Source organism: Rana temporaria, chromosome 6 (assembly GCF_905171775.1).
Source record: "Rana temporaria chromosome 6, aRanTem1.1, whole genome shotgun sequence".
Lineage (NCBI taxonomy): Eukaryota > Metazoa > Chordata > Amphibia > Anura > Ranidae > Rana > Rana temporaria.
In genome coordinates, this window is record NC_053494.1 from 9,914,630 (window position 1) to 9,984,933 (window position 70,304).

A 70,304-nucleotide genomic window follows, 5' to 3' on the forward strand; every position below is an offset into this window, starting at 1 on the left:
ATGGATGTTGTAAAATCCTAGCTGCAGCGTCCCGCTGAACAGTACAAGAAGCCGCGCATGCGCCCAGACCAGCATGTTGGTGCAATTGCGATTATCAAGTCTCCGCTTGTGAGTGCAACTTTTTTTTTTATACAAGATTTTAATAGAATTAACGTGCACGAGTTTAGTCAGGACTAAACCTAAATACAGCACTGCTTATATGTGTTACATAAAAATATTCCATAGATTGCAGAGGAGATAACTTTTGCGCAAACCAATCAATATACACTTATTGGGATTTTTTTTACCAAAAATATGTAGCGGAATACATATTGGCCTAAATGGATGAAGAAATTTGATTTTTGACATTTTTTTTTTATTGGATGTGTTTTATAGCAGAAATGTTGTCGCTCTTTTTTTGTCTATAGCACAAACAATAAAAAAAACGCAGAGTCAGGAGGGGGGTAAACCTTCCAGAGCTGAAGTGGTTAAACTTTTTAATGCTTTTTAACCACTTCCCGCCCGGCTTATAGCCGATTTACGTCCGGAAAGTGGTTTTGAAATCCTGACTGGACGTCCATGGACGTCCTGCACGATTTCATGCCGCGCGCGCCCGTGGGGGCGCGCAGAGCGGCGATCGGTGATGAGGGGTGTCAGTCTGACACCCTGCATCTCCGATCTCGGTAAAGAGCATCCGGTGGAGGCACTTTACCACGTGATCAGCTGTGTCCAATCACGGCTGATCACGATGTAAACAGGAAGAGCCGTTGATGGCTCTTACTCAATCGCGTCTGACAGACGCGAGTAGAGGAGAGCCAATCGGCGGCTCTCCTGACAGGGGGGGTTTGCGCTGATTGTTTATCAACGCAGCCCCCCCTCGGATCACCACACTGGACCACCAGGGATGCCCACCCTGGACCAGGGAAGGGCAAAAAAAAAAAAAAAAAAAGTCTGGAAAAAAAAGATGCCAATCAGTGCCCACAAATGGGCACTGACTGGCAACATGGGAATCAGTGCCGCCCCAAAGTGTCCATCAGTGCCACCCCACAGTGTCCATCAGTGCCACCCCACAGTGCCCATCAGTGCCACCCACAGTGCCCATCCATGCCCAGTGCCCACCTATCAGTGCCCATCTGTGCCACCCATAAGTATCCATCAGTGCCACCCATAATTGCCGCCCATGAGTGCCCATCTGTGCCACCTATGAAAGCCCAGTGCCGCCTATGTGTGCCCATCAGTGCCGCCTATGTGTGCCCATCAGTGCTGCCTATGTGTGCCCATCAGTGCCGTCTATGTGTGCCCATCAGTGCCGCCTATGAGTGCCCATCAGCGCCGCATACCAGCGCCGCCAATCAGTGCCACCTCATCTGTGCCCGTCAGTACTACCTCATCGATGTCTATCAGTGCAATCTCATCGGTGCCCATCAGTGCCGCCATATCAGTGCCCGTAATTGAAAGAGAAAACTTACTTATTTACCAAAAAATAACAGAAAAAAAATAAAAACGTAATTTTTTTTCAAAATTTTCAGTCTTTTTTTAGTTGTTGCGCAAAAAAAAAAAAAAAAGGAAGAGGTGATCTAATACCGCCAAAAGAAAGCTCTATTTGTGGGGAAAAAAGGACGCCAATTTTGTTTGGGTACAGTGTAGCATGACCGCGCAATTGTCATTCAAAGTGCGACAGCGCTGAAAGCTGAAAATTGGCTTGGGCGGGAAGGTGCGTAAGTGCCCCCCGGTATGGAAGTGGTTAATGGACTTTGCTGGTTACGATTCAAAGAGGGACATAGTTACCCTTCATCTTCGGCACGCTGCACCGGCCTCCTCGGTGGTCTTGTTTCCGGAACATTTGGAACAACTCCTGAGAGAGAGAAAAAAAAAAAAGATCTATTTTTTACAAAGCGTCCCACGCGCTTCTTCTCTGGGACAGAAGATACATTTATATTTATAATGAAGACGGCAAAGTGGGGATTATACAGTGTCACAGCAGGGCGCCCACAGTTTCGTACACCCGCATCGCTGGAACCTGGGACAGGCGAGTGTCCGATTAACATGCTTACCGCACTGTTTTTATGGATGTTTTAAAAAACGTATCCATTACTTCTGACTCACTTCCTGGTCATGACACAGAAAGGAGTTGACCAGCTTACAGTAGATGATGCAGGGTGTGTGCTAATGAGGTCAGCCAACTCCTTCCTGTGTCATGACCTATAGTCTGACCAGGAAAAAAGACAGTGTTTTGAAATACTCAGAGCAGCCCATCTGGCACCAACAACCAGTGGCGGTGCGTCCATAGTGTGCGCAGGAGCGCCACCCCCTCTCTCCTGCACCCATCAATTAACAATACATAGATTCATGCATTGCTATGTATTGTTGCCACTGCCGCCCGCTATTCAGGTGTCCGGCCCCCTGTTGAGCGCCGGCCATCTGAAAAACGGCGGTGGGCATGTTTTGGAAGTGCCTGATTAGAGCGAGATGCTCTAACAGGCTTCCCGATTAGAGGCTGCAGGCTCTAATCGGCTTCCAAATGGTTAACCAGAGGGCGCACAGGCTGTATTTGAGGGGGCAAACTGGCTGCATTTGAGTGGGGAAAATGGCAGCATTTGAGGGGGAAAACTGGCTGTATTTGAGGGGGAAAACTGGCTGCATTTGAGGGGGAAAACTGGCTGTGTGTGAGGGGGCAAACTGGCTGTGTGTGAGGGGGCAAACTGGCTGCATTTTAGGGGGCAAACTGGCTGCATTTGAGGGAACAAACTGGCTGAATTTGAGGGGACAAACTGGCTGTGTGTGAGGGGGCAAACTGGCTGCGTGTGAGGGGGCAAACTGGCTGCGTGTGAGGGGGCAAACTGGCTGCGTGTGAGGGGGCAAACTGGCGGCATTTGAGGGGGAAAACTGGCGGCATTTGAGGGTGAAAACTGGTGGCATTTGAGGGTGAAAACTGGTGGCATTTGAGGGGGAAAACTGGCGGCATTTGAGGGGGAAAACTGGCTGCATTTGAGGGGGACAAACTGGCTGCATTTGTGGGGGCAAACTGGCTGCATATGAGGGGACAAACTGGCTGCATTTGAGGGGGAAAAACTGGCTGTGTGTGAGGGGGCAAACTGGCTGTGTGTGAGGGGGAAAAACTGGCTGCATTTGAGGGGGAAAAACTGGCTGCATTTGAGGGGGAAAACTGGCTGCATTTGAGGGGACAAACTGGCTGCATTTGAGGGGACAATCTGGCTGCATTTGAGGGGACAAACTGGCTGTATTTAAGGGACAAACTGGCGGCGTTTGAGGGGGCAAACTGGCTGCATTTGAGGGGGCAAACTGGCTGCATTTGAGGGAACAAACTGGCTGTGTGTGAGGGGGAAAACTGGCTGCATTTGAGGGGACAAACTGGCTGTGTGTGAGGGGGCAAACTGGCTGAATTTGAGGGGACAAACTGGCTGTATTTGAGGGGACAAACTGGCTGTATTTGAGGGAACAAACTGGCTGAATTTGAGGGAACAAACTGGCTGTATTTGAGGGGACAAACTGGCTGTATTTGAGGGAACAAACTGGCTGCATTTGAGGGGGCAAACTGGCTGCATTTGAGGGAACAAACTGGCTGTGTGTGAGAGGGCAAACTAGCTGCATTTGAGGGAACAAACTGGCTGTATTTGAGGGGACAAACTGGCTGTATTTGAGGGGACAAACTGGCTGTATTTGAGGGGACAAACTGGCTGTATTTGAGGGGACAAACTGGCTGCATTTGAGGGGACAAACTGGCTGTATTTGAGGGGAAAACTGGCGGCATTTGAGGGGACAAACTGGCTACATTTGAGGGGACAAACTGGCTGCATTTGAGGGGGCAAACTGGCTGTGTGTGAGGGGGCAAACTGGCTGTATTTGAGGGGGCAAGCTGGCGGCATTTGAGGGGGCAAACTGGCTGCATTTTAGGGGGCAAACTGGCTGCATTTGAGGGGGCAAACTGGCTGCATTTGAGGGGGCAAACTGGCTGTGTGTGAGGGGGCAAACTGGCTGCATTTTAGGGGGCAAACTGGCTGAATTTGAGGGGGCAAAATGGCGGCATTTGAGGGGGAAAACTGGCTGCATTTAAGGGGGCAAACTGGCTGTATTTGAGTGGGGAAAATGGCAGCATTTGAGGGGGAAAACTGTCTGCATTTAAGGGGGCAAACTGGCTGTATTTAAGGGGACAAACTGGCTGCATTTGAGGGGACAAACTGGCTGCATTTGAGGGGAAAACTGGCTGCATTTGATTGGACAAACTGGTGGCATTTGAGGGGGAAAACTGGCTGCATTTGAGTGGGGAAAATGGCGGCATTTGAGGGGGAAAACTGTCTGCATTTAAGGGGGCAAACTGGCTGTATTTAAGGGGACAAACTGGCTGCATTTGAGTGGGGAAAATGGCAGCATTTGAGGGGGAAAACTGTCTGCATTTAAGGGGGCAAACTGGCTGTATTTAAGGGGACAAACTGGCTGCATTTGAGGGGACAAACTGGCTGCATTTGAGGGGAAAACTGGCTGCATTTGATTGGACAAACTGGTGGCATTTGAGGGGGAAAACTGGCTGCATTTGAGTGGGGAAAATGGCGGCATTTGAGGGGGAAAACTGGCTGTATTTGAGGGGGAAAACTGGCTGCATTTGAGGGGACAAACTGGCTGTGTGTGAGGGGGCAAACTGGCTGTGTGTGAGGGGGCAAACTGGCTGTGTGTGAGGGGGCAAACTGGCTGTGTGTGAGGGGGCAAACTGGCTGCGTGTGAGGGGGCAAACTGGCTGCGTGTGAGGGGGCAAACTGGCTGCGTGTGAGGGGGCAAACTGGCTGCATTTGAGGGGGCAAACTGGCGGCATTTGAGGGGAAAAACTGGCGGCATTTGAGGGGGAAAACTGGTGGCATTTGAGGGGGAAAACTGGCGGCATTTGAGGGGACAAACTGGCTGCATTTGAGGGGACAAACTGGCTGCATTTGAGGGGACAAACTGGCTGCATTTGAGGGGACAAACTGGCTGCATTTGAGGGGGGAAACTGGCTGCATTTGAGGGGACAAACTGGCTGCATTTGAGGGGACAAACTGGCTGCATTTGAGGGGACAAACTGGCTGCATTTGAGGGGACAAACTGGCTGTATTTGAGGGGGGAAACTGGCTGCATTTGAGGGGACAAACTGGCTGTATTTGAGGGGAAAACTGGCGGCATTTGAGGGGACAAACTGGCTACATTTGAGGGGACAAACTGGCTGCATTTGAGGGGACAAACTGGCTGTATTTGAGGGGAAAACTGGCGGCATTTGAGGGGAAAACTGGCGGCATTTGAGGGGACAAACTGGCTACATTTGAGGGGACAAACTGGCTGCATTTGAGGGGACAAACTGGCTGCATTTGAGGGGACAAACTGGCTGCATTTGAGGGGAAAACTGGCTCCATTTGATTGGACAAACTGGCGGCATTTGAGGGGGAAACTGGCAGCATTTGAGGGGGAAACTGGCGGCAATTGATGTTTTGTTTTTTCAGTTTGTTTGCGCCCCCCCCAAAAAAAAGTTTGGAGAACCAACCGCCACTGCCAACAACCACGCTACTTCAAAGCCACTTAAATCCCCTTTCTTCCCCATTCTGATGCTCGGCTTAAACTTCAGCAAGTCGTCTTCACCATGCCTAGATGCCGAAATGCCTTGAGTTGCTGCCATACGATTGGTTGGTTAACAATTTGTTTTACCAAGCAATTGAACAGATGTACCTAATAAAGTGGCCAGTGAGCGTGTATACCTCCACCCACCACGAGTCACTGCCATATTTATATATCCATTATATATATGTGTGTGTGTGTATATATATATATATATATATATATATATATATATATATATACACACACACACACACACACACACACACACACACACATACGCATACAGTGAAACCTTGGATTGCGAGTAACACGATTTTTTTAAAATCCTGACTTGGTTTGCAAAACGAGCAAAGTTCAAGTCACATTGGTGTGCAGTACCGCGTTTGGCCTGAGGTGGGGGGGTGCGAGTGCTTTGAATTGCGAGCATTCTCTTGGAACGGATTATGCTCGTAATCCGAGGTTCCACTGTGTGTATATATATATATACACACACACACACATATATCGTGTGTACACTACTTTCGAGATCCGATCACGACAGTTCATCCGATATTATTAGATCGCACAGGCACGAAAATGTTCCTCGTACGATGCCAGATCGTACGATTTTTGTTAAGTCAGTATAGTCGTTTTCCGAAAATACAACACATGACATCACTTTTTTTTTTCTGTCGTACGAGAATTTTTGTGACTTTAGTAACCTGTTCAATTTCTACTTGCGACTATTAAGCGAAAAAAGTCGTACGATCTGATGTACGATATTCTGATCGTGTGTGCGGGGCATTAGAAATCGGTTTTGTTTCTAGTCATAATATTTAACCACTTAAGGACCGCCTCCTGCACATATACGTCGGCAGAATGGCATAACTGGGCACAAGTACGTACAGGTACGTCCTCTGTAAGTGCCCAGCCGTGGGTCGCAGGCGTGCCCGCGACCCGGTCCGAAGCTCCGTGACCGTGACCCGCGGACCCGATCGCCGGTGGAGTCCCGCAAAAGGGTCCCCGGAGCTGAAGAACGGGAGAGCTGTGTGTTAAGACAGCTTCCCCGTTCTTCACTGTGGCGCCGTCATTGATCGTGTGTTCCCTTTTATAGGGAAACACAATCAATGACGTCACACGTCCAGCCCCGCCCCCCTACAGTTAGAAACACAAATGAGGTCACACTTAACCCCTTCAGCGCCCCCTTGTGGTTAACTCCCAAACTGCAACTGTCATTTTCACAGTAAACAATGCATTTTTAATGCACTTTTTGCTGTGAAAATGACAATGGTCCCAAAAATGTGTCAAAATTGTCCGAAGTGTCCGCCGTAATGTCGCAGTCACGTAAAAAAATCGATGATCGCCGCCATTAGTAGTAAAAAAAAAAAAAATTATAAAAATGAAATAAAACTATCCTCTATTTTGTAAATGCTATAAATTTTGCGTAAACCAATCGATAAACGCTTATTGCGTTATTTTTTACCAAAAATAGGTAGAAGAATACGTATCGGCCTAAACTGAGGAAAACATTTTTGTTTAAATATATTTTTGGGGGATATTTATTATGGCAAAAAGTAAAAAATATTCATTTTTTTCAAAATTGCTGCTCTATTTTTGTTTATAGCGCAAAAAATTAAAACCGCAGAGGTGATCAAATACCACCAAAAGAAAGCTCTATTTGTGGGGAAAAAGGACGCCAATTTTGTTTGGGAGCCACGTCGCACAACCGCGCAATTGTCAGTTAAAGCGACGCAGTGCCGAATTGCAAAAACTGGCCCGGTCCTTTAGCTGCCTAAAGGTCCGGGGCTTAAGTGGTTAAAGTGAGAAAAAAAACGACCCAACTTCTTAAGCAACTTACTGGGACTTTGCGGTAATCCCTCTGAGCTTTCCAGGGCATTGATAAGCGGTCCGTTATTTTTCTTCAATATATTATATAATATGTCCTTGGAGCGCATGTCCCAGTTTCTGATATATCGGAAGACCTGCCTCATCTTTTCCTGGGATATTGGTTTGCTGCGCACAACGTCGTACTCTTCATCTGTTATTAACCGGTGATGGAGAAGACCGTCCAGCATGGGATCCACCAGGTACACCTTGCTTATCAGATCCTCCCTGTGGCGATCAACAAAATGTGTTCTGCCTGTCAAAAGAACAAACATAATTATATGAACATTTCCTATCACCCCCTTTTTGAAAGATAAAGGGGCAGATTCTCGTAGATCGCCGCATCTATGCGGCGGGCGTAACGTATCTCATTTACGTTACGCCGCCGCAAGTTTTACGGGCAAGTGCTTGATTCACAAAGCACTTGCCTGTAAAGTTGCGGCGGCGTAGCGTAAATCCCCCCGGCGCAAGCCCGCCTAATTCAAATAATCCGGGTAGCGGGCGTGGAGCATTTAAATTAGGCGCGTTCCCGCGCCGAACAAACTGCGCATGCGCCGTCCCTAAAATTTCCCGACGTGCATTGCGCTAAATAGGCATGTGCAAAAGGGAAAATTTCGTTTCGTTTCATTTTAATTCGTTATTTAATTAATTTCGTTAAGTTAGGTTCGTTACATGTGTTAAATTCGTTTTCGGAACTCGTTCGTTTTCGACCGAATTTCAAAAAATCCGGTCGAATTCGAAAGTATTTCGACTGGATTCGACAACAAATAGTCTCTTTTCAAATATATTTTCGAAATTCGATCGGAATTCGAAAAAAAAAAAAAATCGAATTCCAAATCGAAAACCCGCGGACGAAATTCGAAAAAATAAAAAAAATCGAATTCCGATCGAATTTCGTCCGCGGGTTTTCGATTCGGAATCGAAAACGTTCGTTCGGATATGGTAAATTCATTAATATTGCAATTCGGGAATTCGTATGCATCCGAATGTCCGAATAATGAAAAATTTGTCCGAATTTAGATTCGGAACGAAACGAAATGCACATGCCTAGCGCTAAATGACGTGGCAAGGACGTCATTGGTTTCGACCTGAACGTAATTGACGTCCAGCCCTATTCACGGACGAGTTACGCAAACGGCGTTAAATTTCAAAATTTCGACGCGGGAACGACGGCCATACTTAACATAGGATACGCCACCTAGGGGGCATGTTTATCTTTACACCGCATATCTCTTACGGAAACGGCGTATCTTTGCTGCGGCGGGCAATCGTACGTTCGCGAATCGGCGTAACTACTCATTAGCATATTCTACGCCGACCTCAATGGACGCGCCACCTAGCGGCCAGCGTAAATATTGCACCCTAAGATACGACGGCGCAGGCCGTCGTATCTTAGGCATGTTTAAGTGTATCTCCGTTTGAGAATACATTTAGACATACGACGGGCTTAGATTCGGAGTTACGTCGGCGTATCTACTGATACGCCGGCGTAACTCTTTGTGAATCTGGCCCACTGCCTCCTGTGGGCAGATCAACTTGTATATATATGTCCCCTGTAAGATGTAGTATTGTGGGCGGCAAAGTCCGCCGCCACGAGCTCCGTGAGTCCGACCGCGGGTCCCGCGATCGTCTCACGGGGAGGAAGAACGGGGAGATGCTGATGTAAACAAGGTCTTTCCCCATTCTTCCTCCTGACGAGAACACTGATCACAGCTGTGATCGGGAGCAGCGATCAGTGTCGCGTCACACATAGCCCACCCCCCCCCTACAGTTAGAAGCACTCCCTAGGACACACTTAACCCCTTCAGCGCCCCCTACTGGTTACCCCTTCGCTGCCAGTGTCATTTTTACAGTAATCGCTGCAATTTTATAGCACTTATCGCAATGACAATGGTCTCAGAATAGCGTCAAAAGTGTCCGATATAATGTCACAGTCACGATATAAATCGCCGATCGCCGCCATTACCAATAAAAAATATATATATATATTAATGAAAATGACATAAAACTATCCCCTATTTTGTAAACGCCATAACTTTTGCACAAACCAATCGATAAACGCTTATTGCGATTTGTTTACCAAAAATAGGTAGAAGAATACGTATCGGACTAAACTGAGGAAAAAAATGTTTTTATATATATTTTTGGGGGATATTTATTACAGCAAAAAGTAAAAAATATAGAATTTTTTTCAAAAGTGTCGCTCTATTTTTGTTTATAGCGCAAAAAATAAAAACCGCAAAGGTGATCAAATACCACCAAAAGAAAGCTCTATTTGTGGGGAAAAAAGGACGTCAATTTTGATTGGGAGCCACGTCGCACGACCGCGAAATTGTCAGTTAAAGCGACGCAGTGCCGAATCGCAAAAAGTGCTCTGGTCTTTGGCCAGCCAAATGGTCCGGGGTTTAAGTGTTAACCACTTCCATACCAGGTACTTACGCAGCTTCCCGCCCAAGCCAATTTTCAGCTTTCAGCACTGTCGCACTTTGAATGGCAATTGCGCGGTCATGCTACACTGTACCCAAACAAAATTGGCGTCCTTTTTTCCCCACAAATAGAGCTTTCTTTTGGTGGTATTCGATCACCTCTGCGATTTTTTTTTTTTGCGCAACAACTAAAAAAAGGCTGAAAATTTGGAAAAAAAATTACGTTTTTATTTTTTTCTGTTAATTTTTTTGTAAATAAGTTTTCTCTTTCAATTACGGGCACTGATATGGCGGCACTAATGGGCACCGATGAGATGGCACTGATGGACATCGATGAGGTAGTACTGACGGGCACAGATGAGGTGGCACTGATTGGCGGCGCTGGTATGCGACACTGATGGGCACACATAGGCGGCACTGATGGGCACACATAGGCGGCACTGATGGGCACACATAGGCGGCACTGATGGGCACACATAGGCGGCACTGATGGGCACACATAGGCGGCACTGATGGGCGGCACTGGGCACTCATAGGCGGCACAGATGGGCACTCATGGGCGGCACTGATGGATACTTATGGGTGGCACAGATGGGCACTGATAGGTGGGCACTGGGCATGGATGGGCACTGTGGGGTGGCACTGGGGTGGCACTGATGGACACTGGGGTGGCGCTGATGGACACTGGGGTGGCGCTGATGGACACTGGGGTGGCAGCACAGATTTTTGCCAGGTTGCCAGTCAGTGCCCATTTGTGGGCACTGACTGGCATCTTTTTTTTTTTCTTTATGCTTTTTTTTTTTTTTTTTCTGTCATTTTTTTTTTCTGTCATTTTTTTTTTTTTTGCCCACCCTGGTGCTCCAGGGTGGGCATCCCTGGTGGTCCAGTGTGGCGATCCGAGGGGGGGCTGCGCTGATAAACAATCAGCGCTAACCCCCCCTGTCAGGAGAGCCGCCGATCGGCTATCCTCTACTCGCGTCTGTCAGACGCGAGTGAGGAAGAGCCATCGGCGGCTCTTCCTGTTTACATCGTGATCAGCCGTGGTTGGACACGGCTGATCACGTGGTAAAGAGTCTCCGAGATCGGAGATGCAGGGTGTCAGACTGACACCCCGCATCACCGATCGCCGCGATGCGCGCCCCCACAGGCGCGCGCGGCATGAAATCCTGCAGGACGTTCTAGAACGTCCTGTCAGGATTTCATAACCACTTCCCGGACGTAAATCGGCCATAGGCCGGGCGGGAAGTGGTTAAGGACCGCTCTCTTTTTGACACTTGTTGTTTACAAGTTTTTTTTTTTTGCTAAAAAAATTACTTAGAACCCCTAGAACATATATGATTTTTTCAGACACCCTAGAGAATAAAATGGCGGCCGTTGCAATACTTTCTGTCAAACCGTATTTGCACAGCGGCCTTACAAGCGCACTTTTTTGGGAAAAAATGTACTTTTAAGACAAAAATAAGACAACAGTAAAGTTAGTCTAATTTTTTTCTATATTGTGAAAAAATATATTTACGCCATGTAAATGGATACCCAACATGTCACGGTTCATAATTGCGACCGCTCGTGGAATGGCGACAAACTTTGACCCTTAAAAATGTCTACAGGTTACATGTTTTCAGTTACAGAGGAGGTCTAGGGCTAGAATTATTGCTCTCGCTCTAACAATCGCGGCAATACCTCACATGTGTGGGTTGAACACGTTTTTTTCACATGTGGCCGCGACTTACGTATGCGCGTTCTGTGCGCAAGCTCAGCTGGACAGGGAGGGCGCTTTAAATTTTTTTATAATTTTCTCTTATTTAAATTAACTTTTTATTTTTACACTGTACTTTAAAAAAAAAAAAAAACATTTGGGTCACTTTCTTTCGTATTACAAGGGATGTAAACATCCCTTCTAATAGAAAAAAAAAAAAAGTATGACAGGTCCTCTTTAATATGAGATTTGGGGTCAAAAAGACTTCACATCTCGTATTTACACTAAAATGCAATAAAAAAAAAATGAAATAGTTTTTGCAAAAAAGATTAAAAAAATTCCCCTTTAAGACCATTGGCCGAAAGTGACATTTGACGACGCTTCCGCCATTCAATGTTATGGAGCCGAGCGGGGGCCATCTTTCCCGCACTCGGCTCCATGTCTGTCGAGTGGAGGACGCGATCTACTGACAGCTCTGGTGAGCGGCGGAGATGACCGGAACGCAGCGGGAGCGCCCCAATTAAAGTGATCTTGTGGCGAATCCACCACGGAGACCACTTTTATCTGAAAGCCAGCCGCTCGCCGTTGTTGAAAATGCCGGGGTTATGGCGGCTAGCTGCTGCCAGAAAAAAGGTATTTAACGTCAAAGTAGCGACCTACAATGACGCCGATTTGCGCTGTACCTTCCCCGGATGACATCACAGATCTGATCTCTCCCAGGATAATTCAGCCTATGAAATGCACAATCATTCAGGAACAGTCATTGTAAACCTACCAGCCATGGGTCACCTAGGGACAGGATACTGTGCAAGAAGAACAGGAAACCGTCTCCAAACCGAAAGCATGGGAAGGGGGCGGAGACCAGGGCAGGTTAACTATTTCACTGCCTGACAACCAGCAACAGTCTGGATGACACAACCCGGGTGGGATGTAGGAGGAGCTTTAGGATCACAAATCACCATCATCAGAAAATTCTACACATAACGTTCTCTACGAGTCGAAGTAACACCAGTTTGTAGCCTTAACCCCTTGCCTCCTGGGCACTTATACCCCCCTCTTCCTGCCCAGGCCAATGTTCAGCATTCAGCGCTCTTGCACTTTGAATGACAATTGCGCAGTCATCCACACAAATAAAGCTTTCTTTTGGTGGTATTTAATCTCTGCTGAGTTTTTAAATTTTTTGCTAAATAAATGAATAAAGACCGAAAATGTAAAAAAACTAAAAATCGTTTTCATAGTTTGTTTTAAAAAATGTTGGAAACAGGTAATTTTCCTCCTTCACTGATAGGCACTGATAAGCGGCACTGATAGATGGCACTGATGGACACTGATAGACTGTACTGATGGGTATTGATAGGCACTGATGAGGCGGCACTGATGGGCACTGGTATGTGACACTGAAAGGTGACACTGATGAAGAGGCACTGATTGGCACTTATAGGTGACACTGATGAGGCAGCACAGATAGGCAGTGATAGGCAATGATGAGGCGGCACTGATAAGCGGCACTGATAGATGCCACTGATAGGCACTGATAAACAGCACTGATGAGTATTGATAGACACTGATGAAGCAGCACTGATGGGCACTGATAGGTGACACTGATGAGGCAGCACTGATGGGCATTGATAGGTGACACTGATGAGGAGGCACTGATAGGTGACAATGATGAGGAGGCACTGATAGGTGGCACTGATAGGTGACAATGATGAGGCAGCCCAGATGGGCATTGATAGGCAATGATGAGGCGGCACTGATAGATGGCACTGATGGGCATTGATAGACAGCACTGATGAGTATTGATAGGCACTGGTGGGAACTGGTAGGTGACACTGATGAGGCAGCACTGATGGGCACTGATAGGTGACACTGGTGGGCACTGTAAGAACTGCACTGATAATCAGGACACTGGGCCCTGATGTACATTTTTTGGTAAACCATAGAAGATGAGGCTATGAGGCTGGAGCCACAACGCCGTCACTCCTGCGCATGCCTGCGGGAGCCACCGGTCACGACACAGGGATCTATGAAAGAATGGCACGGGTGACCATTCCTTCAGAGAGCATGTGCCAGTCATGTCACTGGCTGCATGTAATGTAAATATCTCCTAAATGGTGCAAGTTCAGGAGATATTTACACTACCTATAGGTAACAGCCAGTAACAAAAGGTTTACTTCCTCTTTATCAAGGTCTGCAGGCACAGGAACAGGAGGGTTTGGCCGGTCACATGACTGCTGCGATTGGCCACACAGTGGTCAAATGTTCAAAAGCTGGTCCTGCCAACTCCCACTCATTAGTATGGACCAAGAGCTGTCCTTGGCAGCTCAGTTACTATGCTGGGCGTATGTAGTGAGAGGAAATGTTATCATTTTTACATTTCGAGACAAGAAAATTACAAGGGGACACCCGGATTTGAACCAGGGACCTCTCGATCTGCAGTCGAATGCTCCCCCCCCACAATTGTCATTAGTACAGTGACAGTGCATATTTTTAGTACTGATCACAGATCACTGGTCCCCAAAAAAGTGTCACTTTCCGAAAAAGTGTCAGCTATCCGAATCGTCCACCACAATATTATTAGGCCGTTATAAGTTACTGATCGCCACCATTACTAGTAAAAAAAACAAAAAAAACATAGTTTGTAGACTCTATAACTTTTGCGCAAACCAATCAATATACAATTATTGGTATTTTTTTTTCTACCAGAAATATGTAGCAGGAAAAACAGCCACACCTCTGCTCCGTGTACAGAGAGCCCTGTGTTGTTAGTTTATCGTTGGTAAACACAGGACTCTGTGCTGTGATTCGCTATGGGAGTATGGGAGGACCGTGTCATTGAGGGGTGAGTGTGGGGGGACCTTGCCGTGGAGGGCTGAGTATGGGAGGACCGTGTCATTGAGGGGTGAGTGCGGGGGGACCTTGCAGTGGAGGGGTGAGTGCGGGGGGGACCTTGCCATGGAGGGGTGAGTGCGGGGGGACCTTGCAGTGGATGGGTGAGTGTGGGGGGACCTTGCCATGGAGGGGTGAGTGTGGGGGGACCTTGCCGTGGAGGGGTGAGTGTGGGGGGACCTTGCAGTGGAGGGGTGAGTGTGGGGGGACCGTGCCACGAAAGGGTGAGTGCGGGGGGACCGTGCCGTGAAGGGGTGAGTATGGGAGGACCGTGTCATGGAGGGGTGAGTGTGGGGGACCTTGCCGTGGAGGGGTGAGTGCGGGGGGACCTTGCCGTGAAGGGCCTTTCAGTGGAGGGGTGAGTGTGGGGGGACCTTGCAGTGGAGGGGTGAGTGTGGGGGACCTTGCAGTGGAGGGGTGAGTGTGGGGGGACCTTGCCGTGGAGGGGTGAGTGCGGGGGGACCTTGCCGTGAAGGACCTTGCAGTGGAGGGGTGAGTGTGGGGGGACCTTGCCGTGGAGGGGTGAGTACGGGGGGACCTTGCCATGGAGGGGTGAGTGTGGGGGGACCTTGCCGTGGAGGGGTGAGTGTGGGGGGACCTTGCCGTGGAGGGGTGAGTGCGGGGGGGACCTTGCCGTGGAGGGGTGAGTGCGGGGGGACCTTGCCGTGAAGGGGTGAGTGTGGGGGGACCTTGCAGTGGAGGGGTGAGTGTGGGGGGACCTTGCAGTGGAGGGGTGAGTGTGGGGGGACCTTGCAGTGGAGGGGTGAGTGTGGGGGACCTTGCAGTGGAGGGGTGAGTGTGGGGGGACCTTGCAGTGGAGGGGTGAGTGTGGGGGGACCTTGCAGTGGAGGGGTGAGTGTGGGGGACCTTGCAGTGGAGGGGTGAGTGTGGGGGGACCTTGCCGTGGAGGGGTGAGTGCGGGGGGACCTTGCCGTGGAGGGGTGAGTGTGGGGGACCTTGCAGTGGAGGGGTGAGTGTGGGGGACCTTGCCGTGGAGGGGTGAGTGCGGGGGGACCTTGCCGTGAAGGGCCTTTCAGTGGAGGGGTGAGTGTGGGGGGACCTTGCAGTGGAGGGGTGAGTGTGGGGGGACCTTGCAGTGGAGGGGTGAGTGTGGGGGGACCTTGCCGTGGAGGGGTGAGTGCGGGGGGACCTTGCCGTGAAGGACCTTGCAGTGGAGGGGTGAGTGTGGGGGGACCTTGCCGTGGAGGGGTGAGTACGGGGGGACCTTGCCATGGAGGGGTGAGTGTGGGGGGACCTTGCCGTGGAGGGGTGAGTGTGGGGGGACCTTGCCGTGGAGGGGTGAGTGTGGGGGGACCTTGCCGTGGAGGGGTGAGTGCGGGGGGGACCTTGCCGTGGAGGGGTGAGTGCGGGGGGACCTTGCCGTGAAGGGGTGAGTGTGGGGGGACCTTGCAGTGGAGGGGTGAGTGTGGGGGGACCTTGCAGTGGAGGGGTGAGTGTGGGGGGACCTTGCAGTCTAGGGGTGAGTGTGGGGGACCTTGCAGTGGAGGGGTGAGTGTGGGGGGACCTTGCAGTGGAGGGGTGAGTGTGGGGGGACCTTGCAGTGGAGGGGTGAGTGTGGGGGACCTTGCAGTGGAGGGGTGAGTGTGGGGGGACCTTGCCGTGGAGGGGTGAGTGCGGGGGGACCTTGCCGTGGAGGGGTGAGTGTGGGGGACCTTGCAGTGGAGGGGTGAGTGTGGGGGGACCTTGCCGTGGAGGGGTGAGTGCGGGGGGACCTTGCCGTGAAGGACCTTGCAGTGGAGGGGTGAGTGTGGGGGGACCTTGCCGTGGAGGGGTGAGTGCGGGGGGACCTTGCCGTGAAGGACCTTGCAGTGGAGGGGTGAGTGTGGGGGACCTTGCCGTGTGGAGGGGTGAGTGTGGGAGGACCTTGCCGTGGAGGGGTGAGTGCGGGGAGACCTTGCCGTGGAGGGGTGAGTGCGGGGGGACTTTGCCGTGGAGGGGTGAGTATGGGAGGACCTTGCCGTGGAGGGGTGAGTGCGGGGGGACTTTGCCGTGGAGGGGTGAGTATGGGAGGACCTTGCCGTGGAGGGGTGAGTGTGGGGGACCTTGCAGTGGAGGGGTGAGTGTGGGGGGACCTTGCCGTGGAGGGGTGAGTGTGGGGGACCTTGCCGTGGAGGGGTGAGTGTGGGGCACCTTGCAGTGGAGGGGTGAGTGTGGGGGGACCTTGCAGTGGAGGGGTGAGTGTGGGGGGACCTTGCAGTGGAGGGGTGAGTGTGGGGGGACCTTGCAGTGGAGGGGTGAGTGTGGGGGACCTTGCAGTGGAGGGGTGAGTGTGGGGGGACCTTGCCGTGGAGGGGTGAGTGCGGGGGGACCTTGCAGTGGAGGGGTGAGTGTGGGGGGACCTTGCAGTGGAGGGGTGAGTGTGGGGGGACCTTGCAGTGGAGGGGTGAGTGTGGGGGACCTTGCCGTGGAGGGGTGAGTGTGGGGGGACCTTGCCGTGGAGGGGTGAGTGCGGGGGGACCTTGCCGTGAAGGACCTTGCAGTGGAGGGGTGAGTGTGGGGGACCTTGCCGTGTGGAGGGGTGAGTGTGGGAGGACCTTGCCGTGGAGGGGTGAGTGCGGGGAGACCTTGCAGTGGAGGGGTGAGTGTGGGGGGACCTTGCCGTGGAGGGGTGAGTGCGGGGGGACTTTGCCGTGGAGGGGTGAGTATGGGAGGACCTTGCCGTGGAGGGGTGAGTGTGGGGGACCTTGCAGTGGAGGGGTGAGTGTGGGGGGACCTTGCCGTGGAGGGGTGAGTGTGGGGGACCTTGCAGTGGAGGGGTGAGTGTGGGGGACCTTGCAGTGGAGGGGTGAGTGTGGGGGGACCTTGCCGTGGAGGGGTGAGTGTGGGGGACCTTGCAGTGGAGGGGTGAGTGTGGGGGGACCTTGCCGTGGAGGGGTGAGTGTGGGGGACCTTGCAGTGGAGGGGTGAGTGTGGGGGGACCTTGCAGTGGAGGGGTGAGTGTGGGGGGACCTTGCCGTGGAGGGGTGAGTGCGGGGGGACCTTGCCGTGAAGGACCTTGCAGTGGAGGGGTGAGTGTGGGGGACCTTGCCGTGTGGAGGGGTGAGTGTGGGAGGACCTTGCCGTGGAGGGGTGAGTGCGGGGAGACCTTGCAGTGGAGGGGTGAGTGTGGGGGGACCTTGCCGTGGAGGGGTGAGTGCGGGGGGACTTTGCCGTGGAGGGGTGAGTATGGGAGGACCTTGCCGTGGAGGGGTGAGTGTGGGGGACCTTGCAGTGGAGGGGTGAGTGTGGGGGGACCTTGCCGTGGAGGGGTGAGTGTGGGGGACCTTGCCGTGGGGGGTGAGTGTGGGGGGACCTTGCAGTGGAGGGGTGAGTGTGGGGGGACCTTGCCGTGGAGGGGTGAGTGTGGGGGACCTTGCAGTGGAGGGGTGAGTGTGGGGGGACCTTGCCGTGGAGGGGTGAGTGTGGGGGAGCTTGCAGTGGAGGGGTGAGTGTGGGGGGACCTTGCCGTGGAGGGGTGAGTGTGGGGGACCTTGCCGTGGAGGGGTGAGTGTGGGGCACCTTGCAGTGGAGGGGTGAGTGTGGGGCACCTTGCAGTGGAGGGGTGAGTGTGGGGGACCTTGCAGTGGAGGGGTGAGTGTGGGGGGACCTTGCCGTGGAGGGGTGAGTGCGGGGGGACCTTGCCGTGGAGGGGTGAGTGTGGGGGGACCTTGCCGTGGAGGGGTGAGTGTGGGAGGACCTTGCCGTGGAGGGGTGAGTGTGGGAGGACCTTGCCGTGGAGGGGTGAGTGCGGGGGGACCTTGCCGTGGAGGGGTGAGTGCGGGGGGACCTTGCCGTGGAGGGGTGAGTGTGGGAGGACCTTGCCGTGGAGGGGTGAGTGCGGGGGGACCTTGCCGTGGAGGGGTGAGTGTGGGAGGACCTTGCCGTGGAGGGGTGAGTGCGGGGGGACCGTAACGTGGAGGGGTGAGTGTGGGGGACCTTGCAGTGGAGGGGTGAGTGTGGGGGGACCTTGCCGTGGAGGGGTGAGTATGGGAGGACCTTGTCGTGAAGGGATGAGTGCGGGAGGACCTTGCCGTGGAGGGGTGAGTGTGGGAGGACCTTGCCGTGGAGGGGTGAGTGCGGAGGGAACGGGATTCGATCCAGCGACCCTTTTTGCTGCTAGATTAATTGATTCTGCAGGGAAACCCTCACATTTCGATGCAAAGGTACCCAACACGTTCCAGGGACACCGGGATTTAGATGGGGGGGGGCCTCCTGATCTGCAATTTTTTGGGGGGTTTTAACTTATCTCCAGACTCAAAAATGTGTGCAAAAATTTCTCTGGCAGGAAACGGGTTGAAGATATTTTTAAAATACAAACTCTTTTCTCAGTTATAGCGGAGTTCCACCCTAAAAAAATAAAAATATACAAAAATCCTACAAAAAAAATTGAAAAAATAAATAATGTTTTACTCACTAGAAAAGGCTGTTGCTATGCGGAAGTTCCTAATCTGCCTCTTCCCATACCGCGGCAGGTCTTCTTCCTCGTCCTCCCTGCGGTGTCTTCTAGGGGAATGGGCCGCGCTGCCTTCTGGTAACTGTATGTATCACAGAGAGCAGCCGCCCATTCTCAAAGCGCCGTGAGACTCGCGCATATGCGCAGTAGGAAACGGGAAGTAAAGCCGCAAGGCTACCTTAGTGAGGATGGAGGCGCCGGGAGCTGCCTGGATCAAGGGATCGCCCTCGGACAGGTAAGTGTGCTTATTAAAAGTCAGCAGCCACTGTGTTTGTAGCTGCTGACTTTAAAAAAAAAATCACGAGTGGAATCCCCCTTTAAGTAACAATCTCTCAGACTCTTCTGTGTCCAGAGACTTCCTCTCCACACTTCTTCATTCAACTCAAAGCAGCTACATTGGCCTAGATTCAAGAAGCAATTGCGTCTGCGTAACCATAGTAACGCAGCGCAATTGCTTACTTGCGCCGGGGTTACGAATGCTGCTGATTCAGGAACCTTGTTACGCCGACTGCAGCCTAAGATATGACTAGCATAAGGCTCTTATGCCCGCATATCTTAGGCTGCATTCTTACGTTGGCCGCTAGGTGGCGTTCCCATTGTGGTCAGCGTATAGTATGCAAATTTGCATACTAACGCCGATTCACAACGTTACGCGAGCCCCGCGTACGCAGTTTAGGTCGTTTCCGTCCGTCGGGTTTCGCGTAAGGCTGCCCCTTCTAATAGCAGGGGCAGCCAATGTTACGTATACCCGTCGTTCCCGCGTCGCGACGTTTGAATTTTACGTCGTTTGCGTAAGTGAATCGTGAATGGCGCTGGACGCCATTCACGTTCACTTTGAAGCAAATGCATTTGCCGCAATGCACGTCGGGAAAGTTTCCCGAGGGAGCATGCGCCCTACGCTCGGCGCGGGAACGTGCCTAATTTAAATGATTCCCGCCCCCTACGGGATCATTTAAATTGCGCGCGCTTACGCCGGGCATTTTGCCAGAGCGCCCACGCAATTTACGGAGCTACTGCTCCGTGAATCGAGGGTAGCGTAGATAATTTGCGGGGGCGCAGGGCAAAAACGCCTACGTAAAAACTGCGCAAATCTTACTGAATCTACCCCATTATTTATTTTGTATTTGTTTCTGCTTAAAATGTATTACAATGAAACATCTTCATTTAAATACAACTAAAATTATGAAGGGGACACCCGGATTTGAACCAGGGACCTCTCGATCTGCAGTCGAATGCTCTACCACTGAGCTATATCCCCTCTGCTGGTGGAGCTGAGGATTTTTTTAGGGAGCATTTCATTCTGCAGTCAACCAGTCCATTCCAGAGGTGAACAATTCACCCTTTTAGATTTGTGATTTTTTTTTTTTTTCCCTTAAAATGTTCTTTAGCAAACCGATACAGAATTGTCACTGTAGAGCGATGCTGTCCGAAGTCTTCCAGGGGGAAAGAAGGTTTCTCCATCCGCATTCATATCTGTTCAGACTTGTTATTCCAAATGCTTCCGTGTAGAAACGTTTTCAACTCAAAGCAGACACAATTACATTGGCTCTGCCATGTCACCCCTGTGCTGTTACATCAGATGTCCCCATCAGAGTGCCCCCTTACATCAAATGTCCCCCTCAGAGTGCCCCCTTACATCAGATGTCCCCATCAGAGTGCCCCCTTACATCAAATGTCCCCATCAGAGTATCCCCTCTTTACATCAGATGTCCCCATCAGAGTGCCCCCTTACATCAGATGTCCCCATCAGAGTGCCCCCTTACATCAGATGTCCCCATCAGAGTGCCCCTTACATCAGATGTCCCCATCAGAGTATCCCCTCCTTACATCAGATGTCCCCATCAGAGTGCCCCCTTACATCAGATGTCCCCATCAGAGTGCCCCCTTACATCAGATGTCCCCATCAGAGTGCCCCTTACATCAGATGTCCCCATCAGAGTGCCCTTTACATAAGATGTCCCCATCAGAGTGCCCCTTACATCAGATGTCCCCATCAGAGTGCCCCCTTACATCAGATGTCCCCATCAGAGTGCCCCCTTACATCAGATGTCCCCATCAGAGTGCCCCCTTACATCAGATGTCCCCATCAGAGTGCCCCTTACATCAGATGTCCCCATCAGAGTGCCCTCTTACATCAGATGTCCCCATCAGAGTATCCCCTCCTTACATCAGATGTCCCCATCAGATTGCCCCCTTACATCAGATGACCCCATCACAGTGCCCCCTTACATCAGATGTCCCCATCAGAGTATCCCCTCCTTACATCAGATGTCCCCATCAGAGTATCCCCTCCTTACATCAGATGTCCCCATCAGAGTGCCCCCTTACATCAGATGACCCCATCACAGTGCCCCCTTACATCAGATGTCCCGATCAGAGTATCCCCTCCTTACATCAGATGTCCCCATCAGAGTATCCCCTCCTTACATCAGATGTCCCCATCAGAGTGCCCTCTTACATCAGATGACCCCATCAGAGTGCCCCCTTACATCAGATGTCCCCCCTTATATCAGATGTCCCCGTCAGAGTGCCTTCATACATCAGATGTCCCCATCAGAGTGTCCCCTTACATCAGATGACCCCATCACAGTGCCCCCTTACATCAACTATCAAATGACCACATTGAAGTTCCCTCTTACATCAGATGTCCCCATCAGAGTGCCTTCGTACATCAGATGTCCCGATCAGAGTGCCCCCTTATACCAGATATCCTGATCAGAGTGCCCCTTTATATCAGATGTCTCCATCAGAGTATCCCCTCCTTACATCAGATGTTCCAATCAGAGTACCCCTCAGAGTACCCCCTTTATCTCATCTCAGCCCCAAAATATGCATTTACATGTGCACAAAAAATGCAAAAACACGTCTGGTGGCAAAAAGGGTTAAAGATCTTTTCACGTTCCAATCTCTCCACTCAGCCTGAGTTGTGTCCAGAGAATTCCGATTGGGAACTTTCTTCCAAGACACAATCTCTCAGACTCACGGCAGGACATCTGGATCTGCAGGGAAATGCTGCACTGCACTACTCTGTCTGATTTTAAGTATTTGCTTTTGTATTTTTTTTGCCTTAAAGCGGTGGTTCACCCTAAAAACGACTTTCCCCTATTACACTGCCCCCCCACATTAGAATACGATTATGCCTATAATTTTTTTTTTGCTGCTGTACATACCTGGGTACAGCTATTCACCCGTGTCCTCCGGTTTGCGAGTCCCGCGGGAGTGGGCGTTCCTAACATGGCAGTGATTGACGTTTTGCCAAAAAAACAAGCTCCCCCCCGTCGCGTAAGCCGCGTCACGATTGGCGAAAGGAGCCGAACGGCGATGCGCAGGCGCAGTATAGCGCCGACTCGCCGTTCGGCTCCTTTCGCCAATCGTGACGCAGCTTACGCGACGGGGGGAGCTCGTTTTTTTGTCAATCACCGCCATGTTAGGAACGCCCACTCCCGCGGGACTCGCAACCCGGAGGACACGGGTGAATAGCTGTACCCAGGTATGTACAGCAGCAAAAAAAAAATTATAGGCATAATCGTATTCTAATGTGGGGGGGGCAGTGTAATAGGGGAAAGTCGTTTTTAGGGTGAACCACCGCTTTAAAGCATACTGCATGCAGAGAAATCTAAAATCTTGAAGGGGACACCCGGATTTGAACCAGGGACCTCTCGATCTGCAGTCGAATGCTCTACCACTGAGCTATATCCCCCTCTGCTGGTGGATTGCATTAACTTTTTTTTTAAGCCGTCTGATCATTTCCTTTACGAGATAGCAATAATAAGTGGGTATGGGGATTTTATACAATAATAAGCTGGGTGGGATAGAATGGAGGTGTTTGGTACTACTGAGCAGGGAGTGGGGTATGGGGAAACTACTACTGAGCAGGGGGTACTACTGAGAGGACGGGGGGTATGGGGAAAGTACTACTGAGCAGGGGGTACTACTGAGAGGAGGGGGGTTGGGGGTATAGGGAAAGTACTTCTGAGTGGAGGGGGCTGGGGGTATGGGGAAAGTACTACTAAGCAGGGGGTACTTCTGAGCAGAGGGGGGTTGGGGGATATGGGGAAAGTACTACTGAGCAGGGGGTACTACTGAGTGTAGAAGGATATGGGGAAAGTACTACTGAGCAGGGGGTACTACTGAGAGGAGGGGGGTTGGGGTATAGGGAAAGTACTTCTGAGCGGGGGGCTGGGGGGTATGGGGAAAGTACTACTAAGCAGGGGGTACTTCTGAGCAGAGGGGGGTTGGGGGATATGGGGAAAGTACTACTGAGCAGGGGGTACTACTGAGTGTAGAAGGATATGGGGAAAGTACTACTGAGCAGGGGGTACTACTGAGAGGAGGGGGGGTTGGGGTATAGGGAAAGTACTTCTGAGCGGGGGGCTGGGGGGTATGGGGAAAGTACTACTAAGCAGGGGGTACTTCTGAGCAGAGGGGGGGTTGGGGGGTATGGTTTCCGGAAATAGCCCGAGCTGCGAGTCGGCACTATACAGTGCCTGCGCCCGCCGTGTAGAGCTGAATGCGCAGGCGCCGCATAGTGCCGACTCGCCGCTCGGCTATTTCCGGAAATCTGGTGACGCGCGTTGTGCGACAGGGGAACTGTTTAACAAGCCGTCAATCATCTAACCCAAGGATAGGAACGCCCAGTCCCGCAGTCATCAGAACCCGGAAGCCCTGGACAAAATGACAATATAACAGAGAATTTTTTTTAGGGTGAACCCCCGCTTTAAGCGAAGGATAAAAGAGCCCGAAAGATATTTTCCAGCTACAATCTCTCTGTTCCGCCTAATTGTGTCCGGAGGCTTCACGGTTAAACGCTCCTCACTCATCTCCTTTGTAATTTTGTTTTGTTTTATTTTGTTTGTTTTTCCTACTTTACATTTAAATACACCTCCCTTTGCCCTTTTGTTTTGTTTGTGCTTCCTGCTTTACATTTAAATACAAAGTTATGCCAAAATCATGAAGGGGACACCCGGATTTGAACCAGGGACCTCTCGATCTGCAGTCGAATGCTCTACCACTGAGCTATATCCCCTTCCATGGAGAGTGCATGATTCATGATTCTGTCTTCATTCTGTTCTACTCGTGTTCTACTCCACAATGAATTTAAAGTATCCGGCCACATTTATGTTTGATTTATTTTTTGTTCCCTTAAAAGAGAATAGTTGCAACTTTTACATTCAGGTACAATAGTGTGCCAAATCTTCCAGGGGGCGCCACTGAGCTACCTTCAGATGTTCCATCCCTGATCTCGTCTCCACGCTCTTTACTCCGTCATTGAACGTTCTGCCACTGATCCGTCCCCTCCGATCTTCTATGACTATATCCTTATGCTGCATACACACCATCACTTTATGTGATGAAAAAAAACGACACTTTCTGTGAAGTAAAAAATGACGTTTTTGAAACTTCAATTTTCAAAGACGAAGTTGCCTACACACCATCGTTTTCTCACAATGTTCTAGCAAAGCGAGGTTACGTTCCACCACGTTTTTCCATTGAAGCTCGCTTCATAAGTAGCTTCTGGGCATGCGTGGATGAAAAAACGTCTTAGAAAACAACGTTTTTTGCTACACACGGTCAATTTCTGTGAAGTAAAAAGTGCACTTTTGAAAAACGACACATAAAATTGAAGCATGCTTCAATTTTTTTTGGTCGTTTTTTACAAGACATAAAACGACGTTTTCCCCCACACACATTAAAGTGACGTTTTTAAAAACGTCATTTTTTTTCATCACATAAAGTGATGGTGTGTACGCGGCATTAGTTCCACGTCTCCCATTTATATACAGCACTTGTAATAAAACACGTGGATTGCTGTTACTCCTTCCTCCCGGCTTTGACCTCCTGGGTTTAAGAATGTTCCTATACAACAATACCGGGCTGTGCTCGCACTTTTTCAATCATCAATCTCATGTAAATAGTCATCACATTAAAAGATCAGATACCAACTCCTTAACCACTTCAATACACACCTTTCTGCCCAGGCCAGTTTTCAGCGCTGTCGCTGTTTAAATGACAATTGCGCAGTCATGCTACACTCTAAATTGTTATCATTTTGTTCCCACAAATAGAGCTTTCTTTTGGTGGTATTTGATCACCTCTGCGTTTTTTATTTTTTGCTGAACAAATAAAATCAATGATAAGCACTGATAAGGCGGCACCGATGAGGTGGCACCAATGAGGTGGCACTGATAGGTAGCACTGATGGGCACTGGTAGGCGGCACTGATGGGTGGCACTGAAATACAGCACTGATTGGCAGTCATCAGAACCCGGAAGCCCTGGACAAAATGACAATATAACGGTATGTATGGAGAATTTTTTTTAGGGTGAACTGCCGCTTTAAGCGAAGGATAAACGAGCCCGAAATATAATTTACAGCTACAATCTCTCTGTTTGATTGGCATTTATAAGCGGCACTGATGGGCACTCATAGGTGGCACTGGTGGGCACTGATAGGCTAAACTGATGGGCACTAAAAGGCTGCACTGATGGGTACTTATGAGTGGCACTAATAGGCAGTACTGCTGGGTACTGATAGACGGCACTGCTGGGTACTGATAGACGGCACTGCTGGGTACTGATAGGCAAAACTGATGGGCACTGATACGTGGCACTGATGGGCACTGATATGCGTCACTGACTATTAGACTGAACTGAACGAAATAACTGAACGCCCGTGTTTTTGAGTGAAAAACGGATGTCAGCGGATCGGATGTAAGCGGATGTTGTCACAGGTCAGTAAAGTGCTCTCCATATTGCTGGTCAGTGAAGTGCTCCCCATACTGATGGTCAGTGAAGTGTCCCCCATACTGCTGGTCAGTGAAGTGTCCCCCATACTGCTGGTCAGTGAAGTGCTCCCCATACTGATGGTCAGTGAAGTGTCCCCCCATAATGATGGTCAGTGGAGTGTCCCCCCATACTGCTGGTCAGTGAAGTGCTCCCTATACTGCTGGTCAGTGAAGTGCTCCTCATACTGATGGTCAGTGAAGTGCTCCTCATACTGATGGTCAGTGAAGTGCTCCCCATACTGCTTGTCAGTGAAGTGCTCATCATACTGATGGCCAGTGAAGTGTCCCCCCATAATGATGGTCAGTGAAGTGTCCCCCCATACTGCTGGTCAGTGAAGTGTCCCCCCATACTGCTGGTCAGTGAAGTGCCCCCCATACTGCTGGTCAGTGAAGTGTCCCCCCATACTGATGGTCAGTGAAGTGCTCTCCATACTGATGGTCAGTAAAGAGTTCCCTCATACAGATGGTCAGTGAAGTGTCCCCCATATTGACGGTCAGTGAAGTGTCCCCCATATTGATGGTCAGTGAAGTGTCCCCCCAGACTGGTGGTCAGTGAAGTTCTCCCCATACTGATGGTCAGTGAAGTTCTCCCCATACTGATGGTCAGTGAAGTGTCCCACCAGACTGGTGGTCAGTGAAGTGCTCCTTATACCGATGGTCAGTGAAGTGCTCCCCATACTGCTGGTCAGTAAAGTGCTCCCCATACTGATGGTCAGTGAAGTGTCCCCCCAGACTGGTGGTCAGTAAAGTGCTCCCCATACTGATGGTCAGTGAAGTGTCCCCCCAGACTGGTGGTCAGTGAAGTGCTCCCCATACTGCTGGTCAGTGAAGTGCTCCCCATACTGCTGGTCAGTAAAGTGCTCCCCATAATGCTGGTCAGTGAAGTTCTCCCCACGCTGCTGGTCAGTGAAGTTCTCCCCATACTGATGGTCAGTGAAGTGCTCCCCATACTGCTGGTCAGTGAAGTTCTCCTCATACTGCTGGCCAGTGAAGTGTCCCCCCATACTGCTGGTCAGTGAAATTCTCCCCATTCTGCTGGTCAGTGAAGTGCTCCCCATACTGCTGGTCAGTGAAGTTCTCCTCATACTGATGGTCAGTGAAGTTATCCTCATACTGCTGGTCAGTGAAGTTCTCCCCATACTTATGGCCAGTGAAGTGTCCCCATACTGATGGTCAGTGAAGTGTCCCACCAGACTGGTGGTCAGTGAAGTTCTCCTCATACTGCTGGTCAGTGAAGTGCTCCCCATACTGATGGTCAGTGAAGTTCTCCTCATACTGCTGGTCAGTGAAGTTCTCCTCATACCGCTGGTCAGTGAAGTGCTCCCCATACTGATGATCAGTGAAGTGTCCCCCCATACTGATGGTCAGTGAAGTTCTTCCCATACTGCTGGTCAGTGAAGTGCTCCCCATACTGCTGGTCAGTGAAGTGTCCCACCAGACTGGTGGTCAGTGAAGTTCTTCCCATACTGCTGGTCAGTGAAGTTCTCCCCATACTGCTGGTCAGTGAAGTGTCCCACCAGACTGATGGTCAGTGAAGTTCTTCCCATACTGCTGGTCAGTGAAGTGCTCCCCATACTGCTGGTCAGTGAAGTGCTCCCCATACTGCTGGTCAGTGAAGTGTTCCCCCATACTGCTGGTCAGTGAAGTGTTCTCTCTTAGAGGTAATGGCTAAGAAGTTGGATCAGGGTTTACTTACTAGAAAACGTCATCATCCAATGAGCACCCCCATCTCTGGTCCCTTCACCCATCTATAACGAAGGAGCCGTGTGCAGAATTAGGTGGTGGGGTCACCTCCTCTCTGCTCCAGTAGCCCCGCAGAGCTCCATTTAAAGAGTATCGATGGTCAAAATTGAAAATCATTTATTCATATCCACTCTGTATCTTCAGCATCCTAATAATCGGAACAATATTGAAGTTTGTGAATTTGCTTTGGGAAGATCCCACACGTTTGCTTCCTTGAACCCTTTGATAAAAAAACAAAAAAGTTCAAAATCAGTGAGGGGGCACCCGGATTTGAACCAGGGACCTCTCGATCTGCAGTCGAATGCTCTACCACTGAGCTATACCCCCTACCTGCTACCTTGACTCAAACAGGTAAAGGTCAAAACTCTTTCTTAATCAAATATCTCCCATGTCGGGTTTCTATTTACAGTGGAAATTAGCCTGAACAAGCTCAGCAGACCTTATCATAAAATAAACAAAAGTGAAATGAGCAAAGGTGTGACATTAGAGCAGCCAAGCGGATGTTCTTCCAACAGTTCTTCCAACTATAATCAGACCAATACATGCTAACCTGTTATTAAATGAAATAATTTGTACCATTTCACTCACACCAAATGGTACTTTGGGTTCGTATTTGGGACACAGCTTAAGTTTAATGTGCAGCACGTGATCGGTTTTCCCTCCAGTTACTCAAAGAACCTCTTCATAGGGCCCCACATAGAATAGATAGACATAGATTGATGCCTTTATCTTTTCTGGTAGGTTGTAAAGTGACTGGATATGAGTTCTGCTGAATGGAGGCCAAGCACAGAAAAGGCTCAGAACTCAAGATCTGAAGTTCCTTCAGAAAGCCTCATATCTGAAGTGTCATCTCCGGTGGGCTCAGGGCAAGGCCTGAGGGTTAGACTACAGAGGTCACATTGTGGCAAAACAGGGTCATCAGGTTCCAGGTTGTGCAAATAACCGCCTTGAGTTGTGGGGATTAAGAACTGGTCCTCCAAGAGAAATGAGCTACCCCTTGTCGTCTTCAGGAGAATCAGTGCAGAGGACTGTGTCTGTGTCCCAACTCCCGAATGAATGGAAGCAAACAAACATTCATTGATGGGCACTGGTGAGGCTGCATTGATGGGCGCTGGTGAGGCTTCATTTGATGGGCGCTGATGAGGCTTCATTTGATGGGCGCTGGTGAGGCTGCATTTGATGGGCGCTGATGAGGCTTCATTTGATGGGTGCTGGTGAGGCTGCATTTGATGGGTGCTGGTGAGGCTGCATTGATGGGCGCTGATGAGGCTGCATTTGATGGGCGCTGATGAGGCTGCATTTGATGGGTGCTGGTGAGACTGCATTTGATGGGCGCTGGTGAGGCTTCATTTGATGGGCGCTGGTGAGGCTGCATTTGATGGGCTCTGGTGAGGCTGCATTTGATGGGTGCTGGTGAGACTGCATTTGATGGGCGCTGGTGAGGCTTCATTTGATGGGTGCTGGTGAGGCTGCATTTGATGGGCGCTGGTGAGGCTGCATTTGATGGGCGCTGATGAGGCTTCATTTGATGGGTGCTGGTGAGGCTGCATTTGATGGGTGCTGGTGAGACTGCATTTGATGGGCGCTGGTGAGGCTGCATTTGATGGGCGCTGGTGAGGCTTCATTTGATGGGTGCTGGTGAGACTGCATTTGATGGGCGCTGGTGAGGCTGCATTTGATGGGCGCTGATGAGGCTGCATTTGATGGGCGCTGGTGAGGCTGCATTTGATGGGCGCTGGTGAGGCTGCATTTGATGGGCGCTGGTGAGGCTTCATTTGATGGGTGCTGGTGAGGCTGCATTTGATTGGCGCTGGTGAGGCTTCATTTGATGGGCGCTGGTGAGGGGGGGGGTCGAGTGATACAGTGAGCGGCTATGGCCGCCGGCTGTATCACGGGAGCACGCCCACAAACACTCAACACCATGCGAGCTCGCATTAAGGTGTTGAGTCCTTGCGGGAGGAGCCGAGACAGCCGCGGTGGAACCCCAGAAGACCAGGTTCGGGGCCACTCTGTGCAAAACGAGCTGCACAGTGGAGGTAAGTATGACATGTTTGTTATTTTAAAAAAAAAATACCATTAGTGATCCTTTAAGCTCTGTCATCCTGTGCTCTTATATAGAGAAAGGTTACAATCTTCACACTTAGGCTCTGATCACATAAGCTGCGGCCGCAGTTCACAACACGGGGATCCGGTGTATTCCTGTTCACCGATTCAGGTGCGAATCAGGTCCAAATTTTTGCCTAAATTTGCACCTGAATCGGAACCAAAGACGACAGGACCCTTTTTAAGTGCGGACCGCCCCAGAGATGTGTGAATCGGCTCCATTGAGAGTCAGTCACACTCGCCTGTCATTAGAGGGAGAGAGGTTACAGTCTGTACATTTATATTAGAAAAAGGTAGAAAATTATGAAGGGGACACCCGGATTTGAACCAGGGACCTCTCGATCTGCAGTCGAATGCTCTACCACTGAGCTATATCCCCTCCTTATAGGTTGTTGGAAAAATCCAGGTATAGGTCACCACTCTCCAACTACAGCTTTATTTTCCATTTGTAGAGGACATTAGACTGAAAAAGTTCAAACAACCTCATTTAAAAACAAACAAACAAAAAGTGTCTTTTCTGCAACAACCAACTAAGTCTCAGCATCAGCAGGTAGCCGCCTCTCCATTTGCATATAGTGTCAGAGGCACAGGGGGCGGCAGAGGACTGCGTCTGAGTCCCGACTCCCGAATGAAAGCAAACAAAAAGGAAAATTTATATGAAATACTTACCGTAATTTTCCTTTCCTGATGGACTCCATGGCAGCCTACGTGTGGGTTAATCCCGCCTCTCATACCTCATAGGACCCTACTCCCATAAAGCTTTGCTTCTCCCAATAGACTGTGTTCCGTAATATAGCCTACTCCAGCAAAGGGGAGGGAACTCCGGCTGCCATGGAGTCCATCAGGAAAGGAAAATTACGGTAAGTATTTCATATAAATTTTCCTTTTTCCTGACAGACTCCATGGCAGCCTACGTGTGGGAAATAACTAGCCATACACACCCGGGTGGGCAAATTGCTGGTTAAAGAAAAAGTTTTAATTGACATTGTCAACAGATAAAACATGTAAACCAAAATTAACCGACGATAAGGAAGCCGGTTCCACGCAGTAGTGCGTCATGAATGTATTCAGTGATGACCAAGAGGCCGCTCTGCAGATAACTTCCGGAGAGACGTGTCGGGCAGCCGCCCACGACGTAGCCATGCCCCGCGTAGAATGGGCGGTTACCGCTTCCGGTGGAGCCAAACCCTTCGCTTTATAAGCCCCTTGGATTGCCTGTACAATCCATGCTGCAATAGATCTAGGGGAAGCACGCATTCCCTTGTTCTTTCCGTGAAATGAAATAAATAGATGATCGGATTGCCGAAAAGATGCTGTAGCTTCCAGATATTGTTTTAATACATTCCCAACATCCAAAGGATGAATTTCAGAGTCCTCAGAAGAACGAAAGATGGGAAGGACGATCTCTTGGTTCTCATGGAAGACTGATGTAACTTTAGGTTTGTGACCTAGCATAGGAATCAGGACTACCCGGTCCGGGAAGAACGTAAGAAAAGGTTCCTTACATCCCAATGAGCCAATTTCCGAAACCCTTTTCGCTGAAGTCATGGCCACTAGAAAGACCGTCTTGAGAGAAAGATCTTTGATTGGTTGTTGGTCTGAATTCTGTATGTTTGAGAAAAAATCCAGAACTAGCGGAAGGTCCCATTTGGAGAATCTTGGTTTTCTTAGAGGTCTCAGTCGGATAGCTCCTCTGAAAAACTGTCTGACGAGAGTGTGAGTGGCCCAGGATATCCCGGTGAATGCGGAGATAGCCGAGACTTGGACTCTTAGTGAGCTTACAGATAGAGGTAGCTCCAGACCCGTCTGAAGAAAACCCAGAATGTCCTGAATTCTGGGATTATTAGGAGAACCGTCCATAGAAGTGGTATAGTCAGAGAATTTTGACCATATCCTTTGGTAGATTCTGTTAGTACTTGGTCTCCTAGCGTTCAATAGGGTGGAGATGGCTCCGCTTGGACAACCTAACGCTTCCAACCTTCCCCTTTCAAGAACCAGGCCATCAGATGTAGATGGGTTGGACATGGATGAGGAGTTGATCCTTGTAGCAGGAGATCTGATCTGGATGGAAGAGGAACTGGATCCCGGAAGCTCAGCTGAAACAGTAATGGGAACCACGGCCTGTTGGGCCAGTATGGGACTATTGCCACTATCTCGACTTCCTCCCACCTGAGTCTCGAAAGAAACTTGAGGATGACTGGAATTGGAGGGAAGGCATAGGCTCTGCGAAACCTCCACTGATCCGTTAGAGCATCCACCCCGAAGGCTTGGGGACAGCGACATCTGGTGTAGTACTTCTCCAGCTTGAAATTGCATGGGGATGCAAACAGATCCACTTCTGGTGAAAAATCCAGTGACAGGATCCAACTGAAAATCTCGTTGTGGAGAGACCACTCGTTGTTGTCGAGGGATGTCCTCGACAGAAAATCCGCCTGTAGATTCTGAGATCCGGGGAGATATACCGCTGTCAAATCCTTCAAGTGTGTCTGCGCCCAAGACATAATTGGATTCACCTCCTTCAGTAGAGATAGACTGCGAGTACCACCCTGTCTCTTGATGTACGAGACTGCTGACGTATTGTCCATCCTTAGGAGGACTGAAGACCCCTTTATCAGGTGAAGAAAAGCTTGTAGGGAACAGAAGGCTGCGCGAAGTTCCAGCACATTGGACACGATTTTCTGGGACGGAAAGTCCCACTTCCCTTGGGCTACTTCTTTCAGGCAGAGAGCCCCCCAACCTGTGTTGTTGGCATCTGACGTGATCGTGATCCAAGATACAGGAGCTAGGGAATGGCAATTGAGGAGATTTTTCCTTAGTAGCCACCAGGAAAGACTTTCCCGCATGTGTGACGTTATCCGGATCAATTGGTTTTGTGATCTCGGGTCCCACTGTTGAAGAAATCCCTTCTGGAAGGGCCGCATCTTCCACTGTGCCCATCTCACCATCGGAGTTGTGGAGACCATGGTGCCTATAATGTTGAGGCATTGTGAGGCTTTCAGGAAAGGAGACTCTAGAGCGCAACGGATCCTGTCGCGAACAACTGGGATTTTCTCCAGGGGCAAAGAGATGGTACTTAGAGATGTATTGAATTGGGCCCCGAGAAATATCAGTGATTGTGTTGGTACTAGGTGACTCTTCTCCTTGTTCAGTAGCCAGCCAAACTCGGTCAGAATCGATATGACCAGATCCCGGTGCGTCAATATTTGCTCCTTGTTTTGCGATAGCAGTAGTAGGTCGTCTAGGTAGTGGTGTAGACGAACGCCTCTGGTTCTGATCAGGGCTACAACAGCTAGTAAGAGTTTTGAGAATACCCGTGGGGATGTTGTGAGTCCAAACGGGAGACAAACGAATTGGAGGTGAATATTGCCTACTGCGAACCGCAGATACTTCTGAAATTCCGTTGCTATGGGCACATGAAAGTAAGCATCTTTCAGATCTATGGCCACAAGCCAGTCGCCTGGTTGAACTGCTTGCCGGATCGTGAGCAGCGATTCCATTTTGAACTTCTCTTTTTTGATAAAGGTGTTCAGATGTGTCAGGTCTATCACTGGTCTCCAGGAACCTGACTTTTTTTGGACCAGGAAAAGGGGTGAATACATCCCCTGGAACCTCTCGGCCGTTGGGACATGTATAGCGGCACCTTGAGCCACAAGAGAGCTCGTGTAGGACAGGAGGACTTGTCTTTTTTCTTCTGAGCATGGAATTGTTGTGTGAATGACTTGAAGAATAGGGGATTCTGTAAAAATCCAGGAATGGCCTGTAGATATTGTTTTTACTGTCCAGAAATCTTTTATTGAGGCTGCCCAGACATGCTTGAACTGGGAAAGACGAGCCCCGACTCTTTCCGTCTGGGCCGGCTCTATATCAAAAGGACTTAGGAGCCTCACGTCCACCAGAAGAAGGGCTTTTTGCCGGCTTCTGACCAGAGGGTTGGTTTCTTCTCCAATTCCTCCTAAAATCACGTCCAGGTCTGTACCGACGGGCCTCCCTTGCCCGATCTTGATCTTGCCTGGGAAAGAATTTTTTCTGTCCATACGGACGACGATCCTGGGGAAGGAACCCTGACTTACCCCCTGTGGCTCGGGTGATGGCATCATCTAGTTTGTTCCCAAACAGGGAAGAACCCAAAAAGGGTATCTTGCACCATGCCTGTTTAGAGGCAGGGTCAGCCACCCAAGGACGTAGCCACAGGGCACGCTTGGCTGTGACAGAGGAAAGCATTACCCGAGACACTAGACGTATAAGGTCAAGGGAAGCCTCCCCTAAGAAGACTGAAGCCATCTTTAGTTCTTGGACTGGGATGCTTCCAGATATGTCTTCAGAGACACAAGATAATACAGTGTCCATTTCACCTGTCCAGGCCTCCATTGCTTTTGACAGGGCTGCCAGCGCTAGGGCTGGTTTACAGGCCATGCCCGCTGTAATATAAATTCGTTTTAAGTCAGTGTCTATTTTCCTCTCCAGACCATCTTTAAAGGAAACGGTGTCTTCCAAAGGGAGAGTAACGTGTTTCACCAGTCTCATCAAGGCCGCATCGACTAGAGGAGCTGACTCTAAATGTCTCACCTCTTCACTTTTGAATGGGTATAACTTCGCTATCTTGGATAGTAAAGAATTTTTCTTGTCTGAACCAGACCATTCATCCATAATTACATCTCCTAGTTCACCAAGGAGGGGAAAGTTTGGGCGGTCTTTCTTAAGCTGGCTAAAGAACTTCCTTTGCTTGGAAGGTGCTTCTACTGGATCCTCCCATTTTAAAGCGTCCTTGACTGCTTTCACCAATGTTGGGACCAGGGAAAAATCAAAACCAGCAGCATAATGGACATTTTCCATTTCACTTTCTGAGGAAACACTTGGAGAGCGGTTGACTCTAGAGGGCCCCGCAACTTCAGGATCATCCTGTACCAGGACTGGGGATGGATCAACAGGAGGAACAACCGCTTGGGCGGAAGTAGAGATGTTCAAGGATTCTTGGACCACTCTTCTGACCAGGGCTTCAACCTGCTGGTCCTCACCCCCTCTTTCCCTTACAGCACGGGAATAACATGGCTCACAGAGGGATTTTCCTTCTGGGACCTGAGCTCTACATCCCCAACAGGAATTCCTTTCAGAATGACTGGAGTGACGGTGAGAGTGGTGACCAGACGAGGATCTAGAACCTTCTCTATAATGCTTAGATGAAGATCTAGAGCTTCTAGAACTTGAATGATGTTTTTGTGGTTGAACTTCAATAACATCTTCACGTGCTATTATTTGAGGAATAGACCTGGAGGGACTGGAAACAAAAGAGACAAAATACAATTTTTTTTTTTTTTTTTTTAACCAAAACCCATAAAAAAACAGGCAGAGGGAATAAAATTCCATCCTACCTGCAGCGTAAGGTTTGGCCACAGGGGGGCGGTGACACATCCATAGCGGTGAGGAAACAGTACTAAAAAAGAAACCAACAGGAACCGTGCATCAGGCAAAAGGACCCATAATCATAGTGCATACATCAGGCATAAAAGGGCAGTCTCCTACCTTGATCCACAGCCAAGAGAGATACACCTAGACCGTCAGGGATGTGCCACCATATAGCTGTGTTTGACAGCTATTTAAACTTGCCGCCCTGTCGATGACGTCACCGCGCACCGGCGTGCGCATGCGCGGTGAACCTGCGTCACCTCGTCGGCCTCGCGCGCATGCGCGATCGCGGCTAGCTAGACCAAGGAGCTCACACACAGCCAAGCCTCGTTCTCAGAACGAGGCGTGTGCGTGCGCAGACCACTAGCAAGCGGCGAAGCTGGAACGCACTGCGCTCCAGCGGCCATACCTGGAAGGGAAAAGACAGACTACACACAAAAACTGGCTGCCATGATAGGTAAGAGCATAAGCTTATACATTACCACCTTAGGAAACCCATGATCCGGCCTGGATAAGGAAGCCACCGCTGCTTACTCTGCAAGGTCTGGTAATTTAGAGACCCCCTGCTAATAGCCAGGGTGTGTGGTCATATAATCGCTTACCTGCCAGTGGCAGGCTAGTAAGCATAAAAAGGGGTACTGCAGACAAAAAAATGTCCATCCAGCTAATAGCTGAGATCTGTAGGACTTTAGAGCCACCAGGCATGGGAATCAGGGACTAAAAAAGGTTTTTCTTTAAACAAACGATTACTTCGGTCCTAGGAGGAGGACAAAAAAGGAACACAGTCTATTGGGAGAAGCAAAGCTTTATGGGAGTAGGGTCCTATGAGGTATGAGAGGCGGGATTAACCCACACGTAGGCTGCCATGGAGTCTGTCAGGAAATATTTTTTGATGGCAACTGGTAGGCTGCATTGATTGTTTACATCGTTCAGCTGCCCACATTTTTTTTTTAAAGGAAAACCCAAAACTGACACTTCAAATCTTTGCCCTCTCATTTATAAAGCACTTCAGATAATATTTCGTGTTCTCATTTAGATACAATTGTTTAACTATATAAGCTGCTGTCTCTTTTTGGATTAAAGTGTTATTAATGGGTGTTTGGATACAAGGGTATCAAAGGTCCACCAGGTGACCCCCGGATGTGAACCAGGGACCTCTCAATCTGCCGTCAAATTCTCTACCACTGAGCTATATCCCCTTGAAATTTACATTAGTTGCTTGCTTTTCTGCTTGCTTTTCTATGTATGTTCCTATTTATAATAAAGGTCTTTTCTTGAATTTAAAGATTCATGTGTTTACAAAATCTTCCGGGGGGCACCTGAAACCTCCCAATCTGCGTTATACACCCCCTCCCCCCCATTTTCAGCTTTACTTTTTGGGATTTGTTTCCTCCTATTCTCTAAGTCCCCGATCACACTACACATAGCGGGGACTTTTCTGTTTATGCGATTCTCACACGGAGAGACGTGTCCTACATAGTGTTGCTCACGAATATTCGTATTGCGAATATTCGGCTCGAATATGGCATATTCGAGTATTCGCGATATATTTCGAATTTCGCGGTGAATATTCGCTATTCCGAATATTCAAATTTTTTCAATTTTATTTTTAGAACAGATCACATCCTAGAGATCTCCATCGACGTCTAAAAGCATTGCTGGTATGATTAGAGACCTTGGGCCGAGTAGCTGAAGCGATCATTTTATCTTGCCGAAAAATCGCAATGCGATTATTCGGCAATCGGAATATCGCGCGATTATTTTCTCCGCCCTTCTTTTGCATCAGAGCCAATCAGAGTTCTCCTACCGCAGTTGTCGAAATTCCGCAATAAATATCGCATTTTGCGAAATTTCGATAAAATATCACGAATATTCTGAGCCAATTAGAGGGCTCCTACCGCAGTTGTCGAAATTCCGCAATAAATATCGCATTCGCATTTTGCGAAATTTCGATAAAATATCACGAATATTCTGAGCCAATCAGAGGGCTCCTACCGCAGTTGTCGAAATTCCACAATAAATATCGCATTCGCATTTTGCGAAATTTCGATAAAATATCACGAATATTCTGAGCCAATCAGAGGGCTCCTACCGCAGTTGTCGAAATTCTGCAATAAATATCGCATTCGCATTTTGCGAAATTTCGATAAAATATCATGAATATTCTGAGCCAATCAGAGGGCTCCTACCGCAGTTGTCGAAATTCCGCAATAAATATCGCATTCGCATTTTGCGAAATTTCGATAAAATATCACGAATATTCTGAGCCTATCAGAGTGCTCCTACCGCAGTTGTCGAAATTTCGCAATTATTTTCGCATTCGCAATAGCGAAATTTCGCAAACATTTCATTTCGATAAAATATCACGAATATTTGAATTTAGCGAATATTTCTCGAATATTCGGCTATATATTCGTGATATATCGCAAAATCGAATATGGCGTATTCTGCTCAACACTAGTCCTACATAAGCCCATTCACTTCAATGTGTGATTGTGGCTCCGAAGAAACTCGGGGACCAATTTTTGGCCCCGAGCCAGGAGTGATTTTACACCTGTGCTTTTGCTGTGATTTTTGCTGGTTTTTTTTTTTTGGTGCAGCAAAAACGTGCTGCGTTTTGGGGTGCCAAATCTGACGTGTTTTGCCAAAAATTGCCAGTTCTGCCCGTGATTCCAAATCTTTATTTCATATTAAGCTCTGTGATCCTGCGCTCTTTTATAGAGAAAGGTTACAATCTTCACACTTAGAGCCCTTTCACACTGGTGCGTTTTTGCAGCGTTTTTGCAGTAAAAATAGCGCTATTAAAACGCTCATAAAACGCCCCTCTCCATTGAAATGAATTGAAAATGCGGTAAAAACGCTGTGTTTTACCGCTCCGCTATAGGCGTTTCCAGTGTGAAAGGGCTCTTAGGCTCTGATCACAAAAGCTGCGGCTGCAGTTCACAGCACGGGGGCTCCGGGGGGTCCCTGTTCACCGATTCAGGTGCGAATCAGATTCTAATTTTTGCCTAAATTCGCACCTGAATTGCAACCAAAGACGCACAGGACTGTTTTTAAAGCGGATCTCCACTCTAAAGTGGAGTCCCGCTGATCGGCACCCTCCCCCCCTCCAGTGTCACATTTGACACCTTTCAGGGGGGAGGGGGGTGCAGATACCTGTCTACAGACAGGTATCTGCACCCACTTTCGGCCCTACGATACGGGCAAAAGACGGGTTTTTTCCTCGTTTCCCGTCCGTCCCCCGTTGTATGCTGGGAACACTCGGCTCCCAGCACACAGCGGGAGCCAATCGGCGGGCGCAGCGCGACTCGCGCATGCGCCGTAGGGAACCGGGCAGTGAAGCCGGAGCGCTTCACTTCCTGGTTCCCTCACCGTGGATGGAGGGGGGAGCAGCAGGGTGACGAGCGATCGGCTCGTCATCTGCTGCGATCACCGCTGGACTCCAGGACAGGTAAGTGTCCTTATATTAAAAGTCAGCAGCTGCAGTATTTGTAGCTGCTGGCTTTTAATATATTTGTTTAGTGGCACATCCGCTTTAAGTTTGGACCGCCCCGGAGATATGTGAACCAGCTCCATTGAGGGTCATTCACACTCGCCTACCGAGTAAATTGGAATATTAGATAAAGGTAGAAAATCATGAAGGGGACACCCGGATTTGAACCAGGGACCTCTCGATCTGCAGTCGAATGCTCTACCACTGAGCTATATCCCCAACTTGGATGTACAGCCTGGTAAATCTCCTCCAATTAGGGTGAGAGCTCATACTAGGCATGTGCAATTTTTTAAGTTACGAATACGTTTTCCGTCAATTTTCGTTATTTTAGTTGATTCATTAACATACGAATGAACGAACGGTTTAGCGCAATTAATAACGAATAACGATATTTTCAAAATAACGAATATGAAAAACAACGAAGATACGAAAGATTAAAGAGACATAGAAACAACGAAAATACCGAACCCAAAAAAAATAATAATTACGAAAAACAAAATGAACGAAAATGCAAACTTACTAATATTCGAAGACCGAAAAGAAAACAACCGAAATGCCGAACAAAGAATAAAAAACGAAAATCAAAACTAACGAAAAATAAATGACGAATCTTCGGAAAACGGAAATGAAAACAACGAAAATACGAAATAATGTAAATTAGCTTTCGTTAGTACTGAAATATTTCTGGACATTGACCAATAGCCACTGAGCGCTGTCCCTTTCCTCTGAAGAGGTTTGTTCCTTCCCCCAATGAGCTTCTTTCTCATTACCTCCTGGCTCCTTGTGTCTTTTTTAGTGTTGAGCAGAATACGCCATATTCGATTTCGCGATATATCACGAATATATAGCCGAATATTCGAGAAATATTCGCTAAATTCGCATATTAGTGATATTTTATCGAAATGAAATGTTTGCGAAATGTCGCTATTGCGAATGCGAAAATAATTGCGGAATTTCGACAACTGCGGTAGGAGCCCTCTGATTGGCTCAGAATATTCGTGATATTTTATCGAAATTTCGCAAAATGCGAATGCGATATTTATTGCGGAATTTCGACAACTGCGGTAGGAGCCCTCTGATTGGCTCAGAATATTCGTGATATTTTATCGAAATTTCGCAAAATGCGAATGCGATATTTATTGCGGAATTTCGACAACTGCGGTAGGAGCCCTCTGATTGGCTCAGAATATTCGTGATATTTTATCGAAATTTTGCAAAATGCGAATGCGATATTTATTGCGGAATTTCGACAACTGCGGTAGGAGCCCTCTGATTGGCTCAGAATATTCGTGATATTTTATCGAAATTTCGCAAAATGCGAATGCGATATTTATTGCGGAATTTCGACAACTGCGGTAGGAGCCCTCTGATTGGCTCAGAATATTCGTGATATTTTATCGAAATTTCGCAAAATGCGAATGCGATATTTATTGCGGAATTTCGACAACTGTGGTAGGAGAACTCTGAATGGCTCTGATGCAAAAGAAGGGCAGAGAAAATAATCGCGCGATATTCCGATTGCCGAATAATCGCATTGCGATTTTTCGGCAAGATAAAATGATCGCTTAAGCTACTCGGCCCAAGGTCTCTAATCATACCAGCAATGCTTTTAGACGTCGATGGAGATCTCTAGGATGTGATCTGTTCTAAAAATAAAATTGAAAAAATTCGAATATTCGGAATAGCGAATATTCACCGCGAAATTCGAAATATATTGCGAATACTCGAATATGCCATATTCGAGCCGAATATTCGCAATACGAATATTTGTGAGCAACACTAGTCTTTTTCTGTGTTAGACTGCAGTGCATCTAATTTCTAGATTTGTATTTGTAATATCTGACATATTTTAGTTTTCTTCTACGTCAGACTTCATTCTAGACAGGGTGTGTGTGCTAACTAAGACAGTCAAGTCAATCACAGTAAAGTACAAATTACAAAATGACGACGAGTAGTGTGTCGAATAAACGTAAAATGTATTCTAACAGAATTACGAATGCGATAAAATCTACAAAAGTAAGTTTTTACAATCAAAGGAAATTAGACACGAAAATACGAATGATCATAAAGCAACAAAAATATATTTCTTACGAAAATACGAATGCGGCATGATGGAAAATATAATGTAAATACGAATAGCAAAACAACGAAAATTAAACTAACGTAAAAACGAAGGAACGAATAAAATCATTTTAAAAATACGAACGCGGCAGAATACAAAATATAACGAAAATATGAATCTCGATTCAACGAAAAATAAACTAACAGAAAAAAACGAAAAAGGAAAAAAGAGTGTTACGAAAATACTAAAGAGTACGAATACGATAACTAACGTCTTACGAAATTACGACTCGTTACGAATCACGATAAACAAACAGAAATAAACGAAAATTTTTGCTGTGCACATGTCTAGCTCATACTACCAGGGGTGTAGGAACCTCCTGGGCTTTTCACCATCAGGTATATGTGGCTCAGATTTGTAAGGCTGATACCTGGTCTTCAGGGAATACGTTCAAAAACTTTTATCAAGTGGATGTTGGAACAGCCGAGGATTTGGCTTTCGGCCGCAGTGTACTGTGGGGTGCTGTATAAGGTCTGATGGATATTGTTTGGCGTAGTGTCTCCCTCCCCTCAAGGCTATTGCTCTGGCACGTGACATTAAAGCAAAGTTCTACCCAAAATTGAACTTCCGCTTTAAGTGCAGGTGACCCCCTTGACATGCCACATTTGGCATATCATTTTTTTGGGGGATGTGCGGCGGGTACCCTGTTTTTATGGGCACCCAGCTCCCACTTCCTCCCCTGGCTGTGTGTTGCCTCTCTCCCCTCCCTCCCTGCAATCTTCTGGGACACGTCACAGGTCTCAGAAGATTGCCCAGACATTTAGAGCGCAGCTCGCACATGCGCAGAGCGTGCCCGGCTGTGAGGCCACAGTCAGGCACCCACAGTTAGAATGCCGGCGCCCTGGAGAGGAGCGGGGGAGAAGCTTCATGCCCCCGCATCGCTGGAATGTGGGACAGGTGAGGGTCTGATTGTTAAAAGTCAGCAGCTAAACTTTCCATAGCTGCTGACTTTTAAATGGGTGGAACTCCACTTTAAGTAATGAATATTAGCCTCACTCCCTGTCCTGTGATGTACTCAAAGAAAAGCATTTTACGTGTAAATATGATGAAAAAATAAATTTTTTTTCACACAAATAAAGGAGCGATTTTACATTTGCGTTTTTGCTTTGATTCTTGCTCATTTTGTCATGCAGACATTTTTTACTGTGTTTTGACAAAATTCACATATGAGTGGCCCCGGCGTTATATGGAAGGGATCTAAAATCTTCCAGGAGGGAGAGAGGTTACAATCTGTATATTTATATTAGAAAAAAGTAGAAAATTATGAAGGGGACACCCGGATTTGAACCAGGGACCTCTCGATCTGCAGTCGAATGCTCTACCACTGAGCTATATCCCCTCCTTATGTGTCTAGCGTGTAAATCTCCTCTCTTCAGGGTGATTGCTCATTCTACTTCTAAACCCGGACGTAAGCAGCGACGTACAGATACATTGCTTTGCCTACACCAGATGCCTGTCTGCAGTACATTGCAGGCGGACGGGAAGTGAACGCTGCTCAGTCCTGAAAGAATGCCTGTCTCCCCTCCCCCCTCCAAAAAAGAAGAGGATTGTGGTTCACAGGGGAGTTTGAGGAACAGAGGATCCTGAGCATCCTGGATGGCACAGAACCCAGAAGAGCCCAGGATACATATGGGTGAGGGGCACACATTTGTTGACATAGTTCTGCTGCCCACATCTTTTCTACTGGAAAGACCCAAAACCAACTCTTCAAATACTTCCGTCTCTGCCACTGAGCTTTGCCCTCTCATTTATAATGCACTTCACATAATAGTTACAATGTTCTCATTTAGATACAATTGTTGAACCAATATAAACTGCTGTCTCTTGTTGGATCATTATAGTGTTATTAATGGGTGTTTAGATACAAAGGTATCGAAAACCCACCGGGGGACTCTCGGATTTGAACCGGGGACGTCACCATCTGCAGTCGAATGCTCTACCACTGAGCTATCAGATTTAAAAACCCATGTTGTCTTTTTGTTTTGTTTTGTTTTTTTCTGCTTCCTTTTCTATTTAAATATTTATCATAAAGGTATTTTCTTGAATTTAGATTCAAGTGTTTCCAAAATCTTCCAGGGGGCACCTGAGACCTCTCAATCTGCGTTAAAAAAACATATATAGTGTTTGGGGGTTATGAGTAATTTTCTAGCAAAGAAATTATGATTTTTGCATGTAGGAGAGGAGTGCCGGAATAGGCCCGGTAAGCAAGTGGTTAAAGTGTGGACCGCCCCGGAGATGTGTGAACCGGCTCCATTGAGAGCCAATCACACTCGCCTGTCAGGTGAATTGAATACATCCAAATCGCATACGAGTGAAGGCGGCCTTGGATGGAAGGGGTCTAGAGTCTTTCAGGAGGGAGAGAGGTTACAATCTGTATATTCATATAAGAAAAAAAAGTGGAAAATTATGAAGGGGACACCCGGATTTGAACCAGGGACCTCTCGATCTGCAGTCGAATGCTCTACCACTGAGCTATATCCCCTCCTTATGTCTGGCATGTAAATCTCCTCCCTTCAGGGTGATTGCTCATTCTACTTCTAAACCCGGACGTAAGCAGCGATGTACAGATACATTGCTTTGCCTACACCAGATGCCTGTCTGCAGTACATTGCAGGCGGACGGGAAGTGAACGCTGCTCAGTCCTGAAAGAATGCCTGTCTCCCCCCCCCCCCCTCCAAAAAAAGAAAAGGATTGTGTCTCACATGGGAGTTTGAGGAACAGAGGATCCTGAGCATCCTGGATGGCACAGAACCCAGATGAGCCCAGGATACATATGGGTGGGGGGCACACATTTGTTTACATAATTCTGCTGCCCACATCTTTTCTACTGGAAAAACCCCAAACCAACTCTTCAAATACTTCCGTCTGCCACTGAGCTTTGCCCTCTCATTTATAATGCACTTCACATAATAGTTACAATGTTCTCATTTAGATACAATTGTTGAACCAATATAAACTGCTGTCTCTTGTTGGATTATAGTGTTATTAATTGGTGTTTAGATGCAAAGGTATCGAAAACCCACCGGGGGACACCTGGATTTGAACCAGGGACGTCTCCGTCTGCAGTCGAATGCTCTACCACTGAGCTATCAGATTTAAAAACCCAAGTCATTTTTTTTTTTTTTTCTGCTTCCTTTTCTATTTAAATATTTATCATAAAGGTATTTTCTTGAATTTAGATTCAAGTGTTTCCAAAATCTTCCAGGGGGCACCTGAGACCTCTCAATCTGCATTAAAAAAACATATGTTTGGGGGTTCTGAGTAATTTTCGAGCAAAGAAATTATGATTTTTGCATGTAGGAGAGGAGTGCCAGAAGAGGTAAGCAAGTGGTTAAAGTGCGGACGGCCCCGAAGATGTGTGAACCGGCTCCATTGAGAGCCAATCACACTCGCCTGTCAGGTGAATTGAATACATCCAAATCGCATACGAGTGAAGGCGGCCTTAGATGGAACCCGGACGTAAGCAGCGACGTACAGATACATTGCTTTGCCTACACCAGATGCCTGTCTGCAGTACATTGCAGGCGGACGGGAAGTGAACGCTGCTCAGTCCTGAAAGAATGCCTGTCTCCCCCCCCCCCCCCCCCCTCCAAAAAAAAGAAAAGGATTGTGGTTCACAGGGGAGTTTGAGGAACAGAGGATCCTGAGCATCCTGGATGGCACAGAACCCAGAAGAGCCCAGGATACATATGGGTGAGGGGCACACATTTGTTTACATAATTCTGCTGCCCACATCTTTTCTACTGGAAAAACCCAAAACCAACTCTTCAAATACTTCCGTCTCTGCCACTGAGCTTTGCCCTCTCATTTATAATGCACTTCACATAATAGTTACAATGTTCTCATTTAGATACAATTGTTGAACCAATATAAACTGCTGTCTCTTGTTGGATTATAGTGTTATTAATGGGTGTTTAGATGCAAAGGTATCGAAAACCCACCGGGGGACTCTCGGATTTGAACCGGGGACGTCTCCATCTGCAGTCGAATGCTCTACCACTGAGCTACCAGATTTAAAAACCCATGTCAGTTTTTTTTTTTTTTTCTGCATCCTTTTCTATTTAAATATTTATCATAAAGGTCTTTTCTTGAATTTTTGATTCAAGTGTTTCCAAAATCTTCCAGGGGGCACCTGAGACCTCTGAATCTGTGTTAAAAAAAAACATATATAGTGTTTGGGGGTTATTAGTAATTTTCTAGCAAAGAAATTATGATTTTTGCATGTAGGAGAGGAGTGCCAGAAGAGGTAAGCAAGTGGTTAAAGTGTGGACCGCCCCGGAGATGTGTGAACCGGCTCCATTGAGAGCCAATCACACTCGCCTGTCAGGTGAATTGAATACATCCAAATCGCATACGAGTGAAGGCGGCCTTGGATGGAAGGGGTCTAGAGTCTTCCAGGAGGGAGAGAGGTTACAATCTGTATATTCATATAAGAAAAAAAAGTGGAAAATTATGAAGGGGACACCCGGATTTGAACCAGGGACCTCTCGATCTGCAGTCGAATGCTCTACCACTGAGCTATATCCCCTCCTTATGTGTCTAGCATGTAAAGCTCCCCCCTTCAGGGCGATTGCTCATTCTACTTCTAAACCCGGACGTAAGCAGCGACGTACAGATACATTGCTTTGCCTACACCAGATGCCTGTCTGCAGTACATTGCAGGCGGACGGGAAGTGAACGCTGCTCAGTCCTGAAAGAATGCCTGTCCCCCCTCCCCCCTCCAAAAAAAGAAGAGGATTGTGGCTCACAGGGGAGTTTGAGGAACAGAGGATCCTGAGCATCCTGGATGGCACAGAACCCAGATGAGCCCAGGATACATATGGGTGGGGGGCACACATTTGTTTACATAATTCTGCTGCCCACATCTTTTCTACTGGAAAAACCCCAAACCAACTCTTCAAATACTTCCGTCTCTGCCACTGAGCTTTGCCCTCTCATTTATAATGCACTTCACATAATAGTTACAATGTTCTCATTTAGATACAATTGTTGAACCAATATAAGCTGCTGTCTCTTGTTGGATTACAGTGTTATTAATGGGTGTTTAGATGCAAAGGTATCGAAAACCCACCGGGGGACTCTCGGATTTGAACCAGGGACGTCTCCATCTGCAGTCGAATGCTCTACCACTGAGCTATCAGATTTAAAAACCCAAGTCATTTTTTTTTCTGCGTCCTTTTCTATTTAAATATTTATCATAAAGGTCTTTTCTTGAATTTAGATTCAAGTGTTTCCAAAATCTTCCAGGGGGCACCTGAGACCTCTCAATCTGCATTAAAAAAACATATGTTTGGGGGTTCTGAGTAATTTTCGAGCAAAGAAATTATGATTTTTGCATGTAGGAGAGGAGTGCCAGAAGAGGTAAGCAAGTGGTTAAAGTGCGGACGGCCCCGGAGATGTGTGAACCGGCTCCATTGAGAGCCAATCACACTCGCCTGTCAGGTGAATTGAATACATCCAAATCGCATATGAGTGAAGGCGGCCTTAGATGGAAGGGGTCTAGAGTCTTCCGGGAGGGAGAGAGGTTACAATCTGTATATTCATATAAGAAAAAAAAGTGGAAAATTATGAAGGGGACACCCGGATTTGAACCAGGGACCTCTCGATCTGCAGTCGAATGCTCTACCACTGAGCTATATCCCCTCCTCATGTGTCTGGCTTGTAAATCTCCTCCCTTCAGGGTGATTGCTCATTCTACTTCTAAACCCGGACGTAAGCAGCGACGTACGGATACATTGCTTTGCCTACACCAGATGCCTGTCTGCAGTACATTGCAGGCGGATGGAAAGTGAACGCTGCTCAGTCCTGAAAGAATGCCTGTCCCCCCTCCAAAAAAAGAAGAGGATTGTGGTTCACAGGGGAGTTTGAGGAACAGAGGATCCTGAGCATCCTGAACGTGCCAGGATGGCACAGAACCCAGATGAGCCCAGGATAAATATGGGTGAGGGGCACACATTTGTTTACATAGTTCTGCTGCCCACATCTTTTCTACTGGAAACCCCAAAACCAACTCTTCAAATACTTCCGTCTCTGCCACTGAGCTTTGCCCTCTCATTTATAATCCACTTCACATAATAGTTACAATGTTCTCATTTAGATACAATTGTTGAACCAATATAAACTGCTGTCTCTTGTTGGATTATAGTGTTATTAATGGGTGTTTAGATGCAAAGGTATCGAAAACCCACCGGGGGACTCTCAGATTTGAACCAGGGACTTCTCCATCTGCAGTCGAATGCTCTACCACTGAGCTACCAGATTTAAAAACCCATGTTGTTTTTTGTTTTTTTTTTTCTTCTGCTTCCTTTTCTATTTAAATATTTATCATAAAGGTATTTTCTTGAATTTTTGATTCAAGTGTTTCCAAAATCTTCCAGGGGGCACCTGAGACCTCTCAATTTGCGTTAAAAAAACATATATAGTGTTTGGGGGTTCTGAGTAATTTTCTAGCAAAGAAATTATGATTTTTGCATGTAGGAGAGGAGTGCCGGAATAGGCCCGGTAAGCAAGTGGTTAAAGTGCGGACGGCCCCGGAGATGTGTGAACCGGCTCCATTGAGAGCCAATCACACTCGCCTGTCAGGTGAATTGAATACATCCAAATCGCATACGAGTGAAGGCGGCCTTGGATGGAAGGGGTCTAGAGTCTTCCAGGAGGGAGAGAGGTTACAATCTGTATATTCATATAAGAAAAAAAAGTGGAAAATTATGAAGGGGACACCCGGATTTGAACCAGGGACCTCTCGATCTGCAGTCGAATGCTCTACCACTGAGCTATATCCCCTCCTTATGTGTCTGGCATGTAAATCTCCTCCCTTCAGGGTGATTGCTCATTCTACTTCTAAACCCGGATGTAAGCAGCGACGTACAGATACATTGCTTTGCCTACACCAGATGCCTGTCTGCAGTACATTGCAGGCGGACGGGAAGTGAACACTGCTCAGTCCTGAAAGAATGCCTGTCCCCCCTCCCCCTCCAAAAAAAGAAGAGGATTGTGGCTCACAGGGGAGTTTGAGGAACAGAGGATCCTGAGCATCCTGGATGGCACAGAACCCAGATGAGCCCAGGATACATATGGGTGAGGGGCACACATTTGTTGACATAATTCTGCTGCCCACATCTTTTCTACTGGAAAGACCCATCAAATACTTCCGTCTCTGCCACTGAGCTTTGCCCTCTCATTTATAATGCACTTCATATAATAGTTACAATGTTCTCATTTAGATACAATTGTTGAACCAATATAAGCTGCTGTCTCTTGTTGGATTATAGTGTTATTAATTGGTGTTTAGATACAAAGGTATCGAAAACCCACCGGGGGACTCTCGGATTTGAACCGGGGACCTCTCCATCTGCAGTCGAATGCTCTACCACTGAGCTATCAGATTTTAAGCCATGTTGTGTTTTTAGTTTCGTTCTCTGCTTCCTTTTCTATTTATGTATTTATAAAAAGGATCTTTTCTTGAATTTAGATTCAAGTGTTTCCAAAATCTTCCCGGGGTCACCTGAGGCCTCCCAATCTGCGTTATACACCCCCACCCATTTTCAGCTTTACTGTTTGGTATTTTTTTCCCCTCTTATTATCTAAGTCCCCGATCACACTACACATAGCGGGAACTTTTCTGTTCCCGCTATGCGATTCTCACGTGGAGAGGCGTGTCCTACATAAGGCGGCCCATTCACTTCAAGGGACTGCTATATGCGTGATTGTGGCTCCGAAGAAACTCGGCGGCTCAATTTTGGCCCTGAGCCAGGAGCGATTTTACACTTGTGCCGTTGCTGTGATTTTTGCTTGTTTTTTCGCGCAGCAATATCGTGCCGAGTTTGGGGTGCCAAACGTCACGCGCTTTGCATGTAATTTGGAATGGCGGTAGCTCTGCTCGTGATTCCGAATCTTTATTTTATATTAAAGGGGTTGTAAAGGAATTTTTTTTCCCTAAATAGCTTCCTTTACCTTAGTGCAGTCCTCCTTCACTTACCTCATCCTTCCATTTTGCTTTTAAATGTCCTTATTTCTTCTGAGAAATCCTCACTTCCTGTTCTTCTGTCTGTAACTCCACACAGTAATGCGAGGCTTTCTCCCTGGTGTGGAGTGTCGTGCTCGCCCCCTCCCTTGGACTACGGGTGAGTCAGGACGCCCACACACAGCTCCTTTCTCTACCTGCAATGTAAAGAGCGTCCTGACTCTCCTGTAGTCCAAGGGAGGGGGCGAGCACGACACTCCACACCAGGGAGAAAGCCTCGCATTACTGTGTGGAGTTACAGACAGAAGAACAGGAAGTGAGGATTTCTCAGAAGAAATAAGGAAAAGCAAAATGGAAGGATGAGGTAAGTGAAGAAGGACTGCACTAAGGTAAAGGATTTTTTTTTTCCTTTACAACCCCTTTAAGCTCTGTGATCCTGTGCTCTTATATAGAGAAAGATTACAATCTTCCCACTGAAGGCCCGTACACACGATCGGATATTCCGACAACAATTGTGAGGTGGACGGGTTTTGTCAGATAATCCAACCGTCTGTACGCTCCATCAGACAATTGTTGGAATTTCCGACAACAAATGTTGGATGGTCATGCTCTCAGATTGTCCAACAACAAATGTGTTCCGTCGGATTATCCGATCGTCTGTACACTGACATCCAAAGTCCAAACACGCATGCTCCGAACCAATGCTAACCATTAGACAGCATTAACAGAAGTTGCCCATAGGGTGGCGGTAAAGAGTAGACATGTGCACAGCAAAAATTTTTGTTTATTTCTGTTTCGTTTCTGTTTGTTTATCGTGATTCGTAACGAGTCGTAATTTCGTAAGACGTTAGTTATCGTATTCGTACTCTTTAGTATTTTTGTAACAGTCTTTTTTCCGTTTCCGTTTTTTTCTGTTAGTTTATTTTTCGTTGAATCGAGATTCGTATTTTCGTTATATTTTGTATTCTGCCGCGTTTGTATTTTTAAAATGATTTTATTTGTTCCTTCGCTTTTACGTTGGTTTAATTGTCGCTGTTTTGCTATTCGTATTTACATTATATTTTCCATCATGCCGCATTCGTATTTTCGTAAGAAATATATTTTTGTTGCTTTATGATCATTCGTATTTTCGTGTCTAATTTCCTTTGATTGTAAAAACGTACTTTTGTAGATTTTATTGCATTCGTAATTCTGTTAGAATACATTTTACGTTTATTCGACACACTACTCGTCGTAATTTTTGTAATTCGTACTTTACTGTGATTGACTTGACTGTCTTAGTTAGCACACACACCCTGTCTAGAATGAAGTCTGACGTAGAAGAAAACTAAAATATGTCAGATATTACAAATACAAATCTAGAAATTAGATGCAGTGCAGTCTAACACAGAAAAAGACACAAGGAGCCAGGAGGTAATGAGAAAGAAGCTGATTGGGGGAAGGAACAAACCTCTTCAGAGGAAAGGGACAGCGCTCAGTGGCTATTGGTCAATGTCCAGAAATATTTCAGTACTAACGAAAGCTATTTTACATTATTTTGTATTTTCGTTGTTTTCATTTCCGTTTTCCGAAGATTCTTAATTTATTTTTCGTTAGTTTTGATTTTCGTTTTTTATTCTTTGTTCGGCATTTCGGTTGTTTTCTTTTCGGTCTTCGAATATTAGTAAGTTTGCATTTTGGTTCATTTTGTTTTTCGTAATTTTTTTTTTTTTTTGGGGTTCGGTATTTTCGTTGTTTCTATGTTTTCGTTTCTTTCATCTTTCGTATCTTCGTTTTTTTTCATATTCGTTATTTTGAAAATATCGTTATTCGTTATTAATTGCGCTAAATCGTTCGTTCATTCGTATGTTAACGAATCAAATAAAATAACGAAAATTGACGGAAAACGTATGCGTAACTTAAAAAATTGCACATGCCTAGTAAAGAGCTGATGTTGGCTGAAAAAGTTTGGCCGTCTGTATGCAGAACAAGTTCACGGCTAACGCCCTTCGGACAAAAATACACGGATTTGTCCAATGGAAGTCCGATCGTGTGTACGAAGCTTTAGGATCTGTTCACATAAGCTGCGGCCGCAGTTCACAGCGCGGAGTCCGGTGGGTCCCTGTTCACCAATTCAGGTTCAAAATGTTGCCTGAATTTGCACCTGAATCGGAACCAAAGACGCATAGGACCCTTTTTAAGTGCGGACCGTCCCGGAGATGTGTGAATCGGCTCCATTGAGAGCCAATCACACTCACCTGTCATGTGAATTGGATGCATCCAATCACATATGTGTGGCCCCGGCCTTAGATGGAAGGGATCTAAAATCTTCCAGGAGGGAGAGAGGTTACAATCTGTATATTTATATAAGAAAAAAGGTGGAAAATTATGAAGGGGACACCCGGATTTGAACCAGGGACCTCTCGATCTGCAGTCGAATGCTCTACCACTGAGCTATATCCCCTCCTTGAAGATCAACATAAAACTACAGGTATAGGTCACCACTCTTTAACTACGTCTCAATTTTCCATTTGTAGAGGACAAAGTTCAGACGACTTCATTTAAAAGCAAACAATCCAAAAAATTATTTTACAGCCAAACAGGTTTGCGCTATGCATGTCTGCAGCAGTTCTTCTCCACTCTCCCCGCTCTCACAGGCTTGGCTTAGAGCATTGGGAGCCATTGGCTCCAGCTGCTGTCAGTCAAAAGCTGTGAGAGTAGCCCGGGGGCGGGGCCTAGTCCCACTGTCATTGTCAATTAAGGTTTTCATATTGATGTCTTCTGAAGTTCTCCCAAATAAATTCAAGAAAAAGAAGTGTATTGTGTGGACATTGAAATTCTTCAGACTCTCTCCTTTCACCCAGGTCAGCGAGAATATAGAGGTAACGTGCCACCCAAAAATAACCAGCAGCTCCCCCAGGGGGTAGTGCTACACACCTGTAAAGTAAAAAGCATAATGAGCTAATATGCCCCGCATACTAGCTCATTATAAAATACTTACCTTAGAACGAGGCGTCGGTGTCCCTCCCGGTCCACGCCCGGGTGCCCACAGTAGATATTACAGCGCCAAGGAGAGGACCGGGGCTCCGTGCGGATGCATCACTGGACCGTTTTTTTTTTACGTTTATTAGGTGTTTTGCCTTTTATTTTTTTACGTTTTTTTAGGTAAAAAAAAATGGCACTTTGAACACTATTTTTGGGCGTTCAGAAAAAGCCTATAAACTCCACTGCTCATTAAAGCTGAAAACCGTCCATGTGTGCATGGACACATAGGCTAACATAGAGTGGAGTTTATGGGCTTTTAAAAAGACATCCCCCCCCCCCCCCTCCATCCGGTGCTTCTCCGGGCACTCCCGTGCCATCGGGAGCCCGGAAAACGTATCGGCCAGCGCCGGCTCACGACGATAGAGATTCACCAGTCATCTCTATGACCGTCGGAGGCCCGGGCGCGACATTGTCATTGATTAGATTGACAGCAGCGAGAGCCAATGGCTGCGCTGCTATCAATCTCCAATAAAGAGTAGAGAAGGCAGGGGCGAGTAGCCATCATGTTCACGATGCGGGACTTTTGAGGGCTCAGGTAAGTAAACTGGGGGGCTGGGGGGGGCTTGTAAGCATCGGATGTTTTTTCACCTTAATGCTTAGGATGCATTAAGGTGAAAAAACGCAAAGCTTGACAAGCTCTTTAAAGACGCCTTAGCCTGCCGGCCCACAGCTATCACATGGTACAGGGTGCTGTGATTGGCCTGAGCACCATGTGCTAGCTGTGATCCATTTACAGCACCACTATAGGAATCACAGCTGTCATAACAGCTTTGTTGACATTGCGATCGCATAATGATCACACAATCCCACAGCCGATCAAAGCGCCTGGGTATCAGGAGTCGCAATCTGTCCTGGGAGCAGCACGCCCCTAACCTGGAGGTAGGTGGTCCAGCCCGCCTGTGCCGTCAACCGCAAAATTACTATGGGCGGTCTTAAAGCGGTTGAACCCTTTTGTGAACTAAGCTCTCTGATCCTGTGCTATTATATGGAGAAAAGGTTACGGTCTTTACAATTGGATGCGGGGGGGGGGGGGTTGGATTTTCCAGGGGAGAGGTTACAGGCTTTGCATTTTTACTACGGAAAAGTCCAAAATCATGAAGGGGACACCCGGATTTGAACCAGGGACCTCTCGATCTGCAGTCGAATGCTCTACCACTGAGCTATATCCCCTACTTACAGGTGTGTAAGGAAAAAAGCAGGTACAGGTGAGAACTCTTTCCAGCACTCTTTAACCACTTAAGCCCCGGACCATTTTCGCTGGCCAAAGACCAGGGCAAATTTTGCGATTCGGCACTGCGTCGTTTTAACTGACAATTGCGCGGTCGTGCGACGTGGCTCCCAAACAAAATTGAGGTCCTTTTTTTCCCCCACAAATAGAGCTTTTTTTTGGTGGTATTTGATCACCTCTGCGGTTTTTATTTTTTGCTCTATAAACAAAAATAGAGCGACAATTTTGAAAAAAAAAAAAAATCTAGATTTTTTACTTTTTGCTATAATAAATATCCCCAAAAATCTATAAAACACGTATTTTTTTTCCTCAGTTTACGCCGATCCTACGCCGATTCGTCACGCTGCAACGGACTGAAAAGCACGAAGACTGAAATGCGAATCGTTTCTCACAAAACTTCGTATTTTTGGTTTTAAAAAAAAAAAATAAAAAAAAAAAATAATCGCAATAAATGTATATTGATTGGTTTGCGCAAAAGTTATAGCGTCTACAAAATAGGGGATAGATTTATGGCATTTTTATTATTATTTTTTCTATTTGTTATGGTGGTGATCTTTTATCGTGACTGCGACATTATGCCGGACACTTTTGGCGCTATTTTGGGACCATTTACATAGCGATCAGTGCTATAAAAATGCACTGATTACTGTATAAATGACACTGGCAGGGAAGGGGGGCGACTTAACCACTAGGGGGGCGAGGAAGGGGTTAAGTGTGTCTTAGGGAGTGATTCTAACTGTTAGCGGGCATGGCTACGAGTGACATGTCACTGATCGCTGCTCCCGATGAAAGGCAGAACAGGGAGATGCTTGTTTACACTGACATCTCCCTGTTCCGCAGCGCTGTGACCCGATCGCGGGACACCGGCGGACATCGAGCCCACAGGTCCCGCGGTCACGGAGTACTTATGTGATGTTAGTAGAGTGATCTCCCCGATGAGATGTTTGGGGTGCCAAACGTCACGCGTTTTGCCCGTCATTTGGAACAGCGGCAGTTCTGCTCGTGATTCCAAATCTTTATTTCATATTAAGCTCTGTGATCCTGTGCTTTTATCTAGAGAAAGGTAACAATCTTCACACGGATGCCGCGTACACACACGCTCTGAATTTCCGACAACAAATGTTCGATGTAAGCTTTTGGTCGAAAATTCCGTGTGTAGGCCCCCATCGGACATTTTCTGTCGGAATTTCCGATAACAAAAATTTGAGAGCTGGTTCCGACGCACAAAATTCCACGTATGCTCTGAATCCAGTACGAGACGGGAGCGCTCAGTTTGGTAAAACTAGCGCTCGTAATGGAGATAGCACGCTGCAACGGACTGAAAAGCACGAAGACTGAAATGCGAATCGTTTCTCACAAAACTTCTAACTTTATAGTGCCGTCGTACCTGCTGTACATGACCGCGTTCTTGGCGTTCGGAATTTCCGATATTTGTGCAACCGTGTGTATGCAAGACAACTTTAAGCCAAAATCCATCAGGAATTTATCCACGGTTTTGTTGTCGGAATGTCCGATCGTGTGTACGCGGCATTAGGCTCTGATCACATAAACTGCGGCTGCAGTTCACAGCACGAGGTCCGGTGAGACCCAGTTCAGGGATTCAGGTCCAAAATTTTGCCTAAATTTGCACCTGAATTAGGGCTGGGAAAAAAAATAAATAAATAATCGATTCGAATCTTGAATTTTTTTTTTTTACACCGTGCCGGTCCTGAGGAGCTGCGGGCAGGAGTTTTTAGGTGAGGCCGCGGGGCTGGACGCTGCGGACAAGGCCAAAGCCGCGGCCTCGCCTAAAAACTCCTGCCCGCAGCTCTTCATGATCGGCGCGGTGTCCATCAAAAAAAAAAAAAAATTCCAATCGTGAATCAAAGTTTTTTTTTTTTTTTTTTTTTTTTTAATTACAGATTTTTTTGGAGAGAAAAATCGCCCTGCTCTAACCTGAATCGTAACCAAAGACGCACAGGACCGCCCCAGAGATATGTGAACCGGCTCCATTGAGAGCCAATCACGCTCACCTGTCATGTAAATTGGATGCATCCAATCACATATACAGTATGTGTGGCCCCGGTCTTAGATGGAAGGGGTCTAAAATCTTCCAGGAGGGAGAGAGGTTACAATCTGTACATTTATATTAGAAAAAAAAAAGTGGAAAATTATGAAGGGGACACCCGGATTTGAACCAGGGACCTCTCGATCTGCAGTCGAATGCTCTACCACTGAGCTATATCCCCTCCTTACAGATCCATGGGAAAATACAGGTACTGTATAGGTCACTACTAGAACTACCATCTTAATTTTCCATTAGACTGACAAAGTTCAGACGACTTCATTAAAAGCAAACAAACAGAAAAAGAACAAAGTTGTAGCATTTCACAGCCAACCAGGTTTACTTTCCACAGTCCGGTGTAATCCATGTTACCCTGTTATTAACCACTTCCTGCCTGCAGTACATCATATGACGTCCTGAATCGTGGCTGTGGCCCACTTAGGGAGATCCAACCTCTCCATTTGTCCCGATTACCAGGATCATCGAAACTGAAAGTAAATCCCACATTTATGGGGACACTGGTTCTGGTGATTTCCTCTCATATCCTGTTTCCGCAATGGGCCAGGAAGTGAAGGGGAATCTCCACAATAGTACACAGATGGCCAAAAACATAACAAAACAAAAAAAATACATTTGTCACATTTGCAAATTTTTTTCCTCTCTCACTTTATTTTGGATCTTATAAAAGAAACAATAGGGTAGGCCAGGGGTCTCCAACCCCTGGTCCGCGGCCCACTACCGGGCCGTGAAGGCTGCACTTTCGGATGTTCGGCAGGAGCGGGCGAGCAGAAAGATGGCATCACCTCTCGCGGCCTGCCTCACATCACAGCTGTTCCGCCCACACAGCCGGCCGGGAGGTGTGTGGGCAGCCCGCATCACAGCTGTTCTGCCCACACAGCCGGCCGGGAGGTGTGTGAAAGCAGAGAGATGATGTCATCTCTCACTGCCCCCCTGCCCCACCACCGTCCAGTCCTCACGATCACTACACTGAAGTAAGGAAATCTCTCACTGCCCGACCCAAATTGCTGCATGTTTTTTTACAATGATTGTTGCATCTTGCCATTGCAGTCCCTTTGCATCCACTTTCACATGTATCCACTACAGTGATAGAGCCATACCTAAATGAACTCTACCTAAGTATAGCAGCTCCATCCCCACCTGGCAAGCGACAGTCTCCACACCTGGCAAGCGACAGTCTCCACACCTGGCAAGCGACAGTCTCCACACCTGGCAAGCGACAGTCTCCACACCTGGCAAGCGACAGTCTCCACACCTGGCAAGCGACAGTCTCCACACCTGGCAAGCGACAGTCTCAGGGTTCCCACTGATTCTGCTTTATGGCGAGTTGAACTATTTATTTTTTTATTACAATGTAATAATAGAAATTATGCGTTTCAATCATCCTGACACCATAACAACCATGGCGTTGTGATGATTGAAGCACCGACACCAGCCATTTCCCCAACAAAAATCGCCCACGGAAAACCGCCCCCCCACCGGCCTTAGCATAATTTTATTCCACACAGCCGGTCCCCAGTGTCAAAAAGGTTGGGGACCGCTGGGGTAGGCGACACAAATATAACAGAAAACTCAAAGCAGGAATTACACCAGACAGACAGGAAGAGGAGATGAAATAAAGGAAGAAAAAAAAAAAAAAAAAAAAAAAAAAAAAAAAGGGGGGTGGGGGGGTAGAAAAACCATTCAATAGGAGGTCCAACTATTAAAACAATATCATTAAAGAAGGAAAATAACTTTTAATCATGAAATGCTTTTGTTCACAATATTCACACGATTGCAAACCGTGCATGGACATAAATTAACATTTTATAAACCATGAATAAAACATTTTTATTATTTATATACATTCAACCTCCATCCAGAGAAAACCCATTTCTGTAGTGTCACATAAAGGCCCCTTTCACACGGTCGGACCGTTCAGGTTCTCCTGTCAGTTTTGTTGGCGGACCTGAACGGCCGCTCCATACATCTCTATGAAGCGTCGGATGTCAGCGGAGACATGTCCGCTGACATCCGACAAAAATCATCAGATCCGTCCATGGCAGATTGGATGAGATCTGATGAAGAGGAGAAAATAGAAAAAGACTGTGAAGTCTGAGACTAGGAGAAAGTGGACTTTGTAGGCACCAGATTTTTGAAAAAATATAAATAATTTTAATTTAAACAATACACTTAGCACAAAAAACACTGAACAATTGCTCAATTTGATAATTAAGAAAGAAAACAAAACAATACAATGAGATACATAAATAACTCAATTCCTATCCCTTTTTGAAGACATTGCTGATAGCCACAGGGCTAAATGTATGAAATACACGAAAAGCACTGGGTGGCGTTGTCACTTCAAGAGATGGTACAGGATGAGTTTGGATAAAAGTGGGGATCAGCTCAACATGTTTCGCGACGTTGTCGCTTCTTCGGGAGCTTCTGATTAATTAAAAGACAAAACAATATTGCCATTAGAAATATGTATATATCCAAGTACAATACAATATAGTTTCACATTAAGGCATATTATACATAAATGCAAAAAGCCTCTAAGCATATTGAGAGAAGTGTTTAACTATGGTCATAATACTCACCGAAAAATCGGTGTTTAATAACTTTGAGGAATGCTCAGCAGCGTCCAGACCTGGATATATGATCAGACCATCTACCTTAGACAGATGAAATAAATTACCATGGGTCGGAACCACACTGACCATGCACCGCCGGGCAGATATGAACCAGCTGGGGTATCTAAAAGTAGGTAGTAAACAGATAGGGTAATAGGTCCAATATTGAATGGGACCATAGAAAAACGAAGATCAAAAAGAAAAAAGAAAAAGGAAAGAAGACAGATATATAAAAAAAGAAACAGTATGTATAACGCTTGGCTGGTATGGCGTACCTTAGAGGGGGTATAGGGGCCTAGGCCTTCAGAAAACAATTCCAAGGACTGGAAAAGGGAGAAACACCCTTAGAAATAAAATATTGAAACAGCAGAAGGTGGAAGATCCAAATAGGTCCCCTCCTAACTGTAAAAAGTCCAGAAAAGATTGAAAAATAAACAACTTTTTAAATAGATATACAGGGAAGTAGTAATAAATAGTGTTATTGATTGCCAAATGGTGGGCTCAAAATCAATAAACATTTGATTTATAGCAAATATTGTTGGTGTTTAAACCAAAACTATGCATTTTAGCAAAAAAGTGGGTAGGTAGGCAGTGATTCATTACCTTAATACTGGAAGACTCGATAAGACGCAAATTCAAAAACTGCCACAAGATGGCAGCGTTGAGCATTAGGCTGATGCAGGGAATAGAGGCCCCTCACAGAGGAACAGCAATCAGCTGTTAAAAATACAAGATCACTCTTAGTACAAGCATAGTAGCAAGCTAGAACCAACCAAGATAAGGACGGGGGAAAAAGTATACATGCCTAATGCTTAACTGGCAAATGAAGCGATCTTGAGCAGAGAAATACCGTGCAGGCCTCCCAGACCTCCGTCCTTGCTGGCATTCAACAAGAGCACCTGCAGACACAGGCTCTTGTTGGGTTTAAATACCCCGCGCGGATGACGTCACGGTGATTGACAGTCATCCCGCCGGCCAGAAAGAGATACACTGCGCATGCGCGTTGCGCATGCGCACAGTGAGCCGCGATGCGGCTCCTTGTGTAGATGGACAACACGTGTATAACATGGTGTTTCCCAGATGGAAGGAAATAGGGAAATTGAGACACCATGTTGAGAGTGCCACCACACGTTCTAAGGTCTGAATAAAGAACATCTGACCAGAAGGTGTGATGGCTTACCTGGCCACTGGTTCATTTGCTCAACGACGCATGGCAATGTGGTGACAATTGGTAAGGCAGGCATAGGTCTGAACATATGTATTCGCTTGGTGAGCAGACGATAAACAAAAAATGATAAAACATTTACATAAGAAAACACACAAAATGCATGTATAACGATTTTAGATCCATCAAAAAAGTTGGCATGTAGAACATATTAGTAAATGATAGTCGTGCTACTGTTTCTACTTATTGATAAAAAATCATCAATAGAGAAACTGCACAATATTAGTCACAGACTACACTTTTGAAACCTGGAGATTGAAAAAGAAAAATAGGGGTGGCCCAAAATGGGGCCAATGCGGCCACTAAAACAAACTAACCAATTACTGTAGCTGGGTCAGATAATAAGGACTTGCATTATTAGTCACATTTATCTGTGATGAAGTTATTTTGTAGGAAAATTGAAAAATTGAAAACAACACCATTTAGATTCATAATGGTCAGACCAGAGAAACAGTGGCTCAAACATCAACACCAAACCAATAGACATATAATTATAAATACAATAAACAATTAAATGAGAATAAATGATGATAATATGACAATAAAAATTAATTTTTAAATAAAAAATAATAAGAAAAATGAAAAAAATGATAAAAATAATAAAAAAAAAAAAAAAAAAAAAAAAAAAATAATAATGAAAAAAATAATAAAAATAAAAAAATTTATCAAAACGAATATGAAAAAATGAAAATAGTAATAATGAATAAATATAAATACAGAAAATGTCAATTGTGATGTGATTTTGGGCGGGTAAACTGTCAACGTTGAAGATCAACGTCGATTTGATGGAGAGGTCTCTGGGTGTGAGAACTGCCATACAGGTCCCTCAAAGGAAGGGCCTGTATGATAGTACCTCATTTATCCCCGGTGCTTTGGTGGCGCCCAAGCGCTCTATCCACAGAGTCTCCCTCTGAAGAATAGATTTGTCCCAGTTACCCCCTCGAGGGTCACGTGGGACAACCTCCAATACTAGAAATTGGATAGGGGAAGTGTCAAATTTATGAAATAGCCCCAGATGGCGACTTATGGGTGTGAGCATCTTAGCGTATTGTGAATAATAAATGTGATCGTAGATCCTTTTCTTGAATTTGCGTAATGTTTTTCCCACATAGTAAGCCCCGCATTTGCAGGTCATTAAATAAATGACCCCCTCGGTATCACAGCTGGCCTGAAAACGAGGTCTAAAAGTTTCCCCATTGGGCAAGCTAAATTTGGTGCCAGCTTGCACCCATGGGCAATAAGAACAATGGCCGCATTTGGAGATACCTGGGCTTTGATTGTGAGTAACAGGATTGGTTTTCGCTTGGTAGAGACTTGATGTTAGTTTATTACCAATTGAGGTGTTCTTCCTAAAAACTATTTCGGGTCTGTGTTTGACATATTTACCAATAGTAGCATCTTCGCTCAGGAAGTGCCAGTGTTTTTCTAGGCAACTACGTAGTTGGTAGTGTTGAGACGTATATTTTGTTATAAATCTAGTGATTTGTTGGTTTTTGTTTTCAATTTTTTGAGGATGTATAAGAGAGGGTCTATCTCGATTGAAAGCCTTATTAAAGGCTTTTCTCAAAAGGGATTTGCTGTACCCACGCAATAACAGCCGAGTTAAGCGAATACATATGTTCAGACCTATGCCTGCCTTACCAATTGTCACCACATTGCCATGCGTCGTTGAGCAAATGAACCAGTGGCCAGGTAAGCCATCACACCTTCTGGTCAGATGTTCTTTATTCAGACCTTAGAACGTGTGGTGGCACTCTCAACATGGTGTCTCAATTTCCCTATTTCCTTCCATCTGGGAAACACCATGTTATACACGTGTTGTCCATCTACACAAGGAGCCGCATCGCGGCTCACTGTGCGCATGCGCAACGCGCATGCGCAGTGTATCTCTTTCTGGCCGGCGGGATGACTGTCAATCACCGTGACGTCATCCGCGCGGGGTATTTAAACCCAACAAGAGCCTGTGTCTGCAGGTGCTCTTGTTGAATGCCAGCAAGGACGGAGGTCTGGGAGGCCTGCACGGTATTTCTCTGCTCAAGATCGCTTCATTTGCCAGTTAAGCATTAGGCATGTATACTTTTTCCCCCGTCCTTATCTTGGTTGGTTCTAGCTTGCTACTATGCTTGTACTAAGAGTGATCTTGTATTTTTAACAGCTGATTGCTGTTCCTCTGTGAGGGGCCTCTATTCCCTGCATCAGCCTAATGCTCAACGCTGCCATCTTGTGGCAGTTTTTGAATTTGCGTCTTATCGAGTCTTCCAGTATTAAGGTAATGAATCACTGCCTACCTACCCACTTTTTTGCTAAAATGCATAGTTTTGGTTTAAACACCAACAATATTTGCTATAAATCAAATGTTTATTGATTTTGAGCCCACCATTTGGCAATCAATAACACTATTTATTACTACTTCCCTGTATATCTATTTAAAAAGTTGTTTATTTTTCAATCTTTTCTGGACTTTTTACAGTTAGGAGGGGACCTATTTGGATCTTCCACCTTCTGCTGTTTCAATATTTTATTTCTAAGGGTGTTTCTCCCTTTTCCAGTCCTTGGAATTGTTTTCTGAAGGCCTAGGCCCCTATACCCCCTCTAAGGTACGCCATACCAGCCAAGCGTTATACATACTGTTTCTTTTTTTATATATCTGTCTTCTTTCCTTTTTCTTTTTTCTTTTTGATCTTCGTTTTTCTATGGTCCCATTCAATATTGGACCTATTACCCTATCTGTTTACTACCTACTTTTAGATACCCCAGCTGGTTCATATCTGCCCGGCGGTGCATGGTCAGTGTGGTTCCGACCCATGGTAATTTATTTCATCTGTCTAAGGTAGATGGTCTGATCATATATCCAGGTCTGGACGCTGCTGAGCATTCCTCAAAGTTATTAAACACCGATTTTTCGGTGAGTATTATGACCATAGTTAAACACTTCTCTCAATATGCTTAGAGGCTTTTTGCATTTATGTATAATATGCCTTAATGTGAAACTATATTGTATTGTACTTGGATATATACATATTTCTAATGGCAATATTGTTTTGTCTTTTAATTAATCAGAAGCTCCCGAAGAAGCGACAACGTCGCGAAACATGTTGAGCTGATCCCCACTTTTATCCAAACTCATCCTGTACCATCTCTTGAAGTGACAACGCCACCCAGTGCTTTTCGTGTATTTCATACATTTAGCCCTGTGGCTATCAGCAATGTCTTCAAAAAGGGATAGGAATTGAGTTATTTATGTATCTCATTGTATTGTTTTGTTTTCTTTCTTAATTATCAAATTGAGCAATTGTTCAGTGTTTTTTGTGCTAAGTGTATTGTTTAAATTAAAATTATTTATATTTTTTCAAAAATCTGGTGCCTACAAAGTCCACTTTCTCCTAGTCTCAGACTTCACAGTCTTTTTCTATTTTCTCTACATAATTCAGGATGTGGCACCTTATACTAAGGGGTGTTTGATTACCACCCCAGGGCAATCGTAATTCTAAACATAACTAATCTGATGAAGAGGGACATGCTGTCCGTTTTTGTCTGATCTCTCCATAGAAAAGAGCGGAGCTCGACGAGCCCCTCCCCGCACAGTGAGCAAAGAGGGACCCGCCATCCGCCGTCTCAGCGGAGATCAACGAACTGACTTCCTGCTGAGATGGCGGGAGCTCACAGACTCCGTAGCGACGGAGTCCGCCTCGTGTGGAAGGAGCCTAAAGCCCCTTTCACACTGAATAGTTTTTCAGGCGGTACAGTGCTAAAAATAGCAATGCAATACCGCCTGAAAAACTCCTGCACTGGAGGGCTTTCACACTGAGGCGATGCGCTGGCGGGAGACAAAAAAAATCTCCTGTCAGCAGCATCTTTGGAGCGGCATGTATACCGCTCCTTCCCATTTAAAACAATGGGAACCGCGGTAATACAGCCGGAAATGTGCCTCTGCAGAGGCGCATTGCGGGCGGTATTAACCCTTTATCAGCCGCTAGCGGGGGTTAATACCGCACCGCTATCGGCCGAATCCCCCGGCAAATCCGACGGTGTAGCGCCGCTATTCTATACGGCCACCGCCCCAGTCTGAAGGGGGTCTAAAGGCTGGCCCATACACGATACAACTTTCTTTAAATTTACCTTCAACTAAATAATGCAAGGGCCGGCCTCACTGTACACAAATTTAAAGTGTTTAGGTCTCACCTCATATTATATGGTTTTTTTAAACATAAAGGAAAATTGTATAATGTACGGCCAGCCTCACTTTAGCAGCCTGCAAATCACATCATCCGCACAGGTTCCAAAACACAGCGACACTGACCGCCATTTATACCATCCACAACAGGCCGTCATTCAGGGTGGAACATACAGTAAGACCTCGGATTGCGAGTAATGCAGTTTACGAGCGTTTTCGCAATATGGGCACTGTATTTTTTTTAAATCATGACTCTGTTTGCAAGACGAGCAGGATTCAAACCTCTGGTGTGCGCAGTACAACATGTGGCCAGAGGTGCGGGGAGGCGCTGGCGACACTCAGGAGCCGAGTGTCTCCAAACATCACCGGCACCCCCGCACCTCTGGCCACTTGCGGTATTGCATACAGTAAGAGTGGCACTGGAACGCATTATCTGAGTTTCCATTGATTTCTATGGGGAAACTCGCTTTGATATACAAGTGCGTTAGATTACAAAGCATTCTTCTTGAACGAATTATGCTCGTAATCCAAGGTACTACTGTATTGGTAAGCAGGGATGGTTAAAAAGTCACATGGGGGGGTGGCTTCTATTCATACCCTCCTGATACATCAGTGTGCTGGAACACCGTCAGGTACGATCTACGTTTAGTTCTCAAGTCACATTGGGGGGGGGGGGGGGGGGGAGGGGACATGAGCAGCCAATTAGCCCATCTACAACACAGGCACCCTCATTAAAGGCAGAGCAGCCTGTGACACCATCAGGTATAAGCCAGATTCTTTGGTTCTGGAGTCACACAGGGACAGTGACCGCCGTGCATACCCTCCTGATATATCAGAAGACCGGCCGTCATTCAGGGTGGAGCAACCCAGGCAACCATCCGGTATAGAAGCCAAAGTGTGATTCTCAAGTCACATGGGGACACAGGCAGCCATTTATTCCTTCCAGAACACAGACAGTCTTATTTGCAGTGGAGCAGCCTGTGACACCATCAGGGAGCGCATGTGTGGTCACATGGGGACACCAGCTTCCATTTACACAGGCTGGGACAGGATCAGGGGGAGATGGATTGGGCAGACCCTCCTGCGACATCATCGGTCAGGGTGAAGCAGGATCAGAGGGGCGAGCTGGATTGGGCAGATCCTCCTGTGACATCATCAGTCAGGGTGGAGCGGGATCAGAGGGGCGAGCTGGATTGGGCAGATCCTCCTGTGACATCATCAGTCAGGGTGGAGCGGGATCAGAGGGGCGAGCTGGATTGGGCAGACCCTCCTGTGACATCAGTCAGGCTGGGACAGTATCAGAGGGGCGAGTTGAATTGATCAATCCTCCTGTGACATCATCAGTCAGGGTGGAGCAGGATCAGAGGGGTGAGCTGGATTGGGCAGATCCTCCTGTGACATCATCAGTCAGGGTGGAGCAGGATCAGATGGATTGGGCTGACCCTCCTGTGACATCAGTCAGGCTGGGACAGTATCAGAGGAGTGAGTAGGATTGGGCAGGACCTCCTGTGACATCATCAGTCAGGGTGAAGCAGGATCAGAGGGGCGAGCTGGATTGGGCAGATCCTCCTGTGACATCATCAGTCAGGGCGGAGCAGGATCAGAGGGGCGAGTTGGATTGGGCAGACGCTCCTGTGACATCATCGGTCAGGGTGGAGCGGGATCAGAGGGGCGAGCTGGATTGGGCAGATCCTCCTGTGACATCATCGGTCAGGGTGAAGCAGGATCAGAGGGGTGAGTGGGATTGGGCAGACCCTCCTGTGACATCATCAGTAAGGGTGAAGCGGGATCAGAGGGGTGAGTGGGATTGGGCCAACCTTCCTGTGACATCATCAGTCTATCACTCAGGGTAGAGCAGGCTGGGCGAGGCAGTTTGTTTCTGAAGTCACGTGGGATAACAAAGTCATGTGACTTCTCTGCTGCACAAGTATTACATCACTCAGCCCGCCCCGTGACGTCACCCTGCTCCTCCCCGGGGCAGGGCCTCTTGCTCGGCTCCTCTCTCTCCGGCCCCGCCCTCTTGTGTGTGGCCCCCAGGGCCCCGGCGTGTTTCTGGGTCCAGGCCCGGGCGGTGGCGGTGTAGGCGGCTCGGTTGTACTTGTACTCCCGGGCGATGTCGGCCATGAGCGGGTCCTCGGGGTTGGGCTCGCTCATGAGGAGCTGTACGGAGGTGAGGACGGAGGAGAGGTTCAGCGCCGGTCTCCAGGCTCCCTTCGGCAGCGGCTTCAGGATGTCCAGACAGATGCGGCCCGCAGAGTCGATGTTCGGGTGGTAGATCGGGGTGATGAACTGCACCCGGGGCGGCTCGAACGGGTATCGCTCCGGTACGGCGATCTCCAGGCTGAACACCCCGCCCTCGTACGGGGACCCGGAGGAGCCCACCACCTGAGCCCGGAGCTCGTCTATCCGATCCCCGGACTGCCAGCAGCTGACGCCCGAGGGCGGCTCGGTACTGAGGAGCTGGAGCTCCCGCTTCAGACGGGATTGTCGCTGCATTTCCGGTCCTGTCACCGCACCGGGGCGGGAGAGCTGTGCTTCAAGGAGCGCGCCAGGCGGAACAGCCAATCAGAGCGGGGCGTGTGACTGGAGCGGCCAATCAGAGCAGGGGCATGTGACTGGAGCGGCCAATCAGAGCGTGGCGGGAAATGCAAGGGGCTTGTGTTGCGCGGGAGGGGATCACGTGACTTAATTACCACAGTGACAGAAGCGTGTACAATGATAAATAAAGTCTTTTTCAGCGGGTCCCCAAACATTTTGCCACTGGGGACGGCTGCGAGTGCGTAGAGGAAAAATAATGCCAATATTGTTCCCGTGAATCGCTGTAGGTGTACGTCGGCTCCTTTAACCGCTTGTGGATCAGCTCACGCACTTATACGTCGGCAGAATGGCGCGGCTGCTCAAAGCAATGTATATGTACACGTCGTTTTGAATTCCCCCGCCGCAAGCTCTGGACCCGCATACTCAATGTCCGCCGGTGTCCCGCTGTCTATGTAAACAAGGCATCTCCCTGTTCTGCCTAGTGACCGGACACTGATCATCTACTCCCTGTAATCTGGAGCAGTGATCAATGTTGTGTCACTTGTAGCCCATCCCCCTCACAGTTAGAATCACTCCCTAGGACACACTTAAAGCGGTAGTAAACCCGCACAAGAAAAAAAAAAACCTGCAAGGCATTATGAAATACTTACCTCAGAACGAAGCCCGGTCCACGCCGAGGGAGCCGACATCTTGACCTCGGTGTGTCTTCCGGGTTCGCGGCTCTGGCGCTGTGAGTGGCTGGAGCCGTGATGATGTCACTCCCGGGCATGCACACGCAAGTTTTCTTCAAGGCAAGTTCAGGCAACGCTGCTGGACCTTAAAGGAGTTCTCTGACCTAAAACTTTTAACCCCCGCTGTGCCCGGGCTGTAAAACTATACAAAATAAACTTTCACTTACCTGCCTACGATCCCCCGTTGTTCCGATATCGCCGTCCCGTTCTCCGGTCCCGGTCTCTTCCGCTTCCTGCGGGTCGGTGACTCATAGTGCGCTCAGCCTATCAGCGGCCGCGACGGGACATTGCTGCGGTCGCTGATAGGCTGAGCGCACTGTGAGTCACCGACACACAGGAAGCGGAAGAGAACGGGACGGCGATATCGGAACAACGGGGGATCGTAGGCAGGTAAGTGACAGTTTATTTTGTATAGTTTTACAGCCCGGGCACAGCGGGGGTTAAAAGTTTTAGGTCAGAGAACTCCTTTAAGCTGGGGGAAGTCAGAGCGCATGCACCGCTGACGTCAGCGGCTGCATGCATAGGAAATATCTCCTAAACCGTACAGGTTTAGGAGATATTAATTTTACCTACAGGTAAACCTTATTATAGGCTTACCTGTAGGTAAAATTTGGGTATACAACCCCTTCCTCGTCCCCTAGTGGTTAACCCCTTCCCATTGACAACGTCTGTTGATGGCGAAACGCGTATGGGTGGACGTGCAGTGATGTCACCACACTGAAGTGAGGAGAAAGGGCTCAGTGTATGCCGGCCAGCAAATCGGGAGTTCTTGAAATCCTTACCCCACGTGAATCCATCCTATCTTCCCCGGAGAGTAAAGGCCGCGGCTGGGTTATAGCCGACTGTCACACTAGGCTTGCCCTCTGGTACGCGGCCATTCATTCGGTGGTGGGCTTATCACTCATTGATGTGTGGCGTATGAAGTCACTGTGGTGTTGTTTAACTGCTTAACCACTTCCTTACTGGGCACTTAAACCCCTTCCTGACCAGAGGACTTTTTGCGATTCGGCACTGCGTCGCTTTAACTGACAATTGCGCGGTCGTGCGACGTGGCTCCCAAACAAAATTAACGTCCTTTTTTCCCCACAAATTTTATCCTCAGTCTAGGCCGATACATATTCTACATATTTTTAGTAAAAAAAAAAAAAAAATCGCAATAAGCGACTTATAGCGCCTACAAAATAAGGGACATAATTATTATTTTTTTTTTTTTTTTTTTTTTTACTAGAAATGGCGGCGATCTGCGATTTTTATTGGGACTGCGACGTTATGGCGGACACATCGGACACTTTTGACACATTTTTGGCGCCATTCACATTTATACTGCGATCAGTGCTATAAATATGCACTAATTACTGTATAAATGTGACTGGCAGGGAAGGGGTTAACACTAGGGGGTGAGGAAGGGGTTAAATGTATTCCCTAATTAGTGTTCTAACTGTGGGGGAAGGGGGGTGACTGGGGGGGTGACCGATCTGTGTCTCTATGTACAAGAGACACAGATCCGTCTCCTCTCTCCCCTGACAGCACCGCTGTCTGCGAGAGCCGGGAATGAGAGATGATCTCATATGTAAACATATGAGATCATCTCTCATTGGCCGCACAGATCGCCTAGGAAACGGCCGCTCCGATTGGCCGTTCACGGCGATCTGTGACTGGCTGTGTCCAAGGGACACGGCCAGCACAGCAGTTCCCCGCTGCGCGCTCGGGAGCGCGCGCGGGGAACGTGCAAAGGGGAGGCCGTAAAAAGACGGCCTGTTAGAGATTGGGAGCCGCGCTGCGGCCGTACAAAGTCGTACGGCCGTCAGCAAGTGGTTAAGGACCTCCTCCTGCAGATATACGTCGGCAGAATGGCACGGCTGGGCACAGGCACGTACCTGTACGTCCCCTTTAAGTGCCCAGCCGTGACCCGGTCCGGAGCTCCGTGACTGCGGCAGCGCGACCCACAGACCCGAACGCCGCCCGTGTCCCACGTTCGGTCCTCCGGAGCTGAAGAACGGGGAGAGGTGAGTGTAAACACACCTTCCCCGTTCTTCACTGTGGCGCCGTCATTGATCGTCTGTTCCCTGATATAGGGAAACACGATCAATGACGTCACACGTCCAGCCCCGCCCCCATACAGTTAGAAAAACATATGAGGTCATACTTACCCCCTACAGCGCCCCCTAGTGGTTAACTCCCAAACTGCAATTGTCATTTTCACAGTAATCAGTGCATTTTTATAGCACTTTTTGCTGTGAAAATGTCAATGGTCTCAAAAATTGTCCGAAGAGTCCGCCATAATGTCGCAGTCACGAAAAAAATCGCAGATCGCCGCCATTAGTAGTAAAAAATTTTTTTTTTAAAAAAAATGCAATAAAACTATCCTCTATTTTGTAAACGCTATAATTTTTGCGCAAACCAATCGATAAACGCTTATTGCATTTTTTTTTATTTTTTTTACCAAAAATAGGTAGAAGAATACGTATCGGCCTAAACTGAGGAAAAAAAATAGTTTTTCAAAATTGTCGCTCTATTTTTGTTTATAGCACACAAAATAAAAACCGCAGAGGTGATCAAATACCACCAAAAGAAAGCTCTATTTGTGGGGAAAAAAGGACATCAATTTTGTTTGGGAGCCACGTCGCACGACCGCGCAATTGTCAGTTAAAGCGACGCAGTGCCGAATCGCAAAAACTGGGCAGGTCCTTTACCTGCATAAAGGTCCGGGTCTTAAGTGGTTAACTACTTTCTAGAAGACCAGCTTGTGAAATGAACTGTTTTTACTCTGCCATGGTAACATCCAGCATGTTCATCCTCTGATGTTTGCTAATAGTCTAGTTTAAATATTGGCGCAGTTTTTTTCTGTATTTATTGTGTATTTGTGCTTATCCCACTCTAGATGCTGCCTTTGATAGTCTTTATAATTTATATTTTATATATATTTTTTTTTATTTAAGTTAGCGCAGTTTTTCTTTTTTCTTCTTAACCCCTTCACTGCCAGTGACATTTACACAGTAATCAGTGCATTGTTATAGCGCTGATCGCTAAATACATGACACTGGTACCAAAATAGTGTCTCTGATGTGTCCGCTATTTAGTGCGAAACGCATCAGCTGCCCAGGTTTTTGTTTTGTTTGCTGTGACTTGTAGTGCTGTTCCTATTTCAATAAAGACAACCATTGTCCAGTGTGCGGCTGTCCAGAAACACTGGAACACCAGGTATGCCCCCCTAGACCACCAGGGAAATGCCAATAAGTGCCAACCCACAATGCCTACCAGTGCCACCAGGCATGCCTATCAGTGCCACGTATCAATGCCCAGCAGTGCCGCCTATTAGTGCCACCCATAAGTACCCATCATTGCAGCCTTTCGGTGCCGCCTTATCAGTGAAGGATTCAGGTAGGATTGCGCATTTGTTACGGAGGCGCAGGGCAGCGTTTTTGCCCTACGCCCCCGCAAATTTACTGCGCTACCCGCGATTCACTGAGCAGTAGCTCCGTAAATTGCGTGTGCGCTGCACAAAAATGCCCTGCGTAAGGGCGCCTAATGTAAATTATCCCGTAGGGGGCGGGAATCATTTAAATTAGGCGCGCTCCCGTGCCGAGCATAGAGCGCATGCCCGTCGGGAAACTTTCCCGACGTGCATTGCAGCAAATGACGTCGCAAGGACGTCATTTGCTTCAGAGTGAACGTGAATGGCGTCCAGCGCCATTCACGAATCACTTACGCAAACTACGTAAAATTCAAATTTCGCGACGCGGGAACGACGGGTATCCGTTAGCATTGGCTGCCCCTGCTTTTAGCATGGGCAGCCTTATGCAAAAAACCGCCGTACGCAAACGACGTAAACTGTGTACGCAGGGCTCGCGTAACGTTGTGAATCGGCGTTAGTATGCAATTTGCATACTCTACGCTGACCACAATGGGAACGCCACCTAGCGGCCAACGTAAGAATGCAGCCTAAGATATGCGTGGCATAAGAGCCTTATGCCACGCATATTTTAGGCTGCAGTCGGCGTTACGAGGTTCCTGAATCAGGAGCATTCGAAACGCCGGCGCAAGTAAGCAGTTGCGCTGCGTAACTATGGTTACGCAGGCGCAATTGCTTCTTGAATCTGGGCCACTCATTTCCAAAATTGTATAACAGAAACAAATTTCCCCCCAAATTTTCGGTCTTTTTTTTATTTGTTTAGCAAAAAATAAAAAT

The 70,304-nt window shown here is 47.4% G+C and overlaps 2 protein-coding genes and 14 non-coding genes across 16 annotated transcripts in view; all 16 read right to left on the reverse strand.

The window, feature by feature from the left end:
- The window catches only part of LOC120942588 (putative inhibitor of apoptosis), a 16,197-nt gene extending 3,786 nt beyond the window's left edge, over positions 1-12,411 (reverse strand). Inside the window, exons 1-3 of the mRNA XM_040355567.1 lie at positions 12,341-12,411; positions 7,418-7,699; positions 1,768-1,834 (exon numbers count right to left, since the gene is read on the reverse strand). Coding sequence (XP_040211501.1) covers positions 1,768-1,834; positions 7,418-7,699; positions 12,341-12,347 — 356 coding nt within the window. The 5' untranslated portion in view covers positions 12,348-12,411. The remainder of the gene's footprint in view (positions 1-1,767; positions 1,835-7,417; positions 7,700-12,340) is intronic.
- A 7,682-nt stretch (positions 12,412-20,093) lies between these two features.
- Positions 20,094-20,165, reverse strand: TRNAC-GCA. The gene has a single exon. It is a non-coding gene; the product is annotated as a tRNA-Cys (tRNA).
- Positions 20,166-22,535: 2,370 nt separating this feature from the next.
- Positions 22,536-22,607, reverse strand: TRNAC-GCA. Its single transcript has one exon. It is a non-coding gene; the product is annotated as a tRNA-Cys (tRNA).
- A 1,254-nt stretch (positions 22,608-23,861) lies between these two features.
- TRNAC-GCA lies at positions 23,862-23,933 on the reverse strand. Its single transcript has one exon. It is a non-coding gene; the product is annotated as a tRNA-Cys (tRNA).
- Positions 23,934-27,689: 3,756 nt separating this feature from the next.
- Positions 27,690-27,761, reverse strand: TRNAC-GCA. The gene has a single exon. It is a non-coding gene; the product is annotated as a tRNA-Cys (tRNA).
- Positions 27,762-29,844: 2,083 nt separating this feature from the next.
- On the reverse strand, positions 29,845-29,916 carry TRNAC-GCA. The gene has a single exon. It is a non-coding gene; the product is annotated as a tRNA-Cys (tRNA).
- An 8,664-nt stretch (positions 29,917-38,580) lies between these two features.
- TRNAC-GCA lies at positions 38,581-38,652 on the reverse strand. The gene has a single exon. It is a non-coding gene; the product is annotated as a tRNA-Cys (tRNA).
- A 3,170-nt stretch (positions 38,653-41,822) lies between these two features.
- Positions 41,823-41,894, reverse strand: TRNAC-GCA. Its single transcript has one exon. It is a non-coding gene; the product is annotated as a tRNA-Cys (tRNA).
- A 1,071-nt stretch (positions 41,895-42,965) lies between these two features.
- TRNAC-GCA lies at positions 42,966-43,037 on the reverse strand. The gene has a single exon. It is a non-coding gene; the product is annotated as a tRNA-Cys (tRNA).
- A 1,974-nt stretch (positions 43,038-45,011) lies between these two features.
- On the reverse strand, positions 45,012-45,083 carry TRNAC-GCA. Its single transcript has one exon. It is a non-coding gene; the product is annotated as a tRNA-Cys (tRNA).
- A 1,043-nt stretch (positions 45,084-46,126) lies between these two features.
- Positions 46,127-46,198, reverse strand: TRNAC-GCA. The gene has a single exon. It is a non-coding gene; the product is annotated as a tRNA-Cys (tRNA).
- Positions 46,199-47,266: 1,068 nt separating this feature from the next.
- Positions 47,267-47,338, reverse strand: TRNAC-GCA. Its single transcript has one exon. It is a non-coding gene; the product is annotated as a tRNA-Cys (tRNA).
- A 3,551-nt stretch (positions 47,339-50,889) lies between these two features.
- Positions 50,890-50,961, reverse strand: TRNAC-GCA. Its single transcript has one exon. It is a non-coding gene; the product is annotated as a tRNA-Cys (tRNA).
- A 1,679-nt stretch (positions 50,962-52,640) lies between these two features.
- On the reverse strand, positions 52,641-52,712 carry TRNAC-GCA. The gene has a single exon. It is a non-coding gene; the product is annotated as a tRNA-Cys (tRNA).
- A 2,214-nt stretch (positions 52,713-54,926) lies between these two features.
- TRNAC-GCA lies at positions 54,927-54,998 on the reverse strand. Its single transcript has one exon. It is a non-coding gene; the product is annotated as a tRNA-Cys (tRNA).
- Positions 54,999-63,081: 8,083 nt separating this feature from the next.
- Positions 63,082-65,455, reverse strand: UBE2T (ubiquitin conjugating enzyme E2 T). The gene is made up of 2 exons (XM_040356104.1): positions 64,350-65,455; positions 63,082-64,113 (listed from the first exon to the last, which is right to left on the reverse strand). Exon 1 carries the CDS (start codon positions 65,340-65,342, stop codon positions 64,782-64,784), a length of 561 nt encoding a protein of 186 aa, XP_040212038.1. The 5' UTR covers positions 65,343-65,455; the 3' UTR covers positions 63,082-64,113; positions 64,350-64,781.
- Positions 65,456-70,304: the final 4,849 nt, after the last annotated feature.

What these genes read in the sequence shown, in the direction of transcription:
- UBE2T (XM_040356104.1), bottom strand. Translation starts at nt 65,342, where the DNA reads ATGCAGCGACAATCCCGTCTGAAGCGGGAGCTCCAGCTCCTCAGTACC.